The 72,089-nt window shown below is 39.5% G+C and overlaps 1 protein-coding gene and 1 pseudogene across 1 annotated transcript; both read right to left on the reverse strand.

Annotated features, from left to right (window-relative positions):
- Positions 1 to 4,575: 4,575 nt before the first annotated feature.
- On the reverse strand, positions 4,576 to 8,471 carry LOC145104272 (uncharacterized). Its single transcript, XM_079041538.1, has 10 exons — positions 8,153 to 8,471; positions 7,173 to 7,485; positions 6,293 to 6,682; positions 6,074 to 6,172; positions 5,877 to 5,992; positions 5,675 to 5,793; positions 5,415 to 5,485; positions 5,099 to 5,204; positions 4,937 to 5,007; positions 4,576 to 4,771 (listed from the first exon to the last, which is right to left on the reverse strand). Exons 5-9 carry the CDS (start codon positions 5,966 to 5,968, stop codon positions 4,943 to 4,945), a joined length of 453 nt encoding a protein of 150 aa, XP_078897664.1. The 5' UTR covers positions 5,969 to 5,992; positions 6,074 to 6,172; positions 6,293 to 6,682; positions 7,173 to 7,485; positions 8,153 to 8,471; the 3' UTR covers positions 4,576 to 4,771; positions 4,937 to 4,942.
- Positions 8,472 to 41,783: 33,312 nt separating this feature from the next.
- Positions 41,784 to 43,381, reverse strand: LOC145104279 (epidermis-specific secreted glycoprotein EP1 pseudogene; annotated as a pseudogene).
- Positions 43,382 to 72,089: the final 28,708 nt, after the last annotated feature.

The raw sequence follows: 72,089 nt of genomic DNA on the forward strand, positions 1-72,089 counted from the left end.
TTGATGTCACATATAGTAATATATTTTCAAGTTATATCATACATTGAAACATTAATTCTCAATAAACAAGTTGTTTGTGTTTTTCTAATTTTTATTTTTTCGTAACATAAGTATAATAGCACTAAAGAACAAAAAAATATAAAGAAAATAAGTTGGACCGAAATTTCAAATATAAATATAACTTTTTTATTTACTTGAATAAAAATAAAAATTTACCAAAACTATAAATTACAAAATTTATAGTATACTCTAATATATTAATACATTTTACACTTTTTAAAAAAGAAAAATAATACAAAAAATGTAAAAAATTAAAAATACGAAAAAATTAAAATAAAATAAGTAAAAAAATATGAAAAAACCAAAAAAAAAAAAAATTTAAAACGTATGAATATATTAGAGTAAATAAAAAACTAAATTAAATAAAGTATATATAAAACGAAAATAAATTTAAAAAACAAAAATAAATTTAGAATATATATAAAAAACGAAAATAAATAAAATGTGTGTGTATATATATATATATATATATATATATATATATATATATATATATATATATATATATATATATATATATATATATATATATATATATATATATAACGAAAATAAATAAAGTAAATAAAAAACAAAAAATAAAGTTAAAAAACCATGTGGTGTAATTTTTTGCAAATTACAGGGACAAAATTTAAACTTTAAACCCAAGTTTATGACTGATTTTGCAAAAAAGATAACATGGTTAACCATGAAACTCGTTAAATGGGCTAGAGTGATAATTCTACGAGAAAGTTGTGGCCATAGTAGTAATAAAAAAATGTTAAAGCTTTTTCCAATTACACGTTAAAAACTTTGGACTTTTATGATATTAGTCCATGAAAATAAATGATAGTAGGGTTCTATAAAACGTAAAGAAATGGAGGTGAAATGCATTCAGCTTAATCACTTCGGCGGGAGTTGTAAAAACAAGTTAAGTCATAAGGCTAATGGAACAATAAAATCAAGAGGTGATATATTATTTGATTTATGCCATTTTATTAAAAAAAAATGAACTTTGTGAATGATCATGTATCTTACAATTCCAATAAAGTTACAAAAATATTTATTAAAGCGGCCTCCAACAATATTTTAGTAACAAGCCTCACCAATTGACCTATTGCTTTAACATCAGATGTCTGAACCTGATGTAAGATATTTATAAATAACAAGATTGGAATTGTAAGATGGTTGTAGTAGCTTCTCGACAATCTTGAAACACCTGCCGTTGACCCGTTGGTTGTAATAGCTCTCTATCTGTTTCTTATAATGCTCTTGTCGTATAGCCGCTACTTCTCTCCGTTCCATGGAGACATCTAAGTTTGCTCTCAAATCTTCATCATTGGTCTCCGTGTCCGTGTTTGTTGTTTGGTTCGTGAGGACAATTAACTCTAATGGTAGTACCGCTTCTGACCCATAGACTAGGCTATAAGGCGTTTCCTTTGTCGTCGTACATGTTGTCGTCCGGTATGCCCATAACACGCTTTGTAACTCGTCGATTCATCACCCCTTAACTTCATCTAGTCTTGTTGCTAACCCATGCACGATTGTTCTGTTGGTGACCTTGGTATGTCCATTTGTCTCTAGGTGTGCTATGGAAGTGAATATTTGGTTGATTCTGAGTCCTTCGCACCATTCTCAGAAGATATTATTGGCGAATTGTGTGTGGTTATCCTAAATTAGTGTATGTGGTATCCCGAAGCAGCAAATTATTTGTTTCGAAAAGAATTTGACGATGTTCTGACTTGTTATTGTCGCTAACGATTCTGCCTCTACCCATTTGGTGAAGTAGTCTATTGCGACCACCAATAATGTTACTTTCCCGGGTGCTTCCGGGAAAGGCCCTACTGTATACCCCATTGGATGAATGGCCATGGGCTACTTATGCTAATCATCGGTGTTGCTGATTTTCTTGGGATTGGTGCGTGTTTCTGACATTTCTCGCATTTGTAGATTATACTTTCCGTGTCTTTATACATATTTGGACAATAGTACCTGATCCTTGCTATTTTTCGTACTATAGTTCGCACACCTTTATGTGCTCCAGCGACTCCTTCATGCATTTCCCTTATGAGGTATTCCACTTCCTTCCCATCCACGCAACGTAAATGAGTTTTTAAGTACCCTTTTTTATATATCACTCATTTTTCTACTACAAAGGATGGGGCTTTACTCCGTAACTTCCTGGACAACTTTTCATCCTGGGGTAATTTTCCTTCTGTTAGGTATTTAATTATTGGTTTTCTCCAATTGTTCATGTCTCCTACCACTATCATTACTAACGTTTCATTTATTGCTTTTGTTTGCACGATTTCTCTTGGCTATGTGGGGGAAAGTTGAAGATGTTAGTTTGATCAATGCATCCACACATTTGTTTTTTGATCTTGGTATATGTTCCAACTTGAATCTTGCGAATTGCTTTGTTAGTGTCTTTACTTTCTCAGCATATTGTAGTATATTTTTACCTCAAATCTCATATAACCCATTTGTTTGATTGGCCACTACCATTGATTCTATAAAAGCATGTATGTGTTTGCACCCCATCTTGATTGCTAGTAGTAATCCTGCAATCAGCGCCTCGTACTTTGACTCTTTATTCGACGCTGAAAAATTGAATATTAATGCGTAAATTACTTCTTCTCCTCTTGGGATTGTTAATATTAACCCGAATACTGCTCATTCCGTGCAGGAAGATCCATCTGAGAACAAACTCCATTGGTTTTCTTGCGTAACTTTGGTACTTGTTTGGTTATCATTTGATTCGTCTACTGGCGATACCTCTCTATGACATGTTATATCAGTAATGAAATTTGCTAATGCTTGTGCTTTTATGCTAGTTCGTGGCTTGAAGACAATTTCATGTTCTCCTAATTCCATAGCCTATTTGGCTAACCTTCCTGACTTCTCTAGTTTTAATATGACTTGTCGTAGTAGTACATTTGTGAGAACTAACGTCTTGCTGCATTAACTAGGCTTAATGCTAATTTCTCGATGTCTGAATATCCTATCTCTGCTCATTGTAGTATTCGACTTACAAAGTATATAGGTACTTGCCTTTTTTCCCTGTTTGCTACTAGTACCGTGCTAACCGGTGTTTTTGACGTTTCCAGGTGTATTGTCAATACCTTACCTAGAATTGGCGGTGTCAAGGTGGGTAGTTTGGCTAATGCTATTTTTAGCTTTCTCAATGCGTTTTTAGCTTCTTCAGTCCATCAGAAGGTCTTTTTGTCCAATACCATTCTTAGTGTTTTGTAGAAGGGGAATGTTTTTTCTGCTGATTTAGCCAAGAACCGTCCTAGTTTTGCTCATTTTCCGTTTAATTCTTGCACCTCTTTCATTGTCTTTGGCGAGCACATTTCTATTAATGAATCTACCTTCTTAGATTTGATTTTATTTCGTCCTTTGTGATTACATGTCCCCAAAACCTACCTTCTTCCGTCCCAAAGATGTACTTTTTTGGGTTTAACTTACTATTTACCGCTCTTAAGTTAGTGATGGTTTCTGTTATATCATATAGGAAATGGTTATCATCTTTGCTTTTGATGACCATGTCGTCCACGTAAACTTCGATATTCCTGCCGATTTGTGGTTTGAAAACTTTGTCTGCTAACCTTTGGTACGTTGCCCCTGCATTTCTTAGTCCAAATGGTATTTTTACGTAATAGAATGTGTCCCTGTCTATGTGGAAAGAAAATTTTTCTTCATCCTCTTTGTGCATATGTATCTGGTGGTATCCCTTGTAAGCGTCTAAGAAACTCTTCCACTTATGCCCATGTAGCGATTCTATCTTTTCATCGATCGATGATAGTGGGTAACAATCCTTTGGGTTCACTTTGTTTAAGTCTGTAAAGTCTATACACATTATCCATTTCCCGTCTCCTTTTTCATGAATATTGGGTTTGACACCCAAGATGGGAAGAGTGATTCTCGTACTATGCTTTCCTTGACTAATTTGTCTACTTCGTCATTTATTTATTTGTTTTTGTCTTTGGATTGTCCCTGCTTTTTCTACCCGATTGGTTTGGTTCCCGACTTTTCATTTAATTTGTGCTCAAATAAGTGTCTGGGTAACACTAGTCATGTCTGCTGCTTCCCAGGCGAATACATCAACACTTTCTTTCAAAAATTTTGTTATTTCCTCTTTCAACACTACTAGAAAAACAGCCTTTTACGACGCACAAATGCGCATCAAGAAAGGCCCTGTCATAACGGAAGACGACACGCATTTGCGCGTCGTCTGTTTACGACGCGCAGTTATAACGCGCAATGCGTATCAAGAAAGGCCCTGTCATAAAGGAAGACGACACGCATTTGCGTGTCGTAACCTTACGACGCGCGTGTTTATGAAACGCAAAGCGTATCAAGGAAGCTTGTGTCATAAAGGAAGACGACACGCATTTTTGCGTGTCATAATTTTAATTTTTTTTAAAATTATATATTTTTGATAGATTTACTAATTTTCAAATTAAATAACACATTAAAAGTCTCATAATACAAAACAAAATACCATAAACAATAAAGATAATTTATTGCACTAAGGACCATGTTAACAAAAGAATATAACATTATATACCATAAGTACCCTCAAGTAATCAATCTCTTACAATGTTACTAAAATACCCTCAAGTAATCAATGTCTTACAAAGTTACTAAGAGACTTAGATACTCAGTTGGTATGTAATATGGCACTAAGAAGCCCAAGAATTGTTTGTGTTTTTCCTGTTCCTGGTGGATCCTACATGGACAAAAGGTAAGAATTAACATTTTCAAAGTACAATGCCTCAATAAGGAAATCAATGGTAAAAGGCAAATCTGAATAAGAACAAACTTTATACATATATACAAGTAAGTATTGTAATACACAATAACATCAACAAATACCAAATTACCCTTTGCTTACCTTTTCTTATGGCCACCTCCAAAAGTTAGAATTTGATAAAAGATTTAGGTCACGCATTCTCTCATCAAGCTCTGTATCCAAAAGTGAGAATTTGATAAAAGATTTAAAAAGTGGGAAAATATCAAGAATATAGAGGATAATACATTAAGAAAAAAAATTTACCTTCACAAAGAGCAAGTTTCACCCTTCTTCCCCAACAATGTTTGAAAGCAAAATGCTCATATATATCGATCTCTGCTAAAAGGATATCTATTGCTTGATGATCTTTCTGCAAATTGAAGTACAGAATATATTAGGCATATGATAATAAGGAGAGAATTAACTTTTTGTTTTCGTTTTTTATTTTTAATGCTCCTTTCACTGCTGTAATCCAGCACATAACAGGATAAATAAATAAATAAAAACTAACAGAGATTAATGTTCTCTAAAATGAAGAATATGATATTTGATAAAATTGTATAGTAGTTAGAATACATACATCCCCAAATGCAGCAAACTTTTCCTGAATTGCATCTTGCAAGTGATCTTCAGCCTCTTCTTCAGTAATTTCTGATATCAACAAAGAGCAAAATTAGTAAATAAACATAATAACAAAGACAAATGCTAGCTCATAGACTTCAGGAATGTGTTCATTAGTTTTTGAACAACATGATTTATGGAAATGATATCTAAACTGTATGAATGTGAGTAAATGACCATTTTACCCTTCTATTCAAAAGTGATTAAACCTAACAATACCTGCAACTGCACCAATGATCTTTTCCACATTTGGTAAGCTCAGCTCTGTACGCACACCTTCTCCACCAACAGTAGGTCCCCATGAAAAAGGACCTGCACTCAAATCAATAAAAGCCCACCTGACATACAACAGATAATCAGTAATATATACATATACATATACATATACATATACATATACATATCTAGAGAGAGGGGGAACCTGTCTTTTCCAATCCATGTATCTGTAAAACATTCAACATGGAGACCACTAAAATCACTAGATTTCAGATCCTTTGCCCATTGAAGCTTCATGTCTTCATTTTTCCCATTCAACAACTTCAAACATTATATATTCTTTAGGTAATGTGACCTTTTTAAAAAGTTATATATTTACCGATATTATAGAACATGACAAACCTGGATAACTTTTGATTGAATAATATCAGCCACATCTTTCTCTTGATATTGCCTCTCAACATTGTTCAAAGCATTTAGGCAACTATTATACCATTCTATCTGAAGTTATTATAATAAAGAACAAGATGTTAACAGATAGCATAACTGATGTAATTATGTAAACTGGTTTTTAGAGAAAAATGTGGGTTTGACTTTTTGACTTATTTGAGGTATACTAACCGTGTCTGTTTCTTCTGTTATTATCCAGTATTATCTGTCTGTTTCTTCTGTTATTGTCCAGTATTATCTTGTAAACTCTAGGGGTAAAATGGTAATTTGTGTAATTTTATAACCAAACACAAATTACCAGGCAAATACATAAGAACAGGAGAATCTTTTAGAGGCCTGTTACAGGAAACATGGCAAAACCATGTTGAGATCACGTTTGGAGATGATATCATCAAATGAAGGCCTATTGTGCATGTCAGCATCCCAACAGCTTTGTACCAGAGATAGTAATCTTGGTGGTGCACCTGATTCCGTCCCTACAAGACCAGGTCTTAACCCTTTAGACACAACAGCTGCCGTCAGTTGCTTGTCAGTGTAGTTCATTTCCAGCACAGTGTGAGCCTGGCATCAGGGGATATTATATTATATTATTATTTTATAACTTTTAAATATAATACACCAATATATGAAAATGAAACTACATAGCTATTTCTTGTATTTAGCTCGATTAAAGCAAGAGAGCATGAATGTTCTTGTGGAACCTGAGGTTCACAATGTTTTTGCAAGAATACCAGGATTTGGGTTTGTACAAACTTTCTACAGTCAAGATACAAGTTATATATTGCAAGAAGTAGCATTTCTTTGTGGGAAAGTAGACAAATATGCTTTTTTTTCTTCAATTATGAGATTATGGCATGGAAGAAGAGAAAGAATTATATAGATTTTCTTTTCAAGATTTTCTTTTCAGCCAACTATATAAAAGCACTCAGACATTATACACATAGACACACAGATCCCAAACATGAACAAAGTTGACTAATTGCACCATACCCAAAAGATTGATAACCTAAGATTGATTGATCGAACAAATAGACAAGATCAAGAGAGGCACCTGATCATGAAGCAGGCAATATCGACTGAGTCATTCTGATTAATTCATTTCTGAAAGCACTTTAAGAATACCATGATCATAAAACTTCAAAATATGGCAAAAAAAGGCAAAATTTAGGCCAGTTCTTGAGTACGTCAATAAACAGAAGAACCTGAAGCTCCTGTGGTGAAATAAGTTCTGTAATTTTAATTTATAACCACCCAAATAGACTTTAACACACAGATGCCCAAATCAAGGAAAAGAATCTCGTAAATAAAGAGACAGAAGAACCTGAAGCCTTTTGGTTGTGATTTCCAATTAGCTAACATGATAACTGTTTCCAAAAAACAAACAAACAAATATTATTTAGAAATATTTGTTTTATCCTCCCTTGAACCTTAAATTCAAGGTTTTCTCTTGTCTTATCCTCTCTTAAGACAAACCCTAATCTCCAATTAGCTAACATGATAACTGCTTCCAAAACACAAACAAATATTATTTAGAAATAGGGCTATAGTTTAATAAGATAAGTAGCTACATAAAATGAGAAAGTTTTACCAAAATCACATAACAAAGACACAAACTAAAGTCATATTTGGAAGAGAAGGGACGAACTAACAGGTGCAACATCTGATTAAAAAAACTTTCAAAATACAGAGTTAGAAATGAAATTAGGGTTCTAGCCCTTTACCTGGATCAATTCCAGACATGATGAAGAAAAGAGAATAAACATATGGCTTCAACATATATTTAAATGAAGAGAATGCTAGAAGATGGATTAAAGTGAAAAGGGTTGAAAAATTGAAAGTTTAATACGAAATACGACCAATATCTAAGCAGACCTCATGAACTGGATTCCAAATTGAAACTCTAATTTTTGTTGAAAAGAGGCAAGAATCAAATGAAGTGGAATATACAATCTTCGTTCTTTCAAATCATGTAAAAAGAAAAGATAATAAAGATGAATCATACGGTGTTCAAGAGAAAGAGAGAAACAAAACCTAGAACGGAAGCGAAGTCCAGAAGATGGTCGGACCAAGTAGTTGGTGACAAGGCTAGAAGCAAAACCCACTTTCAAGTCTCCTGTGGCGGCGGCTGGAGCTCTTGACAGAGGGTGACTCGCCAAAAGGAAGTAGAGGCTACAAGGCACATTTCATGGCTCTTCAAACCAAGCAGGATGTATCAAGTAGTGTTGGGGAACCTCTTGGAAGTCTTGTTCTTATCGATTGAGACGACTACGAGAGAAGGTGTGGTCGTATAAGTTAAAAATGGCCGCCACCAGTCTTTCTATTGGACGAGTGGACCCAAATAGTTTTCTTGAACATATAGGTAACGAGAGAGAGAGAAAAGAACGATGGAAATAAGGTAAAGGATAACAATGGCGGCCTTTCAAACTTTTGGGATTTTCGTTTCCCCTCAGTTGCAAAAGAAGAGAACGCGCCTTTCATTAAAAAAAAAATATAAAGCGACATTTCTAGACGACACCCATTTTTAAATAAGTGCCCTCCGTGTTTTTAATTTTTTTGTTGGACATTAATTTTAGGACGCGCACAAAAGCATATCCTCTATCCTTCAAATTTTAGAAGAGATGACATTATTTTTAGGGCACTTGCTTTTGCGTATCGTAAATCACCGCGTGTCATTGTTTGCGCGTCATTAAAGGGCTGTTTTCTAGTAGTGCAACGTGGTCGGTAACCCAGCCTCGATCCGTACTCCTTGGTCTGCGTATCTATTGTTTTTTATGACTTCCTCTGTTTCGATATTTACTTGCTTCCCTCATGGCGTTGTCATTTTTGCTCTTTCTTTTACTGCCATTGTCGTGGGTACTGCTAATGCCCTGCTATGGATCATTCCATATCCATTCGATGTTCTATGTAGTCAAAGAAATGGATTCCAATTTCTTCATGGTACTTTTTCCGAATATAATGTTATACGGCGATGTTGATTCTACAATTGTGAAGTCCAATACTTGTGTGTTCTTGGCTTGTGTCAACCAATCGGTTAAGGTTAGCGGACCAGAAAGTATCCATTTTGGCCACTTAGAGTGTCCCGCGAAGCTTGTTAAGTGCCCTGTCGTCCATTTCATCATTTTCCACGTTTGCTCTGTTAACTATGATTAGCAGTGGTCATACATGGTTTCTGTTGAGCTGCCACTGTTACAGTATATCCGATGGATGTCTATATCGTATATGTGCCCATGTATAAGTATTGGTTCGTCTCCTTGGTGGCAGGTGATATGCTCTTTTTCTTCTTTAAACATGTTGTGCAAACATTATCTGTCAGTTTCTTCTACACACGGGAGAAAGTGTTTTGCTCTCAGTTGGTCATTTTCCATGTTGCCCTGTCTGTGCTTCTTTAGTCTTAAAATTGTTTATTTGGTATCTTTGTGATTTTCTACTTTAACACCCTGATAATACGGATGACTCCAATGTTATTATCGCAAACTCCAAGTGCATTTTTAGCTCCACCATTGGCGGATCTTGGTCTAATAAGAATTCGAGAATCCGCTCTGCACAAGGTGGACAAATGCTAGGTCAGACAGCCATACTGAGGGTTGGACCACGGTATTGCTCTACAATGCTAAATTAGATTGCGAATAAAATGATACGATGTTGTGCGTGAAGGTTCTTGCTCTCCCTTTTGCCCATACCTATTTATCATGTTTCCGATGTATTTATAGGCTATTCGTGGTTCCACAGGTTTATAGTTTTGTCCGGTTCTTTGTCCATTGCCCATTTTGTTAAAAATCTCGCCTTCTGTCCTTTATTATTTTATTGTTATGTATCTTCCCTTTTGCAGGTTTCCTGGGATATGGTTCTGAGATTCGTGCATGGTTACTTGAGCTTAGATTCGTTCGTGATAGGATGTAGTTTCTTCATTCCCAACCTTGTAAGTACCGGACCGGTTTTGGATTCTCTGAAATTACCGGCCCGGGTGTAACGCCCGCAGATTCAGGCTAGTCAATTTAGAGACAATAAGCGTCAAAAATTACTTTTTTATGGAGGATTATTTATAATAAATAATCTTAACCAAGTTATAGTATATGTCACAAGGGTTCCGTACATATAAAGAACGCCGAAATCTGAGTTATAACGAAGAAGTTATGACCTGTCAAAGTTTCGCGACAAAACCGGCACGACACCGGGAATCGTAAAATATGAGTTTACGATAAAGTATTTTTTAGCCTTATTGATCTAAAGATAAGTTGTAGAGTATGTCTCCACCTACGCGTGGATATAAAGAACGTAAAAAACGGAGCTCGTATGCAAAAGTTATGATCTTCCGAAGATGTAGCTGTCTGAGGGCATGACACGTGGCAGAAACCCTAGCCGCCTTAAGACCACGACGTGAAAAATAAGTCCACGATGTGAAATTATTAAAGGACACTAATTGAGGGTAGAAAAAGCGTGGACCTTTGGGCCTTTGTGTTTGGGCTGAGGAAGCACGTACGCGTGGCGTACATTGCCATGTACGCTCAGCGTACTCAAGGAATTGGAACACGGAAGCCATGCATGTACGCCCATCGTACCAAAGGGTACGCGCAACGTACGTGCGCAGAGTCTAAAACCCTAACTTTAGGGTTTGATCCCTATATAAAGGACATTATGCCCTTGGAACAGCCTCCCTATCACCCTTAAGCAGCCACCTCGAAAACCCTAACCCACTCTTGTATATTTTTGCCATTTGAGAGCTTCTTTGTGTGATTTTGGTGTTCTTAGAAGAAAAGGAGGTTGAGGAAGAGGCAAGGATTCAAGAGGAGCTTGTAGATCCAGAAGATTGACATCATTTCTGACTCTTTTAAGGTATCAAGTTCCAAACTTGACCATTACATGCTTAGATTTGTTTATAGGAGTGTTTAATGTCACTTTTGGACTCCATTGTTGAGGTTGCTTGTATCTTGTTAGTTTCAGACCAAAAGAGCTGTCCTTTTGAGCTCTTAGAGGCATTTAGAGTCATAAAAATCGGACCTTGATGGTTAAGCCACAACCATGCAAGTGTTTGATGGTCTTAAAGCTTGTTAAAGGACCAATATCATGTTTTGAACCTCAACCATGCATTCAAGCACATAAAGTTTGTGACTTTATGGATTAGGAGGTCTTAAAGGACCTGGATCTACATTCTGGACGTGAAGACTTAATGGATTAAATCACAAATGAAGTCCCAAGAAAGCTGGCCAATACGCTAAACGTACACCCTCATACGTTGCACGTACTAGGTCAACTTCCCGTTTGCGGTCAAGGACAGCGTACGCTGGGCGTACGTGCCAGGTACGCCGCACGTACGCATGCAGAGTGGATACATTGGGCTTTTGGGCCTTGGAGGGCTGGGCCTGGATTATTGGGCATCGTGGCCCACTGTGGAGTATAGCTCTGGGGCTAGGAATTTGGAATTAGAAGTATTGGGCCTTTTGGGCCATATTGTGCCACTTGAGATTATTCATTTTGGGCTAAGGATTTATTGGACTTGTGAAAAGGACCATTTTAAGAGTTGGGCCCAATTTAGAAAATTAGGCCATTAGTGGGCCTTAGGGAGCCTTTGATGGACCATGGGTGCACTGGGTTTAATAAGTTAGAATTGGGCCTTAGGAATGGTTCAAGTTAGGCCAAGGGGGGTAAAATGGTCATTTTACCCTAAGTAGTGTTATGGATTCTGATTAAGTGTTATTATGATTATGATAGCCGTGAGTCATCAGAGCAGCTGTTAGAGATTACTTTCCGTGAGATTTGACACTCAGCTTTACGAGGCGAGTTACCTTCCAGTAGAAGTGGGTCTATGGCCACAATGCCGACCCATTAGTAGGAGTTGTTTGTTAAATGATTGTCTTCGTGATAATTATTTGGTATGTTATGTTTATGTATTGGTATGTTATGATGATATGTGATAATGATAGGAAGGGTAGGATAGACCCTAGTACCGGTCGATAGGGCCGAAGGGGTATGTCAGCACCCGAATAAGATAGGCGGTACATGATTTATATGTTATACACTAGGATGCTATGTGGTAGAAGTAAAAGGTGAAATAGTCCCCGGTACCGGTCGACAGGACCGAAGGGGTAGACCAGCACCCTGATATGCTAGGCTAGGTACCGGTCGATAGGATCGAAGCGGTAGGCCAGCACCCTGATAAGCTAGGCTAGGTACCGGTTGACAGGACCGAAGGGGTAGGCCAGCACCCTGATATGCTAGGCAAGTAACCGGTTGAAAGAGACCGAAAGGGGGTAGTACCCAGATATGTTAGATTGTATGTGTTATGTATGGTATGTGGTATGATGAGGGAATTCACTAAGCTTCATGCTTACAGTTTACAGTTTTGTTTTCAAGTACCTCTTCATCGAAGGGGAAGGAGCCGGCACGGTAGCAGCGCATCGCACACACACATTATTTCCGCACTATGATGTTCTTGGGATTGTACTATGACATTATTATTATTCCATGACATGTTTTTATGACATTTGACTTATGGGTTTATGAGTTTGATATGATATCGATGATGTTTTTCCGTAAACGGTTTTATAAGTTACTTAATAAAAAACAAAATTTTTGGTCATGATTTTTAGGATGTTACAAGTTGGTATCAGACCCTTGGTTTGAGGGATTCGGACACACCTTCGGGGGTGTCTGGACTCAAATCGAGGGTATGAAAGATTTTTTCAAGAAAATAGTTTTTCTAAAAATTTAAAATAAGGAGTTTTGAGAAAGAACAAGGTGTGTGATGCGTACGACCGGCCGAGCTCATGTATGTTTTCCCCAAGATACCCATAAATGTTATGTTACGATATGATATGATTATGATAACATCATGCTAGATTAGGGTTAATGATCTAGGAAGGATGCCTTATGTGCCTATTATATGTGTATGAGAACTGCATGCTAGATTAGGGCTAAGGATCTAGGAAGATGCCTTATGTGCCTATTATATGTGCTTATTAAGTTACATGCTAGAACTGATTAGTCAGTAATATGATGGCCTGAATAGGATATGCTTGGTATGGTTACTCAATGCTCGAATGCTGCTTGCTTTGTGCTTTTAGGGATTCTAGTTATCTTTAACTAACTAGTAAACGAATACGTTAAGTTACATATTGCGAGGACTAAATAATTTTAGAAGGTTAGGTCTAGGCCTATTCCGCAGCTCTTGTTTGAGTCCAACCGTTGTATGGTAGGACCTCTCATTCGAAGAATTATCTAGTCTTAGTGATATGTAATGGTATTTGCAAGCTAGTTAGGTAAAGGTCGAAGGAATTCCTTATACAGCTGATGACGGAGAGTAGGTCGGAGAGTTACCCTAGGGTAAGCCTAGGATGAGATTAGTGCAGAGAACAGTAACAGTAGAAGGGACTTGGTAAAGTCAAGGCAAACCTTGAGGAAAGTAAGGATAGATGTGGAAGGTAGTATGGGCCTGTACTACTGAAGGCAGAGGATCCTACTCGAGTCAAGGAGGGCCGAGATAGAACCAGGGAACTTGTAGTATGTGAGACCTTTAGAGGTTATGTATGACCCAGACGATTATGTGTTTTGTTTCAAAATGATGATGATTACGCGACACGGAGGATGAGGTTCAGGGTCAGGATCAGGTTCAGAATCACGTTCGGGATCAGGTGCCGAGCCAGTTGATGAGGGACTACGTGGGTTCATTGCTTCTGAGATCACTAGAGGCATCCTTGAGTCGACCCTGGTGATTTTCGGGTCGATCAAGGAATGAACTATTGAGCTGATGGAGGATCGCCTCAGGGCATTTCAGAGTGACATGGCTGCCACTCAGACAGGGACACGCACACTCTCCTTCAAGGACTTTAGGGGATGTGGTGCGCCAGACTTCCATGGGGTGAAGGACCCCATTGTTGCCAGGAGGTGGATTGCAGACATCGAGTCTGCACAGTTGACGAGTTTTTGCCCTGAGGGGTCGAAGGTACGATATGGTGCAGGATGTTTGAGAGACCGAGATCGAGATTGGTGGGAGGCGGTCAGTGATTCGTTAGGATCCCCAACCGTTGAGGCTATGACTTGGTCGGATTTTGTGACCAGGTTCATGGCGGAGTTTGCGCCATCTGTGGAGATTCAGCAGCTGGCCAGAGAGTTTCTTGATATGAGGTAGACGACAAAGTCAGTGGCGGATATTACCGCCAAGTTCAGGGAGAAGGCCTTACTGGTGCCTCAGTACGCGGGGGATGAGGAGATGAGGAAGACCCGCTACTATGATATGCTGAGAGCTGACATCCGGAAGCATGTCAGCTACTCAGCATGTCCGACTTTGGAGGACATGATAGCCAAGGCGAGAGAGAGGGAGATTGACATTGAGCACATCCAGAAGAGGAAGGCGGAGACTGGGCAGGTTACTGGGGTTTCGGGGAAGAAACCCAAGGGATCTGACACTAGGTCGAAGGGCCAGCAGGGCCAGAGCCGCTGTGGGAAATGCGACAAGACTCATGAGGGGGTTTGTAGATTGGGATCATCGGGCTGCTATAAGTGCGGCAAGTGTGACCTCCCCAATTTCACGGCCAGAAAAGACCGGTTTAATTTATGCTTTCAAAATAATTTCAGAGTAATCATTTGATTAAAAGTGTTGCGGAATTTGTTCCCAAAACAAAACATGATAAAAGTTTATCAAAACCTTTCTTTAAGAAATGTATATTTTCATTTCATATCAAACCTCGGGATGTCATGTTCCGATACAGATCAAAAGCATAAACAAGACATTATAAGCCTTACAATAGTTATTTACAACTACTGGCCTATAATCCAAATATCACTCATCGTCATCCGACTATGCTCGGGGTCCACTACCTGTAATATAAAAAGCTAAGTGGGTCAGGCTTGGGAGCCTGGTGAGCGTATAGGGTTTTCAACCCACAATAAATAATAAACTTATTAAGTTCTCAATCAACAATAAATTTATTAATTTCATCAACCAAAAATAACCTTAATCACCCATTCCCATTATCCTCACTTTACGTCCCTAAAATAACTATCACAAGGGACCTAGCCTAAGGATTATCACTAGGGGTGACAACATTGCTTTCCTCAGTAATTTATGTCAAACAAGACATCCTAACATAAAACAACCAATAAGGTGACAACATTGCTTCCCTATGCAATTTATGTCAAATAAGACAAACATCGGGGTGACAACATTGCTTTCTCTCAGCAATTTATGTCAAACAAGACATCCTAACATAAAACAACCAATAAGGTGACAACATTGCTTCCCTCTGCAATTTATGTCAAATAAGACAAACATCGGGGTGACAACATTGCTTTCTCTCAGCAATTTATGTCAAACAAGACATCCTAACATAAAACAACCAATAAGGTGACAACATTGCTTCCCTCTGCAATTTATGTCAAATAAGACAAACATCCGGGTGACAACATTGCTTTCCCTCAGCAATTTATGTCAAATAGGCACGAAGTCACATCGTCGCCATGTGCTAAGTCCAAAGCTCTTATTTATCGACAGTATTTCCCACGGGAGTTCCCCCCCCCCCCCCCCGCAATACATGTCAATGGGTTTTCCATGTGCTAAGTCCATAGCTCTTATTTATCGACAGTATTTCGCACGGGAGTCCCCCCCCCCCAGCAATACATGTCAATGGGTTTTCCATGTGCTAAGTCAATAGCTCTTATTCATCGACGGTATTTCCCACGGGAGTTCCCCCCCGCAATACATGTCAATGGTTTTTAGAGTACAACTGATGAACATATAGTTCACACACTTACAGGTTGCAAGCCTGCTAGTGTTCCACAGACCGTCTATAATAGTCCATGGTTGTCATCCATACTCTGCTGAATGACGGGAGTCAACGTTTGGGTAAGGGCTTTTCTCATATTGCACCACTCACGCCAACGTTTGGGTAAAGGCTTTTCTCATATTTCACCACTCACTCTCAACTCATGGTCTATATCATTGATCATCTCATCTATCCAACTCACCTTTCATCAAGAACCCACAATTTAACTCATGATCTATATCACTGATCATCTCATCTATCCAACTCATCTTTCATCACACACCCACTATTTCATCTACCCATGTTTTACCCAACATTTTTGTAGATAAAATACATATACAGTTTAAAATTATTTAAAAACATGTATAAATCATTCCGTCAATATCCATCTCAAACAAACAAACAATATATATTCACACATCACGTATTTTATATAAAATACTTCATATCTATGTGTAAGGTGAAAGTAACTACACACTCACTTGATTTAAAGATAACCGGGCAGCACTTCGTTGCCTAAAACGATCGTTTCTCATAAAACTGGGAGTTTTATTGAGAAACCGGGATCTGCGAGGGTTGGGCTTCGAAACCGAAAAATAAATTTCTCAGGCTTCTCGGGCACTCCGGGACGTGTTCCGGGCGTTGGAATTAATCCAGGGGCTTTGGGGAAGTTGAAAATAGCTAAAATATTGAAAAATGGGTGAAAAATGACAAATTTGGAATTCTACCCGGAAGATCTCGCAGCCCTTCTATTTATAGGGCCGAGGTTCGGACTCTGGAGGCTAGGAAGCGAGCACATGGCAGCAGCAGGGAGGCTCGGACGCGGCAGCTGGCACGCTTCGGACGCGAGGAGTCACCGGCTTCGGATGTGTCATCGGCTGGGTTTCGGGCTCGGACATCTGTGCGACACGCGTCGGATGTGCGAGGGCCGAGACTTCGGTCGAATCCGGAAGCGACACGCGACTGCCAGCTGCTCGGATGACTCAACCATTTCGGACACGTGGCATATTTTGGGCGAGGGTGACGTGGCCGAAGCCACATATGCGAAATTTCTCGGTTTTTGTGCAAAAACTTCTAAAATCCATAACTTTCGCATACGAGCTCCGTTTTTGACGTTCTTTATATGCACGCGTAGGTAAAATTATGCTCTACAATTTTCGTTTATACTTCGTCGGCTAAGTTTGACTTTAATTTTTATATTATTATTTTTAACAGACCGGGACAGGAAATCCGTTAAAAATTCATAACTTCTTCATCCGACGTCCGTTTTCGTCTGTCTTTTTACCGTTGTGCTACTATTGACGAGACCTTCGATTCTCGTTTAGGTCGTGTCGGCTAAAAATCATTCGATCTAAATTTCGAGTTTTTAGTTGTCTACTGCTAAGCTGAAACTTAGAAAAATCATAACTTCCTCATACGAAGTCAGATTTGGGCGTTCTTTTTATACATACTCTCGGTTTAACGAACACTATAACTTTTGTTTAGATCACCAAGGTTAAAAAGTAGTTTATCAAAAAAATCACTTTTTACGACATTCGGCACCGTGACGGTTTTGTCGCGAAACTTCGACATGTCATAACTTCTTCGTTATAACTCGGATTTCGGTATTCTTTATATATCCGTAATCCTTGTCACGCCCACTACAAGTTTCTTAATAGATATCGGCTTTATCTAATATTTATTTACGACGCTCATTTTTATTCTTAATTAATTAAACCCTAATAATTAAGCATGAAACACATAATTTTTCACATAATATTCACATAATTCCTTTAATTTCTTCTAAATGAGTTACAAAGGTTAACCTAGACTATTATGTCAATATTAATGCCTAGCCTAGAAACACGGGCGTTACAACTCTTTCCCCCTTAGAATGATTCCGTCCCCGGAATCACACATCAGCAAACAAATACGGGTAGCGACTCATCATGTCACTCTCCGTTTTCTAGGTGAGATTTGGCCCATTCGTATGTTTCCAACGCACAAGCACTAAATCGACCATCTTGCATCACAACTTCTTAGTCTTACAGTCAACGATTGCCTCAGGTTCTTCAATTAACCTCTTGTTTTCATCCAACCTTAATTCAGAAATGGGAATTATGTCGGGCACATCTCCCGTGAACTTTCTCAATTAACACACATGAAAAGTATTATGAATACCCTCCAGTTCTTCCGGTAATTCTAGCTTGTAAGCTTGATTCCCGATCCTCTGAAGAACTTTAAATGGTCCAATAAACCTTGGACTCAACTTTCCCCTTCTACAAAATCTTATAAGTCCCTTCCACGGCGAGACTTTAAGTAAAACCGAATCTCCAACTTCGAATGATATCGGTTGTCTTTTCTTGTCAGCATAGCTCTTTTGACGATCTTGAGCTGCTAACATCCTTTCCCTAATCACTTTCAACTTTTCAGCAGTCTGATGGACTATTTCAGGTCCCACAAACTGCTTTTCCCCAGCTTCCAGCCAACATGACGACGTTCGACACTTTTCTCCATACAAAGCGTGATAAGGTGCCATCTTGATGTTCGAGTGGAAACTATCATTATAGGAAAATTCTACTAAAGGTAAATGTTCATCCCAGTTACCTTGGAATTCCAGGGTACATGCTCTCAGCATATCCTCCAATGTTTGAATTGTTCGTTCGCTTTGACCATCGGTTTGAGGATGGTAAGTTGTACTCAAACACAACTTGGTACCCAATTCCTCTTATAGACTCCTCCAAAACCTTGAAGTAAAACGACTGTCACGATCGGATACAATCCTTAACGGAACACCGTGAAGCCTCACACTTTCCTTCACGTAAGAATTCGCAAGTTTATCCATAGACCATTTCTCGTTGGCTGCTATGAAATGCGCACTCTTAGTGAAGCGATCAACGACCACCCAAATCATGTCGTGACCGTTCCTTGTTCTGGGCAGTTTAGTCACAAAATCCATGTGATATCTTCCCATTTACCCATGGGTACATGCAAAGGTTCTAAACTCCCATAAGGTTTCTGATGTTGTGCCTTAACCCTAGCACATGTTATACACTCGGCCACATACTTTAGCAACATCGAGCTTCATCGTCGGCTACCAGTAATAGGGTTTTAGATCCCTATATATTTTTTTACTGCCAGGATGAATCGAGTACATGGTCTTGTGAGCTTCTTCCATTAGAAGATCTCTTACTCCTCCCATCTTAGGTACCCAAATCATACCATTGAATACCTTCAGTCCTTGACCGTTTGTACCAAACACCAACGTTTTATCCCAAACGTTCTTCCTTTCGGTCATTTTTCTCTAAAGCTTCCTCCTGAGCTTTCTTTATACTTTCCACAATCGTCGAGATAACTTCAATTCTCAACGCTCTTGGCCTTTTCTTCTCAAGATTTACCTTCCGACTGAGAGCATCAGCAACAACATTTGCTTTACCAGGGTGGTAAAGTATCTCACAGTCGTAGTCCTTGAGTAACTCTAGCCAGCGCCGTTGCCTCATGTTCAATTCCTTCTGATTAAAGAGATATTGAAGACTCTTATGATCAGTGAAAAGTTTGCATTTAGTACCATAAAGATAGTGCCTCCCTATCTTTAAGGCGAATACTACCACTGCCAACTCCAGATCATGAGTGGGGTAGTTCTTTTCATGCTCCTTCAATTGCCTCAATGCATACGCTATCACTTTATCCCTTTGGGTCAGAACACAACCTAACCTAACTTCTTTAACAACGAACACGATACTTCTATTGATCGCTTTGATCAGCCTTTACTTCAATTCGGCTTAAGTCAACTACTACATCGAACTTGGTTCTCTGAACCACGTAACAAACTTATCGTAGTCGGACTCAATTTGATATGACCACTAGGGTTGGAATAACAATCATCTTCTTAGTCATTACCAAAACGATGGTAACGATAGGCTAGAATAAGACGGAATCAATTACTAGTTCCTTGGTAACCTTGTGACTTTCCCTGATCCAAGTGTGAGTCATGTGCTTCCAGTAGTATAGATCTATACTACTATTCACACCTACTCATACTCGTCCCGAGTACTGTCTCGCAGTCCCCAAGTCCTAAAATCACAAAACAATTTAACACATACGAATGTGTCCAATTAATCATAAAATTTTCCTAGACTCTACTAGGACTTCTTCCATGCGTATCTTCAATCATCAATTCTACTTCAACTTGGTTGGTGATGGAAATTCCAGACGATGGGACAACTTCAAAAATTACACCAATCATTCTATCATCTTGCCAATCGAAGGTATACTTCAGACGTACCGTACCCCTCTAAACGTTCCATTATTTTATTAGACATATTCTAAAGGCAAGACACCACTCTTATGATATCTTCTGATAGGTATCATTCACTATCATAAGCTTTTCATTTCCTTCATCTACTCAATTCTCTATGAGTCTTCACCATAATGTTTTGTACACCCAAACAGACGTTCGGTGTACCGGGCGAGAATTTAAGATAGGAAAGCTTTATTTATGATAGTCGTATAAATCTCCTTATCACTTCGAAACGTTTACATGTTAGTTCTAATCTCGTAATCATACGCTTAGAATCCTACACACATAAGGTTTCCAGATCCGGTCGGCAACAGACCATAGATCCGAACAAATAATAGCATATAAGGCATCCTTATAGCTATAACATAAAATATTTAACACATAAAACATTTTAGGCATCTTTCCTAAAATAAACTTGTGCTCGTGTCTAAAATATAGCAGACACTCATCTCACAATCATGGCTTAGCATTCTAAGTTTAAGTCTAGAAATCCTACAAATTTCTAGTTCGCTTAAACTAATGCTCTGATACCAACTGTGACATCCCCAATTTCACGGCCAGAAAAGACCGGTTTAATTTATGCTTTTAAAATAATTTCAGAGTAATCATTTGATTAAAAGTGTTGCGGAATTTGTTCCCAAAACAAAACATGATAAAAGTTTATCAAAACCTTTCTTTAAGAAATGTATATTTTCATTTCATATCAAACCTCGGGATGTCATGTTGCGATACAGATCAAAAGCATAAATAAGACATTATAAGCCTTACAATAGTTATTTACAACTACTAGCCTATAATCCAAATATCACTCATCGTCATCCGGCTATGCTCGGGGTCCACTACCTGTAATATAAAAAGCTGAGTGGGTCAGGTTTGGGAGCCTGGTGAGCATATAGGGCTTTCAACCCACAATAAATAATAAACTTATTAAGTTCTCAATCAACAATAAATTTATTAATTTCATCAACCAAAAATAACCCTAATCACCCATTCCCATTATCCTCACTTTACGTCCCTAAAACAACTATCACAAGGGACCTAGCCTAAGGATTATCACTAGGGTGACAGCATTGCTTTCCTCAGCAATTTATGTCTAACAAGACATCTTAACATAAAACAACCAATAAGGTGACAACATTGCTTCCCTCTGCAATTTATGTCAAATAAGACAAACATCGGGGTGACAACATTGCTTTCTCTCAGCAATTTATGTCAAACAAGACATCCTAACATAAAACAACCAATAAGGTGACAACATTGCTTCCCTCTGCAATTTATGTCAAATAAGACAAACATCAGGGTGACAACATTGCTTTCTCTCAACAATTTATGTCAAACAAGACATCCTAACATAAAACAACCAATAAGGTGACAACATTGCTTCCCTCTGCAATTTATGTCAAATAAGACAAACATCGGGGTGACAACATTGCTTTCCCTCAGCAATTTATGTCAAATAGGCACGAAGTCACATCGTCGCCATGTGCTAAGTCCATAGCTCTTATTTATCGATAGTATTTCCCACGGGAGTTCCCCTCCACAATAGATGTCAATGGGTTTTCCATGTGCTAAGTCCATAGCTCTTATTTATCGACAGTATTTCCCACGGGAGTTCCCCCCCCTCCCCCCCTCCCCCCCACGCAATACATGTCAATGGGTTTTCCATGTGCTAAGTCCATAGCTCTTATTAATCAACGGTATTTCCCACGGGAGTTCCCCCCGCAATACATGTCAATGGGTTTTCCATGTGCTAAGTCCATAGCTCTTATTCATCGATGGTATTTCCCATGGGAGTTCCCCCCCGCAATACATGTCAATGGGTTTTTAGAGTACAGCTGATGAACATATAGTTCACACACTTACAGGTTGCAAGCCTGCTAGTGTTCCATAGACCGTCTAGAATAGTCCATGGTTGTCATCCATACTCTGCTGAATGACGGGGGTCAATGTTTGGGTAAGGGCTTTTCTCATATTGCACCACTCACGCCAACGTTTGGGTAAAGGCTTTTCTCATATTTCACCACTCACTCTCAACTCATGGTCTATATCACTGATCATCTCATCTATCCAACTCACCTTTCATCAAGAACCCACAATTTAACTCATGATCTATATCACTGATCATCTCATCTATCCAACTCACCTTTCATCACACACCCACTATTTCATCTACCCATGTTTTACCCAACATTTTTGTAGATAAAATACATATACAGTTTAAAATTATTTAAAAACATGTATAAATCATTCCTTCAATATCCATCTCAAACAAACAAACAATATATATTCACACAACACGTATTTTATATAAAATACTTCATATCTATGTGTAAGGTGAAAGTAACTACACACTCACTTGATTTAAAGATAACCGGGCAGCACTTCGTTGCCTAAAACGATCGTTTCTCATAAAACCGGGAGTTTTATTGAGAAACCGGGATCTGCGAGGGTTGGGCTTCGAAACCGAAAAAATAAATTTCCCAGGCTTCTCAGGCACTCCGGGACGTGTTCCGGGCGTTGGAATTAATCCAGGGGCTTTGGGGAAGTTGAAAATAGCTAAAATATTGAAAAATGGGTGAAAAATGACAAATTTGGAATTCTACCCGGAAGATCTCGCAGCCCTTCTATTTATAGGGTCGAGGTTCAGACTCTAGAGGCTAGGAAGCGAGCACGTGGCAGCAGCAGGGAGGCTCGGACGCAGGAGCTGGCACGCTTCGGAAGCGAGGAGTCACCGGCTTCGGATGTGTCATCGGCTGGGTCTCCGGCTTGGACATCTGTGCGACACGCGTCGGATGTGCGAGGGCCGAGACTTCGGTCGAATCCGGAAGCGACACGCGACTGCCAGCTGCTCTGATGACTCAACCATTTCAGACACGTGGCATATTTTGGGCGAGGGTGACGTGGCCGAAGCCACCTATGCGAAATTTCTCGGTTTTTGTGCAAAAACTTCTAAAATCCATAACTTTCGCATACGAGCTCCGTTTTTGACGTTCTTTATATGCACACGTAGGTAAATTGTGCTCTACAACTTTCGTTTAGACTTCGTCGGCTAATTTTGACTTTAATTTTTATATTATTATTTTTAACAGACCGGGACAGGAAATCCGTTAAAAATTCATAACTTCTTCATCCGACGTCCGTTTTCGTCTGTCTTTTTACTGTTTTTCTACTATTGACGAGGCCTTCGATTCTCGTTTAGGTCGTGTCGGCTAAAAATCACTCGATCTAAAATTCGAGTTTTTAGCTGCCTACTGCTAAGCTGAAACTTCGAAAAATCATAACTTCCTCATATGAATTCAGATTTGGGCGTTCTTTTTATACATACTCTCGGTTTAACGAACACTACGACTTTCGTTTAGATCACCAAGGTTAAAAAGTAGTTTATCAAAAACTCACTTTTTACGACATTCGGCACCGTGACGGTTTTGTCGCGAAACTTCGACAGGTCATAACTTCTTCGTTATAACTCGGATTTCGGTATTCTTTATATATCCGTAATCCTTGTCACGCCCAGTACAATTTTCTTAATAAATATCGGCTTTATCTAATATTTATTTTCGACGCTCATTTTTATTCTTAATTAATTAAACCCTAATAATTAAGCATAAAACACATAATTTTTCACATAATATTCACATAATTCCTTTTCATTTCTTCTAAATGAGTTACAAAGGTTAACCTAGACTATTATGTCAATATTAATGTCTAGCCTAGAAACACGGGCGTTACAGCAAGCTTGGGCACTTTGGTAGGGATTTTACTGCCCCGACCCCCACCTTTTAGACATCAGACCTGATTTGTTTTCATTGCAATCAAAAGGGCCATAAAAAGGCCAATTGCCCGAGATTGACAGTAGCAGCGCCAGTGGCGGCGCCAGCTCCATCGACCCTGCAGATTACGGATGGCCGACAGGGCAAGTCAGAGGCTCCAGTGGTGAGGAGCCGAGCCTTCCAGTTGACTACCGAGGAGGCACGCGCCGCACCCGATGTGGTGACGGGTATGATTTCTTCTCCCTAGCTTTTATTATATGTTGTTTATGATATTTATGTGCCATGTTATGTGTTTTGTTTAGGATTGTTCCATGTGAACATTATTCCAGTTCATGTGTTGTTCGATTCGGGTGCTACCTGATCATTTGTCTCCCTTGCACTTAACAAGAGGTTCCCTGAGTCTTCGGGCATATTGGATTGCCCTCTAGAGGTCAAGATTGCTGAAGACCGATCAGTTAGGGCATCAGAGGTTTTCAGAGATTGTATTTTGAGGCTGTACAAGGAGAGCTACCTGGTAGACTTGGTCCCCATACCATTGCGTGGGAACAAGGTTATCATCAGTATGGATTCGTTGAGCCCTAATGGGGTTGTGATTGACTGCGACCAGCAGTTGGTACGCATCAGGACCCCAAGTGGGGGAGAGCTGGTGATTCAGGGCGTGATGCCACAACGTGGACCGACTTTATGCTCAGCAGCAAGGGCTAGGCGCTACCTTCAGCAGGGTTGCGCCAGATATGTCACCTACGTCATGGATACACGAGATGCAGGCAAGGCGACTGTGAGAGATGTGCCAGTGGTGTGAGAGTACCCGGATGTGTTTCCAGGGGAGTTGCCTGGGATACCTCCGGAGAGGCAGGTGGAGTTTAGGATCGACCCGATCCCCTGTGCGGCTTGATAGCCAAGGCACCGTATTGGTTGGCTCCTCCCGAGAAGCAAGAGTTTTCTACACAGCTGTAGGAGCTCTTAGACAAGGGATTCATCAGACCGAGGAGCTCACCCTGGGGAGCCCTGATTCTGTTCGTGAAGAAGAAGGACGGGTCGCATCGGATGTGTATAGATTATCGGGAGATGAACAAGGTAACGGTGAAGAACCGTTACCCACTCTCGAGGATTGATGATCTCTTCGACCAGCTACAGGGGGCATCTTGGTTTTCCAAGATAGATTTACGTTCAGGCTACCATCAGATGAGGGTCAGAGACGAGGATATGCAGAAGACTGCGTTCCAGACTCGCTATGGCCACTACGAGTTCGTGGTGATTCCCTTCGGGCTCACCAATGCTCTTGCCGCGTTCATGGATCTCATGAACTGCATATGCAGACCGATGCTGGATCGGTCTGTGATAGTTTTCATTGATGACATCTTAGTTTACTCCAAGATGCAGGAGTAGCATGAGGAGCACTTGCAGGAGGTGTTGGATACCCTGAGGAGCGAGAGCTTGTATGCCAAGTTCTCCAAGTGCCAGTTCTGGTTGCGCGAGGTGCAGTTTCTGGGGCACCTAGTCAACCAGAACGGGATTTTGGTCGATCCGACCAAAGTAGAGGCCGTGATGAGATGGGAGATTCCGAAGTCTCCATCTGAGATTCAGAGTTTCCTGGGATTGGCGAGATATTACCGGAGATTCATTCAGGATTTCTCTAAGATAGTCGTACCCTTGACCCGACTGACGAAGAAAGCCGTTGTATTTCGCTGGGGTCTGAGCAGCAGGCAGCGTTTGAGACATTGAGACAGAGACTATGCGAGGCGCCGATCCTCGCCCTTCCAGAGGGCGTGGAGGATTTTGTAGTATACTGAGATGCGTCCATTTCGGGTTTGGGTGCAGTATTGATGCAGAGAGGGCATGTCATCGCCTACGCCTCGAGGCAGCTGAAGCCTCACGAGACGAACTACCCGACGCATGATTTGGAGTTGGGGGCGGTCGTCTTCGCCCTCAAGATTTGGTGACATTACCTCTATGGGATCCGTTTTACCATTTACACGGATCACAAGAGTCTGAGGTACCTCATGGATAAGCCGAATCTGAACAAGAGGCAACGTCGGTGGCTAGATGTGGTGAAGTATTACAACTGTGAGATCCTCTACCACCCAGGGAAGGCCAATGTTGTGGCCGATGATCTTAGCCGCAAGGCAGCCCCGATCAGAGACATTTGCTTGCGGATGACAGTAGTAACTCCACTGTTGGAGCAGATTCGAGAGGTCCAACAGGAGGCTATGAAGGAGGAACATCGGAAGAGCGATCATATTGTAGGTCAGGTTCCCTCCTTCGACTACGATAGCTGAGGGTTGTTGACACTACACCGCATGGTGTGAGTTCCATATCATTGGGGTTTGTGCCAGGTTCTGATGGAGGAGGCACACAAATCCCGATTTTCCATTCATCCTGGGGCGACGAATATGTAAAGAGATCTTCGTCCTGATTACTGGTGGCCCTATATGAAGCGGGATGTAGCATGGTACGTCAAGAGATGCCTAACCTGCAGGAAGGTCAAGGCCGAGCACCAGAGGCCTCATGGAAAGACGCAACCATTGGATATCCCTATGTGGAAATAGGAAGATATTACCATGGATTTCATCACAAAGCTTCCTAGGACCGCACATGGAGTGGATTTGATTTGGGTCATCGTGGATTGGTTGACCAAGAGTGCCCACTTCATACCGATCCAGGAGAGCATCTCGGCCGAGAAGTTGGCTAATATCTACATCTGAGAGGTAGTAGCTCGACACGGAGTGCCAGTTTCCGTGATCTCTGACTGTGACGTACGATTCACTTCCAGATTCTGGAAGAAGTTTCACGACGAGTTGGGTACTCGTCTGCACTTCATCACCACTTTTCACCCTCAGACGGATGGTCAGAGCGAGCGGACCATCCAGACCTTGGAGGATATGCTATGGATGTGTGTCTTGGATTTCGGTGGTAGCTGGGATACCTATCTTCCATTGGCTGAGTTCTCCCACAACAACAGCTATCACGTGAGTATCGATCGTCCTCCCTTTGAGATGTTGTACGGGAGGAAGTGCAGGACCCCGATATGCTGGGGTGAGGTTGGGCAGAGGGTCATGGGGAGTACCGAAGTGGTACTCAAGACGATGGAGAGGATCCAACAGGTCCGGAGCAGGCTTCAGACTGCTTAGAGTCGGCAGAAAAGTTATGCCGACAAGCGCCGTTCGGACCTGGAATTCCTGGTTGGGGATATGGTTCTCCTGAAGGTGTCTCCTTAGAAAAGTGTCATCCGGTTCAGGAAGCGGATGTAACGCCCGCAGATTCGGGCTAGTCAATTTAAGGACAATGAGCGTCAAAAATGACATTTTGATGTAATATTATTTAGAAGGAGTAATCTTAACTAAGTTGTAGTATATGTTACAAGGATTCCGTACATATAAAGAACGCTAAAATCTGAGTTATAACGAAGAAGTTATGACCCGTCGAAGTTTCGTGACAGAACCGGCATGACACAACGCGACGTAAATAGTGAATTTACGATAGAGTGATATTTGGCCTTAGCGATCTAAACGAAAGTCTTAGAATACGTTAAACCAAGAGCGTGCATAAAAAGAACGTCCAAATCTAACTTCGTATGAGGAAGTTATGATTTTTCTAAGTTTCAGCTTAGCAGTAGACAGCTAAAAACTCGAATTTTAGATCGAGAGATTTTTAGCCGACACAACCTAAACGAGAATCGAAGGTCTTGTCAATAGTAGTACAACGGTAAAAAGACAGACGAAAGCAGATGTCTGATGAAGAAATTATGATTTTTTAACGGATTTCTTGTCCCAGTCTGTTAAAAATAATAATATTAAAATTAAATTCAAAATTAGCCGACAAAGTCTAAACGAAAGTTGTAGAGCGTAATTTTACCTATGCGTGCATATAAAGAACGTCAAAAACGGAGCCCGTATGCGAAAGTTATGGATTTTAGAAGTTTTGGCTCAAAAATCGAGAAAAACACGAAATCCGAGAAATTTCGCATGGTCCGGAATAGGCCACGTCACCCTCGCTCGTAGCATGCCACGTGTCCGATTTGCTGAGTCATTCGAGGCCACCTGGCGAGGCGTGTCGCACCATCCTCGCACCGAAGGGTCGGCCAATCAGAAGCCGCCTCGTGCCTTCCCCGTGTCCGATCTCGGTGAGTCAGCAGACGCGTGTCCGATCCGGAGAGCCGTCCGAAGCATGGTCCAATAGGCGTCCGACGCGTGCCCCTTTGCGTGTCCGAGTCTCGCACGAGCCACATGGCCCTCGCATCTGACGCTGCGTGGAGCCTTCTCAGCCGCAGATCTTCAGTCTCGCACCCTATAAAAGGGGGGCTGCGAGACTTGTCGGGTAATGTTTGATTTTTGCCCATTTTTCACCCCTTATTCCATATTTTGGCTAATTCCACTTCCCCCGAAGCCCCGATATTATTCTTAACACCCGAAACACGCCCCGAAGTTCCCGCAGAGCCCGAGAAATTTATCTTTTTGGTTTTAAAGCTCAACCCTCGTAGAGCCCGGTTTCTCAATAAAACTCCCGGTTTTATTAGAAACGATTGTTTTAGGAAACGAAGTGCTGCCCGATTATCGTCTTATCAAGTGAGTGTATAGTCACTTTCACCTTACACATAGATATGAAGTATTTTATATAGAATACGTGCTATGTGTATATATGTTGTTTGTTTATTTGAGATAGATGTTGAATGATTGTTTTATACAGGTTTTAAACTATATATGTATTTTATATCTTCAAATATGTTGGGTAAAACATGGGTAGATGAAAGAATGTTTTATACATGTTTAAAATGATTTAAATTGTATATATATATATTTTATCTACAAATATGTTGGGTATAACATGGGTAGGTGAAATAAGTTGATGTGTGATAAAATGATGAGATAAATGATGAGCGATGAAAGATGAGCGATGATATATGAGTGGTAAAATATGGTGAGAAGCGATGAGCCAAGCGATGACCCATGCGATGAGCCAAGCGATGACCCAAGCGATGGCCCCGTCATTCAGCAGAGTATGGATGACAACCATGGACTATTCTAGACGATCCATGGAACACTAGCAGGCTCGCAACCTATAGGTGTGTGAACTATATGTTCATCAGATGTACTCTAAAAACCCTGGCAGCTATGGACTTAGTGTCTGTTGTATAAACCCTGGCGACGATGTAACTTCGTGCCTATTCCTTAGGAGGAATCCTTAGGAATGAGTGATAGATGATTCTTAGGGTAAATCGTTAAGAAATAAAGAAGATAATGGGGTTGGGTAATTGGGTTGATTGTTTGATGTTTAAACATAATAAATTTATTTATTGTGGGTTGAAAATCCTATATGCTCACCAGGCTCCCAAGCCTGACCCACTCAGTTTATTTGTATCACATGTATCGATACGAAGTTGCTTTACACCGAGAGATTAAAAGAGAAGTAGATCACTAGTGTAAATGAATGTAAGTTTTGTTTATGCTTATGTTTTTGTATTCACAATGACATCCCAATGGTTTAAATGAGTAAAATACATTTCTTCGGAAATGATTTGATAACATATTTATCATGTTTTTCTGGGAACAAATTCCGCAACACTTTTAATCAAATGATTACTCTGATTTTATTTTAAAAAGCATAAACGAAATCGGTCTTTTCTGACCGTGAAATTGGGAATGTCACAGTTGGTATCAGAGCATTAGTTTAAGCGAACTAGGAATTTGTAGGAAATTTCTAGACTTAAACTTAGAATGCTAAGCGATGATTGTGAGATGAGTGTCTGCTATATTTTAGACACGAGCACTAGTTAATTTTAGGAAAGATGCCTAATATGTTTTATGTGCTAAATGTTTTATGTTATAGCTATAAAGATGCCTTATATGCTATTATTTGTTCGGATCTATGGTCTGTTGCCGACCGGATATGGAGATTTTATGTTTTCAGATTCCTAAACGTTTGATTACGGTATTAGAACTGGCATATAACTTTTCGGTGTGACAAGGAGATTTATACGTCTATCGTAAATAAAGCTTTCCTACCTTAAATTCTCGCCCGGTACACCGAACGTCTGCTTGGGTGTACAAAACGTTATGGTGAAGACTCGTAGAGAATTGAGTAGATGGAGGAAATGAAAGGATTATGATAGTGAATGACACCTATCGGAAGATATCGTAAGAGTGGTATGTTGCCTTTAGAATGTGTCTGATAAAATAACGGAACGTTTAGAGGAGTACGGTACGTCTGAAGTACACCTTCGATTGGCAGGATGATGGAACGATTGGTGTAATTCTTGAAGTTGTCCCATCGTCTGGAATTCCCATCACCAACCGAGTTGAAGTAGAATTGATGATTGAAGATACGCATAGAAGAAGTCCTAGTAGAGTCTAGGAAAAATTTTATGATTAATTGGACGCATTCGTATGTGTTAAATTGTTTTGTGATTTTAGGACTTGGGGACTGCGAGACAATACTTGGGACGAGTATGAGTAGGTGTGAATAGTAGTAGAGATCTATACTACTGGAAGCACATGACTTACACTTGGATCAGGGAAAGTCACAAGGTTACCAAGAAGCTAATAATTGATTTCGTTTTTGTTCATGTATGTCGTTACCATCATTTCGGTAATGACTAATGAGATGATTGTTATTCCGACCCTAGTGGTCATATCAAATTGAGTCCGACTACGATGAGTTTGTTACGTGGTTCAGAGAACGAAGTTCGATGTAAGATCTGACTTAAGTCAGAAGATTGAAATCAATGCGATCAATAACATCGCGCTCGTTGTTAAAGAAGCTTGTAGCTATAAATGCTACATGCTAAAATGTGATTATATCACATTAGAATATGAAGGAAGGTATATTCCATTCTGGAATTTGACTCAAAGAGACTTGAGTCTAAGCGTTGCATCATACGATGAGAGATCATTAGAGCATGACCCATCGGTCTGTTACAATAGATAAAGGAAAGTACTTATCCGAAGAAGAAGAAGGGGTCCTCAATAAGGATTTATTTTGTAACTCGAAGGTTACGATTGAGCGTCCAACATAGTACGAAGAGCAGATGCAGGATTGAGCACTACCTGCGATCGAGAAGTCCAAAAGCTAGATACTCGTTCGAAGAAACATATAGAATACAGTTATTACTTAGGATGGAAAGATGACGTATGGAATCATTATACTAGACCTATTTCGTTGATGATTCCGGGACGTAATCATCCTAAGGGGGAGATAATTATAACGCCCGCAGATTCGGACTAGTCAATTTAAGGACAATGAGCGTCAAAAATGACTTTTTGATGGAAGATTATTTAGAAGGAGTAATCTTAACGAAGTTGTAGTATATGTTACAAGGATTATGTACATATAAAGAACACTGAAATCCTAGTTATAACGAAGAAGTTATGACCCGTCGAAGTTTCGCGACAGAACCGGCACGACACAACGCGACGTAAATAGTGAATTTACGACAGAGCGATATTTGGCCTTAGCGATCTAAACGAAAGTCTTAGAATACGTTAAACCGAGAGCGTGCATAAAAAGAACGTCCAAATCTGACTTCGTATGAGGAAGTTATGTATTTTCTAAGTTTCAGCTTAGCAGTATACAGCTAAAAACTCGAATTTTAGATCGAGTGATTTTTAGCCGACACAACCTAAGCGACAATCGAAGGTCTTGTCAATAGTAGTACAAAAGTAAAAATACAGACGTAAACGGACGTCGGATGAAGAAGTTATGAAATTTTAACGGATTTCCTGTCCCGGTCTGTTAAAAATAATAATATTAAACTTAAAGTCAAAATTAGATGATGAAGTCTAAACGAAAGTTGTAGAGCGTAATTTTACCTACGCGTGCATATAAAGAACGTCAAAAACGGAGCCCGTATGCGAAAATTATGGATTTTAGAAGTTTTGGCTCAAAAATCAAGAAAAACACGAAATCCGAGAAATTTCGCATGGTCCGGAATAGGCCACGTCACCCTCGCTCGTAGCATTCCACGTGTCCGATTTGCTGAGTCATCCGAGGCCACCTGGCGAGGCGTGTCGCACCATCCTCGTACCGAAGGCTCGGCCAATCAGAAGCCGCCTCGTGCCTTCCCCGTGTCCGATCTCGGTGAGTCAGCAAACGCGTGTCCGATCCGGAGAGCCGTCCGAAGCGTGGTCCAATAGGCGTCCGACGCGTGCCCCTTCGCGTGTCTGAGTCTCGCACGAGCCACCTGGCCCTCGCATCTGACGCTGCGTGGAGCCTTCTCAGCCGCAGATCTTCGATCTCGCACCCTATAAAAGGGGGGCTGCGAGACTTGTCGGGTAATGTTTGATTTTTGCCCATTTTCACCCCTTATTCCATATTTTGGCTAATTCCACTTCCCCCGAAGCCCCGTTATTATTCTTAACACCCGAAACACGCCCCGAAGTTCCCGAAGAGCCCGAGAAATTTATCTTTTTGGTTTTAAAGGTCAACCCTCGTAAAGCCCGGTTTCTCAATAACACTCCCAGTTTTATTAGAAACGATTGTTTTAGTAAACGAAGTGCTGCCCAATTATCGTCTTATCAAGTGAGTGTATAGTCACTTTCACCTTACACATAGATATGAAATATTTTATATAGAATACGTGCTATGTGTATATATGTTGTTTGTTTATTTGAGATAGATGTTGAATGATTGTTTTATACAGGTTTTAAACTGTATATGTATTTTATATCTACAAATATGTTGGGTAAAACATGGGTAGATGAAGGAATGTTTTATACATGTTTAAAATGATTTAAATTGTATATATATATTTTATCTACAAATATGTTGGGTATAACATGGGTAGGTGAAATAAGTTGATGTGTGATAAAATGATGAGATAAATGATGAGTGATGAAAGATGAGCGATGATATATGAGTGGTAAAATATGGTGAGAAGCAATGAGCCAAGCGATGACCCAAGCGATGGCCCCGTCATTCAGCAGAGTATGGATGACAACCATAGACTATTCTAGACGGTCCATAGAACACTAGCAGGATCGCAACATGTAGGTGTGTGAACTATATGTTCATCAGATGTACTCTAAAAACCCTGGCAGCTATGGACTTAGTGCCTGTTGTATAAACCCTGACGACGATGTGACTTCGTGCCTATTCCTTAGGAGGAATCCTTAGGAATGAGTGATAGATGATTCTTAGGGTAAATCATTAAGAAATAAAGAAGATAATGGGGTTGGGTAATTGGGTTGATTGTTTGATGTTTAAACATAATAAATTTATTTATTGTGGGTTGAAAACCCTATATGCTCACCAGGCTCCCAAGCCTGACCCACTCAGTTTATTTGTATCACAGGTATCGATAAGAAGTTGCTTTACACTGAGAGATTAAAAGAGAAGTAGATCACTAGTGTAAATGAATGTAAGTTTTGTTTATGCTTATGTTTTTGTATTGACAATGACATGCCAATGGTTTAAATGAATAAAATACATTTCTTCGGAAATGATTTGATAACATATTTATCATGTTTTTCTGGGAACAAATTCCGCAACACTTTTAATCAAATGATTACTCTGATTTTATTTTAAAAAGCATAAACGAAATCGGTCTTTTCTGGCCGTGAAATTGGGGATGTCACAGCGGGGCAAGTTAGGTCCCAGGTACATCGGTCCTTTCAGGGTTGCATCTCGAGTGGGCAAGGTGGCATATAGGCTGGATCTGCCAGCCGATCTTAGCCAGATTTACAGTACTTTCCATGTCTCCCAGCTGCGGAAGTGCCTGGTAGACGACTCTGCAGTGGTTCCTCTCAAGGATATTCAGGTGGATGACAGCCTGAACTACATCGAGCGACCGATAGCCATTCTAGATAGGAAGACGAAGGCGCTGAGGAATAAGGAAGTAGAAATGGTGAAGGTGCAGTGGCAGCACCGCAAGGGTTCAGAATGGACGTGGGAGCCGGAAGACGAGATGAGGGAGCACTACCCCGACTTATTTCCAACAGCAGCAACAGACTCCGAGGACGAAGTCTAATTCAAGTGGGGGAGATTTGTAACATCCGAGATTTATAAGGTACTAATCTTGTATTTATTTAAGGTTATTAGCTTTCTAAGGTTTGGGCGTGGACCTTGGGGCCTTTGTGTTTGGGCTGAGGAAGCACGTACGCGGGGCGTACCTTGCCATGTACGCTCAGCGTACTCAAGGAATTAGAACGTGGAAGCCATGCACATATGCCCATCGTACCAAAGGGTACGCGTAGCGTACGCGCACAGAGTCTAAAACCCTAACTTTAGGGTTTGATCCCTATATAAAGGACATTATGCCCTTGGACCAGCCTCCCTATCACCCTTAAGCAGCCACCTCGAAAACCCTAACCCACTCTTGTGTATTTTTGCCATTTGAGAGCTTCTTTGTGTGATTTTGGTGTTCTTAGAAGAAAAGGAGGTTGAGAAAGAGGCAAGGACTCATGAGGAGCTTGTAGATCCAGAAGATTGACATCATTACTCACTCTTTTGCGGTATCAAGTTCCAAACTTGACCATTTCATGCTTAGATTTGTTTATAGGAGTGTTTAATGTCACTTTTGGACTCCATTGTTGAGGTTGCTTGTATCTTGTTAGTTTTAGACCAAAAAAGGTGTCCTTTTGAGCTCTTAGAGGCATACCTTGATGGTTAAGCCACAACCATGCAAGTGTTTGATGGTCTTAAAGCTTGCTAAAGGACCAAAATCATGTTTTGAACCTCAACCATGCATTCAAGCACATAAAGTTTGTGACTTTATGGATTAGGAGGTCTTAAAGGACCTCGATCTACATTCTGGACGTGAAGAATTAATGGATTAAATCACAAATGAAGTCCTAAGAAAGTTGGCCAATACGCTAAGCGTACACCCTGGTACGCTGCACGTACTGGGTCATCTTCCCGTTTGCGGTCAAGGCCAGTGTACGTTGGGCGTACGTGCCAGGTACGACGCGCGTACGCGTGCAGAGTGGATACATTGGGCTTTTGGGCCTTGGAGGGCTGGGCCTGGACTATTGGGCCCCGTGGCCCACCGTGGAGTATAGTTCTGGGCCTAGGAATTTGGAATTAGAAGTATTGGGCCTTTTAGGCCATATTGGGTCACTTGAGATTATTCATTTTGGGCTAAGGATTTATTGGACTTGTGAAAAGGCCCATTTGAAGAGTTGGGCCCAATTTAGAAAATTGGGCCATTAGTGGGCCTTAGGGAGCCTTTGATGGACCATGGGTTCACTGGGTTTAATAAGTTATAATTGGGCCTTAGGAATGGTTCAAGTTAGGCCAAGGGGGGTAAAATGGTCATTTTACCCTAAGTCGTGTTACGGATTCTGATTAAGTGTTATTATGATTATGATAGCCGGGAGTCATCGGAGCAGCTGTTAGAGATTACTTCCCGTGAGATTCGACACTCAACTTTACGAGGTGAGTTACCTTCCAGTAGAAGTAGTCTACGGCCACAATGTTGGCCCATTAGTAGGAGTTGTTTGTTAGATGATTGTCTTCGTGATAATTATCTGGTATGTTATGTTTATGTATTGGTATGCTATGATGATATTTGATAATGATAGGAAGGGTAGGATAGACCCTGGTACCAGTCGATAGGGCCGAAGGGGTATGCCAACACCCGAATAAGCTAGGCGGTACATGATTTATATGTTATGCACTAGGATGCTATGTGGTAGAAGTAAGGGGTGAAATAGTCCCTCATACCGGTCGACAGGACCGAAGGGGTAGGACAACACCCTGATATGCTAGGCTAGGTACCGGTCGACAGGACCGAAGGGGTAGGCCAACACCCTGATATGCTAGGCTAGGTACCGGTTGACAGGACCGAAGGGGTAGGCCAGCACCCTGATATGCTAGGCAAGTTACCGGTTGAAAGAGACTGACGGGGGTAGTACCCAGATATGTTATATTGTATGTGTTATGTATGGTATGTGGTATGATGGGGGAACTCACTAAGCTTCATGCTTACAGTTTACAGTTTTGTTTTCAGGTACCTCTTCATCGAAGGGGAAGGAGTCGGCACGGTAGCAGCGCATCGCACACACATGATTTCCGCACTATGATGTTCTTGGGATTGTACTCTGACATTATTATTATTCCATGACATGTTTTTATGACATTTGACTTATGGGTTTATGAGTTTGATATGATATCGATGATGTTTTTCAGTAAACGGTTTATAAGTTACTTAATAAAAAACAAAATTTTTGGTCATAATTTTTGGGATGTTACATAAGGCTACGGGATGACTCATGGAACTCCATGACGTGAACCTAACACCTTCACGATGTGGAAATGTCATCCGGACACCTTTCGAAGCTAGAACACAGATGACAAGCCTACAAAGTGAATCAGCCATGTGTCACGATGTGAAAATGTCATGTCCACGACGTGGACATGTTTTAGGCAGCCTATAAATAGCAAGTTCGACCCTTGCTCTTCTTACACCTAAACCTTCTTTCTCTCTCTCGTTTGCTGAAGGCGTTCCTTATCCCGAGCCCGACGATCACGAACCGCTGACCGTTTCTAGTTAGATTCTTTCAAATCACGCTACTAAAGTGAGTGCATAGTTACTTTCATCTTACACATAAATATGAAATATTTAATATAAATTACGTGCAATGTGTGCATATTATCTGTGTTCTTGATATCTATGCTGGATGAACAATTTTATACATGTTTTAAATGATTTAAACTGTATATGTATTTTATATCTGCAAATATGTTGGGTAAAACATGGGTAGATGAATTAGACGATGTGTGATGAAATAAAAATTGATGAGAGGTCTCGATGTTTACAATGATCTAGTCATCTAGCGGAGTATAGATGACGACCACAGACTATTCTAGACAGTCTAGTGGAACGTTTGCAGGCTCGTAACCTGTTGGTGTTTTTGAAATAGGTGTTCATTAAGTATTTTTGAACTAAGTGTTCACTAGGTATTTTTGAACTAAGTGTTCACCAGATGTTTTGAACTACGTGTTGACCGGTTGTAATCTATAAACCCTGACAGTGATGGACTTCGTGCCTATTCCTTAGGACAATCCTTAGGAATGAATGAATGAATGATAGATGATTCTTAGGGTAGATCCTTAAGATAAGGGGGACTGGTATTTGGGTTAATTGTTTGATGATGAAACATAATAACTTTATTATTATGGGTTGAAAACCCTATGTACTCACCAGGTTTCCCAACCTGACCCACTCAGTTTATTTGTATCACATGTATCAATACGATGACACGTTACACTGAGAGGTTTAAAGGGAGATGTAAATCACGAGTATAAATGAATATAAGGTCTGTTTATGCTTATGTTTTGTATTGACGATGACATCTCAAAGTATTAACATAAAAAAAATACATTTCTTCTGAAATGCTTTGATAATATATTTATCATGTTTTCTGGGAACAAATTTCGCAATATTATTCCTTAAAATGGATACTCTGATTTCAAATAAGCATAAATAAATTTTTTAAAATGACCTTGAATTTGGGGATGTCACACCGGAGACACCATTACATATAAGTTGAAGTTTATTCGTTCCTTTTGCCCTAATGGGAAAAGCGATATCTTTGGGCCCCTCGGTGACTTGGTGTTGACATTATAATGCTGAGTCCAGGTAGGACTGGATTGATGTGTTCAATTAGTAGTCTGATGAGCTCATCACAAATAAGGAAATCGGGAAACAAAATTTTGGACAAGAGAGTGATTGTAATCCATGTCTCATGTCCATACGATATCTTGAAGAACGGAGGATTATTTGATCACTTATCTTAGGGCCGATGTCTGATCAAATCAAAGTCTAGCAGTTGCTTTGAAAAGCACGCTTTGCTGTTTAATTTAGAAGTTATACTTGCAATTATAGTTACAGACTTATCCAAGTGGGAGATTGTTCGATTAGGTGTCTAAGCTAATAAATATATTGGTATATACTTTAATTAAAATCAAAGTCCTTTTTGGGTTACCTCAAAACTAGCAATTGATTGGAATGACTTTTAGAGAGAGGGTTGACTCATTGGTTTATTATATGATTAATAAATAGCAGTAAATAATTTGTTAATATATTACGAGATTAATATATTAATTAGAAATAGTAATATTTAATTAATAACTAATCATAAATTAATTGGAATTAATTTTGGGATTAATTGGATTAATTAAAAGTGCAATGACTTACGCTGCAACTGTTCAAAAGTTGAAGAAGAGAAGAATTCTGGAATGTTCCTATGGTGGCCGAAAATTGGTGTGCTCCTAGGTTTTCTAGAATGTTCCATGTCGATAATATGAATAATAAGGAAACTAAATAAATTCAGATTTGAAATAATATTATTTTATTTCAAATTAGGGTTATCTAAGGTTTTCCTATCAGCTATAAATAGGGCCCCTTGGACTCCCTATTTTCGTCCCATGCATACCTAGAGCTAGAAGAGTCGAAATTCCGCTTCCACATCCTTTCTCCTATCAAGTTTTCTATTGCTAGGGTTTGGGTACAAACCATTAGAGACTTCATAATTTTGGTGTTATCTTTCCAAGGGAATTAAAGAAAAAAATTGTTGATTATTTACTAAAATAATCAAAAGGTATGTAAACCATAATCCTTGTTATTTTCGATAATAGTAGGATGCGTTAGGGTTCTTGATGTTCAATTGTTTTTTGCTTTCTATAGAGAAAACTTAGATCCAAAGTAGGTTGCATGTGAACTCAAGGGTTAAGTTTTTCCAAAGTAGGTTGCATGTGAACTCAAGGGTTAAGTTTTTCCGCCTCATGCTTTATTTTATAACCTACAAAATCTATCAGAAGCAACCATCAGTCAAAGGTTTAAGGTACATGGTAACTTTTATTGATGACTATTCAAGATTTTTTTGGGTGTATTTGATGAAGGAAAAGGCAGAAGTATTCCAAAAGTTCATAGACTTTAAAGAAGAAGCAAAAAGAGACTTGAAACATATTATAATGTGTTTACGTTCAGACAACACGGATGACTATTTCTCAGCTGAGTTCACTAACTACTTGAAAGAACACAAGATCAGCAGACAACTGACCTGCCCAAATACATCCTAACAAAATGAGGTCTCTGAAAGAAAGAACATGCATCTGAGTGAAATATGTAGAAGCATGTTACATGATAAAAATGTACCCTGGAGGTTTTGGGTTGAAGCCATGCAAACAACTCCATATATAGTTTATCGAATTCCACAGCAAGGACTCCGATTTGTGTCTCCTTTCGAATTACTTTGGAATGTAAAACCTAATGTAAGTCACTTTCGGGTATTTGAGTGTGTATGCTATGTTTTCATACCTAACCACCTTCACATCAAGTTAGAAAAGAAAGCAACATGATGCATATTTATAGGGGATGACAAAGAAATGAAAGGGTGGAGGTGTTGTGAAATGGAGTCTAGAAAATGTTATGTATCATGTAATGTAGTGTTTGATGAATTATCATCATGGTGGTCCCCAAACCAAGAAAAACGCCCAGATTCCAACAAGTTGAAGGAAGAGATTGAGTCATCAAGTGTTGATCTTATTCTTGGTAATGGTCAGGTCACAGTTGAAGAAGAAGAAACAACTACACATAGAAAACAACCTTGGCAAACTGGAATGTTTCACCCCATTGCTGAAAATGAAACATCGGATGAACCGACTAGTCTTAGAAGGTCATCTTGTGTAAGGAGACCTAACCCCAAATATGCAAATGATGCCATTGTGGTCGATGCTGTAACTGAGCTGACAACCTATGATAAAGCTTGTGTTAAAGACGAATGGGTTTCAACCATGAGAGAAGAATTTGAAGCTCTAAAAAGAAACCAAACTTGGGAGTTGACTCCAAAGCCAAGAATCACAAAATTGATTTCATGCAAGTGGTTATACAAAGTAAAACGGAAGGCAGACGGCTCAATAGAATGATACAAGGTGAGACTGGTTACACGAGGTTTTTCTCAAGAATGCGACCTTGAGTACGAAGAAACTTTCAGTCCCGTTGCAAAGTTAACAACAATGAAGGTCATCTTAGCACTTGCATCAGTCAAGAAATGGAAGTAGTGGAAAATGGATGTTAGCAATGCATTTCTGTATGGGGATCTAGAACTTACTATATACAAGTATCAACCGTTAGAATTTGTGACTAGTGCATATCCTAACCATGTATGTAAGCTCAAGAAAGCTCTTTATGGGCTAAAACAATAGCCAAGGGCATGATTTGGAAAGATAAGAGAATTTCTCGAACACAATGGGTTCATTATCACTTCAGCTGATGCTAGTTTATTTGTGAAGAAAAAGGAAGACAAGGTGGCTTTCATGTTGGTGTATGTTGATGACCTTATCATAACAGGTGATCATGATGAGATGATACTTCAATTAAAAGAAAATTTGTGTGTTCGTTTTCATATGAAGGATCTTGGAAAGCTCAAATATTTTATGGGGTTGGAATTGAGCCATGAGAGTAAAGGTATAATACTACACCAAAGGAAATATTCGTTTGATCTTCTAAAGAAGTTTGGAATGGAAGAGTGCAAGCCATCTGTGATTATAGTAGATAGAAGCATAAAATTGAGCTTGGATTTTGGGAGAGAACTTGAAGATCCAACTATGTATCGAAAGATAGTAGGTAGTCTGATCTACCTTACACTAACAAGGCCATATATATCCTTTATTGTGGGAGTGCTAAGTCGTTTCATGCAAAATCCTAGAAAGCCTCACCTTGAAGCTGTTCATCGAGTACTAAAATACATCAAGTCCACACTAAACAATGGTATCTTATTTAAAACAGATAAGGATTTCATGCTATGTAGCTACTCTGATGCAGATTATGCAGGAGATTTCGACACTCGAAGGTCTACCACATGATACATATTTATGTTGGGACAAAGTCCCATATCGTGGATCAGCAAGAGACAGCCAACAGTGTCTCTGTCAACCAAAGAGGCTGAATATAGAGCTGCAACCATGGCAGCCCACGAGTGTGTGTGGCTCAAACAGCTTTTGGAGAATCTGAATCAAGCAGTCAACTACAACATACCACTGTATTGTAACAATCTCTCTACAATTCACCTTGCTTAGAATCCAACCTTGCATGCCAGAACTAAACACATCGAAGTTCAATATCATTTTATAAGGGAAAGGTACTTCAAGGAGAAATTGATCTAAGATATGTTGAAACTTCAAATCAACCTGCAGACTATCTCACAAAGGGCTTGTCTGGATTGAAGCTGGCTGAATTGTGTAACAAGATTGGAATGATGGAAGTCGGTGTTGAGGGGGAATATTGAAAATACAACACCTTTATGCATCTGGTTTGTATACATTGAAGTCTCCACGTCTATGTATTATTATTTTCCTTTTGTACTTTGTTGATTTAGTCTCTTTAAAGTTTTAGAAGTAGTGACGTGCTCCACGTTCCTTGTAATGTTTATAAGGCGTGTGATGCTTTGTTTTCAGTTAATCATCCAAAAATAACAAACACCCTTAGTGTGTGTTTTCCAAAATGTGTGAAGTCTTTTGTTTCCTGTGTGTGTGTTTTATCTTCATCGTACATTCAAAGAACTTTGTGTGTGTGTGTTATTCAAGGTCTCTAGCAGGTTAACAGTTTATATGTCTAAGTGTCATCTCTCTTCCTTTAAGTTGGCTTTTGGGAGTAAGTTCTATAAGTTCTATACTTAAGTTCATATCAAGTTTGACTTTAAATAGGCAGAGGGAAAATATGGGCTGATGAATCGTGAAGCAATTATAACATTGTTTCTCGTTACTTCTTTTTGGATTTCTAATATACGAAAAAAATACAAGACGAAGTGTGTTGGTTGGCTCCACAACTTCTCTTGCTATTGTTTCTTTGTACTGAGCTGTGTAATTATCTTTTAGCTATTTTGTTAGATTTTTAATTTTATTGCGGTTCATAATAATAATAATAATAATAATAAGTAACTTTCATCAAACCATCTCACTTTAGCATCTGAGCATCCGCATTCATTATTTATTACTCCATGTGTAGCTTCTCGACAATAAGAATGTCGTTGGATTTGCTTTTAGACTTTTAGTCTATTCCTGATTTTTGGATAAAGAAACTAATATTATTTCATTACTTACGAATCTTAGCCCTTACTTCTTAGGTGTTTTGATGTACGCCAAATGAGCCGAGTTTTCAACTCGTGTTAATGCTTTCAAATCATAAGCAATCCAGCACCTTGAATCATCCGTGTGGTAGAAATATCCCATGCATTTACAGTCCTTGGTGCATTTGCTTTCGCACTCGCTTTGCTTCCTTCCACCATCTCCCGTTGTGTACGTAATCATAAAATGGTCAACACCTTCAAGCTTGTAGTACCCAAAGTCACTTGCTTTACAAGACACCTTCTTTGCCTCACAATCTTTGCTCCACCCACTTAGTCCGTTTGGTGTTGGGCATGCGACACATTGGCTATTCTCACATAACCCAAACTTCCCACATCGTTCTGGCAACTGGCACTCGCCTTCCAAGGAACCCCTGTCGAGAAACGTGTATACCAGTTCCCAGGCGACGTCCTGCACATTTGGAGTATACGTGTAGAATCGAAGATTCCCATCTATCCCAAGTCTAAGATAAGATAACGTGTTGTTGTATCTTGAGTAGGCCATGAAGCGATTCGAACTGGATGAGGGGTTTGTGGTGAAGTAATCGAAACTCATATAATAAAGAAACCCCTCATCAGGATCTGTGACTGAATTAAGAGTTAGGTTAGTCAAACTACCCTTCATAATGGTGAACCATTCGATAGAGGACCAATAAAGCATTGGAATAGGCGAGTTGGCGCTCTTGTAATACATGGCTAGGTGTCTAGGCTCCATGACCAAGCTATATTGTCCATTGATGTTGTTCTCGTCAGAAGCTCGGCTCACCAGCATACTGGCACCACCAGCTCGGAGAGATTGACCCACCAAGAGAGTGTCCGTAGGGTAGTCAAAGCTTTGCCATATGAAATTTCCCTTGCCATCATGAAGAACCATGTTACCAGTTGGCAGCGTCTGAAAACTGACGACACCTTTGTTGGCGGTGTTAGTTTGCCAGGCAATCCGGCCACCAGAATCCGCCAGGACAAGGTTTCCATCTGCACCGAAGGTGAGGGTGGCGTTCTCACGAACTGGGTTTCCCCGGTTTGCTTCCCAAACCCAACGCATGAGGGACTTAGATCGGACTGTTCCCATACGAAGGGCTAGAGTGAATGCGTTAGGGGTGGTGTTGTAGAAATAAAGCTGGAATGGGTTACTAAAAGGCGGAAGGGCGCGATAATTTGCATCGTACTCCACGAAATAATCTCCAAAATCACCTTCGTTTACGTACGTGAAGGTGTCTGAAGCAGGCACTACAGCTTCAGAAATGGTCCAAAGTAATTGAAAACTAAGCAAAAGTAGAAGAGAAGTTTCATAGATGGAATGGGGAGAAGCCATTTTGGGTGGTTATTTTAGAGGATGAAAGAACCCGTTTATATCGACTGTATTATGTTGAAACTGACGCTATTATCCAACATGTAGTGTACAGCCGAGCAATGCAGGGAAAGATAAATTCAATCATGTCTGTTTTCTTTTTATGTATTTGGAGGTGGGGTAGCTGTGCCCAGTCAATAATGGAAAACTAAAGTGTATAGCAACATGTTTTTGTAGTAGTTAGTGGAATGAATATTCTAATTCCACTAATATACAAACCTTAAAAATACTTTTCATTGGAAAATGACACATTAGTTATTCTAATTATTATTTATTTATTTATTTATTTTTTTGGTTTTATAGGGGCATCAGGTGAGTTGTGACCTTTTTTTTTTTTTTGTTTTTTTTTGTTTTATAGGGTATCTGGTGAGTTGTGACCTGCATTTTAGTCCCGTTAATCGAAATCATTCGGCAGAAGGCGCCACATGTACATTTTTTACCGAATCGACACTTACGTGGAGACAATATCATGGAACGTTTTTAAGAGCACATTCTCCTCAAATTGAAAAATCAGTGCATAACCCTTTTAATCGCTATCCTCCACCACCATGGCAAAACCTTTTTCGATTCGATCGTATTCTTCCTCCTAATCATTTGCCTTCTTTTGTCAACGCCGGAATCTCGATGGCCACATTCGTTTCTTGGCAAACCCTCACGGCTTCTCAAAACCCAAAACAATTTTGTTCAGCAATACATTTCCGAGACATGATATTTTCATTAGACAATTAATCATTTTAGCTTCGATGATCTTCCTATGTTCCAATAATGCTATCTTATCAACTCCGATCACTGGGTCGGCCCTAATCAACTTTGATCACATGGGGCACAACGGCAAGATGAAGAGGCAAGAGCGAAGTCTAATTTTGTGGCATAGTGTAACGTCCCAAAAATACCGAATAAAAATTTCATTTTAAAAATAAGTTAAAGTCATTCATTCATTGTTCCAAAAGACAATCAGAGTCAAAGTATTCTCAAAACATAAGAGTAATTTGTAAACATTCAGTGCAGAATAACACTCCAAGGGTTGCAGTGCGATCAAGTCGGACCCTTCCTTTTGAAAACGTTAGTACTTGAAAGCATAAACATAAACTATAAGCATAATGTTTAGTGAGTTCCCCAAAGTACCACATACCAAACATACAACAGCGCCTAGCCCTGTGGTATATTCCAACCCAATATACAATCAGGAGCCTAGCCTTGGGGCCCAGGCCTGGGGTCTCCTTCAACCCATTCATACAATAATGGGCCCAACCCTAGGGTGGTTCTCAACCCAATCATACAACAATGCAAGAGTCACAAAGACAGCTAGCATCCTACATATACAATTTAGTGGGCCGACATTGGTGCATTTGACCCACAAGCAGAATGAGAAGACTTGCCCCACTGTCTAAAAGAATAGTTGTACAGATCACTGCTCCAAAAGCTATCTCTACCAGTCACCTATACAAATTAACAGGGACCCAAATCTCAGACTACGATTCAAATGACTCGAAATGCCCTTAGGTCAATCTTGCTTAAAAGCATAGTCAAAGTCAATCTGACTAAGTATGCGCGCCCTGGGTACTCAGTCAGTATGTTGGGTGTAGTCGTGACTCACCCAAACCATGGGGTTCTAACCCAATATGCGCAACGTACCTCTTGGTACGCCCATCGTACTCCGTCTGGGTCAAAATCTTCTCATTAAGTGCTTATTCCTTAAAGACTCTTCATCCAAATTTAGATATAGACCCAAAACATCGTTCTAAGTCATAAAGTTTCCACCTTTATGACTTTCCATGGCTAGAAAAGGTCCAAAAGCTAAAAACCTAACTTAATAATCCATTATGACATCATAACTCTTGTAGGGAGAGGATACAAGGACCAAGATCACATTTTTATGGTTCCTAATACCTCCTTAATGGATAAAGTTTCCAAATTTATTCATTAGGATGTTCTAAATAACCATGATCTAATCTTTAAGTTTCAAAGGAACCAAAAATGCATCTTTCTCAACTTAGTGCTTTAAGTCCAAGTCTCCAACCTTCATATCTGAATCAATATGATATTTTAGATGGATAAAGTTTCCAACTTTATCCATAAAAAGGTCACAAACTTTTAAGATCTCAAGAGGGTGGAGGTTGATGTTAGGAAGGACCCCCAAGGGGTTAGAGACCTTAAATAGGGCTCAAACCCACGAAAATAAGGTTTTTACTTTGCGGCGGTACGCCCAGTGTACCTAAAGTTACGCCCAGCATAACACCCTAAAAACGCGACTTCCTCAGCCCAATACACACAACGTACCCCTAGTGTATGCCCAACGTACTGCTAGACTCCCTTTGCCTAACTTCAAACAACCGTAACTTCTTCGTTTCAACTCCGTTTTCAACGTTATTTATATGAACGGAAAGGTATTAAAGAGTCCCTCAATCCTATCTAACTACTTTTAACTTAAAAATATCAAACTAAAGTCCTAATTCCAAGAAAGAAGTCTGAAACATCACTTTTCCCGTTTTACCCCTTGACTCCAATACAAAAACTAAAGGCTTGGATCACATAACTAATATTATCAATATCCAATAGGTCTAAACCTTTTTCCCTTGAAGCCCAAGGCCTTTACTTGATCCATTTATTGTCCAAAATCCCAAAATAAGAAACTTCTCGAAACAGGATGTTACAACTCTCCCCCATTTAAATTAGATTTCGTCCTAGAAATCATTAATTATTACTTCCTCTGCAATGCTAGTCGATCCTGCCCGAACTTCCTGAATTCCATTTAAGATTGAAGATTCATCCCATACCGACGACCGCCTCCCAACCTTGCCATCTAAACCCCATCTTAGCAGAAACTACTCATCCCTTCGAAAAAAATGAACCTTAACACTCTGACCTCAACCAAGGAAAGAAACCTAATTGTCCTGCCTAAGAACTGAAATGTCACACCCCAAAACTGGAACGGCGGAAACGTTCGGGGGTGGAGGACGTCATGTTTAGTATCACAAGATATGTATATAGTAAGCAAGTAATGAACAACCATTTCATTTAGAAAGAAAGTGTTTACAATGTGTGTGTTCACAAAACATAGAATTCATAAGCAAATAACAAAACAAGACTTGAAGCTATAATGCTCCATCTTCTGAATTCCCAGCACGAGTACCTGTCTAATAGGCTCCTGAGAATACAAGTTATTTGAAAGAGTTGATCAGCAATTAAGTTGGTGAGTTCATAAGATTTTAGTGATGTGAGTAAGTTGTAAAATTTTGTTGAAAATGTAGTTGTAAAATGTAGTAAGTTGTAAGTTCTGTTTAGAAAAGTTTGCTGTTCCTATAGAAAATCCTATATTTCCTACTTTAATGAAAGATAAGTAAAAATGACTCTACAATCCTTTCTATGAGTACTAAATGGATACAAGTTATATAAAACTCAGAGTAAACAAACAATCGACTGTGCGCATCTGCCCTAAGCCCAGAACCAAACAAGGAACGGGAAGTAAGGCAGATTGCACACATCACATTGGTTATTAGATCATTGCTGTATATAACCCTGGTGTATTCACTTGTTACTCATGGAGTTAATTGTAATGGTTCCTTTATATTTAATGAAAAGATTCTTTAAGAAAACCCTTATTTCTTATAATAAAATGATGACCACAGTGACTACTTTTATAATAACTTAGTTTATACTGGATATATATGACCTAATATCGGATAGAAAGTTGACTGGGTGAATCTGCCCTAAGCCCACAACCAAACAAGGAACAGGAAGTAAGGCAGAACGCACACATCCAACTACCTATTGGGTATTAATTATATATAACCAAGGTGTATAAACTAGGGTATTATAGATTTAATCACCTAAGGTCCTTTAAGTTTTACTGGTTTAATAAAATGGATTAAACCCTTTACTGGTTAAGTTTCTAGTTTTGTATACCAAAAGTTCTGATTTGGAAAGTATGTTTTGTACTAGAAAGCTGTGCATTGAGTCTGTGTTTTATGACTTGACCCATACCTGGTACCCTTATGATGTCTTAATGTATACTAAGCATATATATATCTAGAATCGAATAGAAAATAGATTGGGTGAATTCGTTCCAAGCCCACAACCAAACAAGGAACAGGAAATGAAGCGGAGAGCACACATCCTATTACCTGTCGGAGCCTATTGGTATATATATATCCTTTGGTGTATACATTAAGGAATCATAAGGTTAGCATTATGGTCGTTTCTATTAAACGTAGCCTTCTACCAAGGCATCTACTGTTATGTGCTAGACTCGACTAGAAGTAATGAATAGCATCCTCCTAAACTATACCTATTATAGTTTACTAAAGTTTTACTTGAACTGTTATTGAAAAGACTCGTTTATCTACTAAGTTATGCTTGTACTTTAAAAACGGAGTTTTGTATAACTATAAAGTAACATAACTTTAAAAGAGTTTTTGAAATGTTTTGACAACTTATGAATGACATAAGTAACATTTTGAAAGATGTTTATAACAAAGAGTTACACAATTATCATTGTGTTCAACTTGTATTCCCCCCCCCCCTTAAAACATTTAAAACAGTTAAAAGATTCATTACAGGGTATGAACTCACCTGATGTGGGTGATTCAAACGGGTATGCGTGTAAGGATGAGAAGTTCCACGAATGAAGTCCCGAGACACAACAAGTCCTAAATGACATATAATGACATATATTGGCATGAATATAGTGCTTATAAACAACTATATGAAAGGAAACACCTTCCGGGACTAGGAAACACTTTGACCAAGTGTTGGAATCACATGTGATTCATCAAAGGGAAGTGGAATGGCACTAACTTGAGTTTACTACCATGGGTTTACAGCGAACGGAGTTTACGGCCGTAAACTCATGGTCAAACATGCCTAAATGTTGGTTTGAAGGCTAGGGAAGCTTTAGGGACTTTTGCTCTACACAAGGATGATAAAGACCATTATAAGGAAGGCTTTTGATGAGTTTACGGCCAAGCAAGGAGCTTACGGCCGTAAACTCATGGACATTATGAAGTGAGTGTGGTTTAAGGTCCTATACTCATCAATGAACGGTTCTAGGCCACAAGCTTTACACTTAGAAGGGTTTATGGCCCATACATGTGATAACATTGAGTGTACGGCCAAGGGAGATCTTGGGCCGTAAACTCAAGATGTTCTTGGGAAAATGTATGTTTCAAGGGTGTGATTCAAGGCTTCCTAGTAGATACGAAGTATAATGAAGGAATACTTACGATATGGAGGCTTGAAATGATTGATTTTGGCCAAGAACACTAGTGTGTGTTCTTGGTGTTCTTGGTGAAACTTGAAGATATAAGAAAAGAATGATTTCCATGGATGAAATCATGGAAGGATACTAGATTAAGAGATGTAACAACAAATCAAGGAAGAATACTTACATCTTTTGAAGATCTAGGATGAAAAGTCTGATGATACTTGAGAGAGAACTCGAGTTCTTGGGGTTGGAATGCAAGAAATGGCTAGAAATGACCAAGGACCATATATATACACTTGAGTTTACGGCCACATGAGTTTACGACCGTAAACTCATTGGCATTGTGGCCGTGAACTCTCTTTGATGAGGTTAAGGTTTGATTTCTTGGACAGTGTCTCTAGCAGGTACATTCTAACACTCATTCCTTAAGTGTACTTAGGCTTAAACTCCTTAGAATGAACTTTAACTAGGCTAGAACTCATTACCAGTGAGTTTGACACTCATTTGAGTTGATTGACTGGGCTTTTAAAAGTAAAATTTTTTTCGGGTTGTCACATCATCCCCCCGTTAGATGGAATTTCGTCCCGAAATTAGCTTTCTTAGCCGTACTACTAGGGTTGTGCTCCTCTGATTGGAAGAATACCTACTCGTGGACCTGGAAACTTTGCCCTTCTGTTCATGATAGGATTCATACTTGATCCATCTATCATTACCTCGTGTATACAAGTCGTATATAATTAGGATTAGTAAGACGGTCGGATGTGCGACTCTGCCCCAGGTCCACAACCAAACAAGGAACAGGAGATAGGGCGGAAACACACATACTAAATCTGCGTAATCATAATCATATACCACCCTCGCGTATACACTGAATAGTGATAGGTGGCTGTATTCGTCCATAGCCTCTGTGCTCGAACTTGGTCTGCTGGACGAGTGGTATTTCGTGACGGTCTGCGGACATCTGTTGATAAGGCTTCGGAGGACAAAGTACTCTTCACACGAGTACTTCGGGGTTTAGAATACGAAAGATAAAACTGAGGTTTAGGTCGGACTGTCGATACGAATGATGAAAGTTTCGAGAGCTTGCCGATCGAGGCGATAGAAAAATATGAACTCAGTATGGTGAGGACCACGCCAACTCATGACGAATGATAGTAACAGACTCTTTACTGAACAAAGTTTTGGTCAATTTGAAAGAAACGTCTGTTATACGATGATGTATCCCTAGTGTGTTCGACAATGTACTCCTAGTATGTTCGACAATGTACTCTTTGTAAATGTTCCAGTGTTTCCTGTTTTCTCTTTGATGTTAACACTTCTACGTATCGTACCGCGATGTGCGCATACATACTAATGAAAGTGCTTTGATAACTGGTGATGATACTTTACATCATGATCCTCCTTGGTACCACTACAATCGCCTGTCATATACAAGTTATGAATATTAAAGATGAATTAAACAGTCGACTGAGTAACTCTGCCTCAAATCCTCAACCAACTAAGGAACAGGGATTTAAGCGGAATCACTCACTCTAAGTCTGCAACATCTTAGTTATGCACAACCATGATGTATATGCTAAGCCATCATAGCTTCTCTAAACGGATCTTTTAGTTCTCAATATGTGAGTTATTATAATTACTTTTTAAGTGTTTTCCCCAAGTTTTAATCTTATATGAATATAAATTAATTTTCAAAGTAATTACTATTTCGAAAACGTACCGCTGCTCGTCGACGACTCTGGGGTAGATTCTCCTGCGGTGATCATCAGAATGCGTCCATCCGCTCCTGAGTTCTTTATTATCGGGCAGTCCCTCTGATAGTGTCCAGTCTCACCACAGCCATAACAAGCTTGGTCTTCTTCAGCTCCGGGGACTTGGGATATCGGTTGAGCCGGTGCCCTGCAGAAACGGACTGTGTGTCCCTTTCTGTGGCAGTTCAGACACTGCATTTCCCGGCATACTCCGGTGTGGTGATAGTTGCACTTTCCACACTTTGGGAGGGTTCCAGCATATCGACTGGCAGGTGCTGGAGCAGCAGGTGTTGTAGCGGCGTACATAGTACTCGCTTGTTGCTCTTGCGGGGTGTCCTGTGTTGTTCGCTTCTTCTTCCTCTTGTTCCCCGACTTCTGTTTATAGTCCTCTTCCCTCGATGGATCGGGAATAGGGACTTTTACACCATGAAGGACTCTGTGGTCGATGAGTTGCTGAGCCAGGCGTTTAGCACTATCGAATGTGGCTGGGTTAGAAGACAACACATTTCCTTGGGTCGGAGCAGTCAGACCCCAAATGTATCTTTCTATCTTCTTGCTCTCCGGGGTAACCATCCCGGGGCATAGAGCTGCTAGGTCACTGAACCGGTCAGTGTAGGTCACTATGTCTGAGCCGAACATAGTGAGCTCCCACAGCTCTTGTTCCAGCTTTTGAATTTCTCCTAACGGGCCGTATTCCTCCCGCATTAACTCTTTTAGGTTTTCCCAACCTACTGAGTTAGCCACTGATAGGGTCAATGACTTAACATGGCTGTTCCACCATGTTAGGGCCTTTCCAGAGAAGGTGCAGGCAGCAAACTTCACTTTGCTCTCTTCTGGGCACAAACAGATTTCGAAGATCGACTATGTTTTCTCGAACCATCGCATCAGAGCGATGGCTCCGCCAGTCCCATTAAAGGACAATAGCTGGCATTTGGTGAAGTCCTTGTAGGAGAACTCTCTCGAGCGCACGGGGACCTCACCTTGAGCAGAATTAGTAGGTGTTTCACCTCTGCTGGTACTGGTGGAGTTATATTGAGCCATGGATGTTGCCACAGCCGCAGCCACTGCATCGTTTATAGCTGCCATATCGATTTGTGAAGGAGGTGGCGTTGGAGTTATCGGAGTAGTGCGTCTGTTTGATCTGCGAGGAGGCATCTTTGCTAAAAGAATATAAAGATGAGACAGAATAAGTCTAAAGCAATGGACACAAGCCGAAAGCTGAAAAGACAAGGTTATCCTAGTTCTGCGTGTATCGGGTCCTGACTTCCACAGGGTTCTAGAAACAATTCATAAAAGATTCTATACCTAATAAACTCTATGAATTTGAAATGGCCATCCTCGAATGAGTATCTGTTACCTGAATAACTGTTACCAGCTGCATGTAAGAAAATAATCCTAACACATAATGTGAGCAATGTCTCCACTCGCTCTTTAAGTTAACAAGATTATTATTTATTAGTGTGACGTGTAAGACGTTTTGGTTACTTCGGTTGATCCCTCTTTGAAAGCTTCTCATGAACTTGCTCCTGTTTCCTCCTGACTTTCCTGTTGTCTACTATGAGGAATTGGTTTCATCTATCTGGGCTTGTCGTGCGAGAATGGAAGTGATTAAAGAATCTATGAGATTTAAGGTAACTTTATGGGGTGATCCTTACAGAGTCCTTCTATAATTGTACAAGGTATACAAGTTGTATATAACTTAAGACTAAATAGACCTTCGAATAAGTGATCCTACTTCAAAACCACAACCAAACAAGGAACAGGTAGTGAAGCGTGAATCACAAATTCTGAGTCTATAAATTCTCAATTATATATAACCTTGGAAGTATACATTGCAAAATTATAGACCTATCCGTAAGGGTCTTTTAAGTTATCACATAAGTTATTTATATGGCCTAAAATACTCCTATAGTATTTTAACGTAATGTACTTGGTATGTTTTAAACTTGTTATCGCGTTATCGTATCATAGAATACTCCTATAGTATTCTAACTCTAATGTACTTGTTCTACTATTCTCTTGACTGGTGTTCAGGTAAGTTTTAAGACTGTTGCAACACCACATCATTCCCAAACACATGTCGGTCACATCTCGAATGAATATAGTTGATCAAGCTATATTGATCCTAGCTATGATTACATAACTGTTCAGGTTGACGACAGTGTTCAACCTTTAAATACTTTAGTTTTGTTCTCCTCGTGATACTTGTTCTAATATGTACATGTATAAGCAAGTAGGTATATTTTTATAACTTATCGTTATACTCTTTTAAAATATATCATTATCTAGAGCACTTAAGCCCCATTGTATTTATAGTTGTATATCTTTTATCGGTTGATATACTTAGTTCACTATAAACAATGCTTTGATACCAATCTGTCACACCCCAAAACCGGAACGGCGGAAACGTTCGGGGGTGGAGGACGTCATGTATCACAAGATATGTATATAGTAAGCAAGTAATGAACAACCATTTCATTTAGAAAGAAAGTGTTTACAATGTGTGTGTTCACAAAACATAGAATTCATAAGCAAATAACAAAACAAGACTTGAAGCTATAATGCTCCATCTTCTGAATTCCCAACACGAGTACCTGTCTAATAGGCTCCTGAGAATACAAGTTATTTGAAAGAGTTGATCAACAATTAAGCTGGTGAGTTCATAAGATTTTAGTGATGTGAGTAAGTTGTAAAATGTTGTTGAAAATGTAGTTGTAAAATGTAGTAAGTTGTAAGTTTTGTTTAGAAACGTTTGCCTGTTCCTCTAGAAAATCCTATATTTCCTACTTTAATGAAATATAAGTAAAAATGACTCTATAATCCTTTCTATGAGTACTAAATGGATACAAGTTATATGAAACTCATAGTAAAAAAACTATCGACTGTGCGCATCTGCCCTAAGCCCACAACCAAACAAGGAACATGAAGTAAGGCGGATTGCACACATCCCATTGGTTGTTAGATCATTGTTGTATATAACCCTGGTGTATTCACTTGTTACTCATGGAGTTAATTGTTATGGTTCCTTTATATTTAATGAAAAGATTCTTTAAGAAAACCCTTATTTCTTATAATAAAATGATGACCACAGTGACTACTTTTATAATAACTTAGTTTATACTGGATATATATGACCTAATATCGGATAGAAAGTTGACTGGGTGAATCTGTCCTAAGCCCACAATCAAACAAGGAACAGGAAGTAAGGCGGAAAGCACACATCCAACTACCTATTGGGTATTAATTATATATAACCAAGGTGTATAAACTAGGGTATTATAGAGTTAACCACCTAAGGTCCTTTAAGTTTTACTGGTTTAATAAAATGGATTAAACCCTTTACTGGTTAAGTTTCTAGTTTTGTATACCAAAAGTTCTGATTTGGAAAGTATGTTTTGTACTAGAAAACTGTGCATTGACTCTGTGTTTTATGACTTGACCCATACCTGGTACCCTTATGATGTCTTAATGTATACTAAGCATATATATCTTGAATCGAATAGAAAATAGATTGGGTGAATTCGTTCCAAGCCCACAACCAAACAAGGAACAGGAAATGAAGCGGAGAGCACACATCCTATTACCTGTCGGAGCCTATTGGTATATATATATCCTTTGGTGTATACATTAAGGAATCATAAGGTTAGCATTATGGTCGTTTCTATTAAACGTAGCCTTCTACCAAGGCATCTACTGTTATGTGCTAGACTCGACTATTCTGTTTGTCGTTTGTAAAAATGTAAGTTTTCCCTAGTTTATAACTATCTTAACTGGAAAATAGTTTGCATTTGACTTTCAAGTGGTACTGTCACTTTATGAAAGTAATGGGAAATGTAAGTACACAATTGTCGTTTATAATGACATGCGGATGTACTGATGACCTAAAACATGTTTGTTTTATTATGGTCATAATGTGAAGGATAGTACCCCTACTAAACGCTCTCCCTGTCTAGAGATTAAGGGAACCAAACGCGACCTCTGCAAATTCTTGCAAGCCGTGTAATTCACATTCAAGTTATATGATCATGTATACCCAATATAACTATCACCTTTTGTTTAAAACAATGAGTTAGTGATTCATTGGTATAATTAGATCATGTATGTTCTCATGCTATAACAACCTAGTTTGTTTGTTCTGTATGGTATTGTTTGTTTCTCATCAAAGCATTCTCTCTGTATGTTATTGTTTGTTTCTCATAATAGTATTCTCTCTGTATGTTATTGTTTGTTTCTCATAATAGTATCTCTCTCTGTATGTTATTGTCTCTTTGTATGCTTCATTGTACTAGAAGTAATGAATAGCATCCTCCTAAACTATACCTATTATAGTTTACTAAAGTTTTACTTGAACTGTTATTGAAAAGACTCGTTTATCTACTAAGTTATGCTTGTACTTTAAAAACGGAGTTTTGTATAACTATAAAGTAACATAACTTTAAAAGAGTTTTTGAAATGTTTTGACAACTTATAAATGACATAAGTAACATTTTGAAACATGTTTATAACAAACAGTTACACAATTATCATTGTGTTCAACTTGTATTCCCCCCCCCCTTAAAACATTTAAAACAGTTAAAAGATTCATTACGGGGTATGAACTCACCTGATGTGGGTGATTCAAACGGGTATGCGTGTAAGGATGAGAAGTTCCACGAATGAAGTCCCGAGACACAATAGGTCCTGAATGACATATAATGACATATATTGGCATGAATATAGTGTTTATAAACAACTATATGAAAGGAAACACCTTCCGGGACTAGGTTACACTTTGACCAAGTGTTGGAATCACATGTGATTCATTAAAGGGAAGTGGAATGGAACTAACTTGAGTTTACTACCATGGGTTTACGGCCGTAAACTCATGGTCAAACATGCCTAAATGTTGGTTTGAAGGCTAGGGAAGCTTTAGGGACTTTTGCTCTACACAAGGATGATAAAGACCATCATAAGGAAGGCTTTTGATGAGTTTACGGCCAAGCAAGGAGCTTACGGCCGTAAACTCATGGACATTATGAAGTGAGTGTGGTTTAAGGTCCTATACTCATCAATGAACGGTTCTAGGCCACAAGCTTTACACTTAGAAGGGTTTATGGCCCATACCTGTCATAACATTGACTTTACGGCCAAGGGAGATCTTGGGCCGTAAACTCAAGATGTTCTTGGGAAAATGTATGTTTCAAGGGTGTGATTCAAGGCTTCCTAGTAGATACGAAGTATAATGAAGGAATACTTACGATATAGAGGCTTGAAATTGTTGATTTTGGCCAAGAACACTAGTGTGTGTTCTTGGTGAAACTTGAAGATCTAAGAAAAGAATGATTTCCATGGATGAAATCATGGAAGGATACTAGATTAAGAGATGTAACAACAAATCAAGGAAGAATACTTACATCTTTTGAAGATCTAGGATGAAAAGTCCGATGATACTTGACAGAGAACTCGAGTTCTTGGGGTTGGAATGCAAGAAATGGCTAGAAATGACCAAGGACCATATATATACACTTGAGTTTACGGCCACATGAGTTTACGGCCGTAAACTCATTGGCATTGTGGCCGTGAACTCTCTTTGATGAGATTAAGGTTTGATTTCTTGGACAGTGTCTCTAGCAGGTACATTCTAACACTCATTTCTTAAGTGTAATTAGGCTTAAACTCCTTAGAATGACCTTTAACTAGGCTAGAACTCATTACCAGTGAGTTTGACACTCATTTGAGTTGATTGACTGGGCTTTTAAAAGTAAAACTTTTTTCGGGTTGTCACATCATCCCCCCGTTAGATGGAATTTCGTCCCGAAATTAGCTTTCTTAGCCGTACTACTGGGGTACATGAAACAAATCCACAAACTGTAAAACGCCTGAGGGAGAGAGAGTGCACGCCGCACCATCAAGCCTTGCCCTTGCCCTTGGGCTCAGATGTACCTGAAACAAAACCACAAACTGTAAGCTAATGCTTAGTGAGTCACCCAGAGCATACCCCACACATAATCTGAAGGGTTTTGAGCATTCTAACACTCTTATGGTGTACATGCAACCTTAGAAACCTTGGATCTATGTTTTACTATGATACATGAAAATTTGATTTTCCAAGGTTCTTAACCTATCTAGCATACATGGAGAACTTTTAAACATAAATGCTAGACGAACAACATACCTTTTGTGGTTTGGATTCCTTGAGAACCTTGTGAGCCTAGCACATCAAGTGTGATGCCTCAAATGTCTCACACAACACCACAACACTTTGAATAACATTGAGAGAAGTTTCACTAAACCTCAAAATCGGATTGCCCTCTCTTGTACAAGTAGTAGTCCCGATTTTGCTAGACTAGGGGTCCTTATATAGTTGTGGCACAAGTAGAGTTACACCATGTAAACCCTAATTGTCATGGCTTTCCATATTCCATGATCGATGGGTTTGTAACCTCCATGGACTATCCATGGAGCACCTTATGGGTTTTAACCCAATCCATACAAACCATGGATCATTAGCCCACTATACAAGAATAGATGATTTACACAATCAACCCCATATATTTAATTTGTCTCTTTTTGATCACTTAATTAATTCCAAATTAATTCTTTGATCAATACTAATTAAATAATATTATTAATATATTAGAACTTATAATATATTAATAAACCTTAAGTGTCCTTTCTCTCAATTTGATCTATCCAAGTATTGCAATGCCATGCAACCCAAATGGACCATGCTAATCGGGTCAAGTACATTCCAAAAATAGTTTTGAACTTAGACACGTAATCCAACAGTCTCCCACTTGAATAAGTCTAATAACTATAACTGCAAGAATGACTTCAAGAACCGATCAACAATCGTAGCTCTTTCAAGGTCTCGCGGAACTGAGATGATGATGATACGCCATTTAAGATAAGTGATCATATAATCCTCTTTTCTAGATATCAGCCAGATAAATACATGGAACAATGTCTTACTTATTGTCCAGCAGTTTGTTTCCCGATTTCCGATTTGTTTGACATAGAACTTAATTGAACACATCAACTTAGTTCTGACCGGGCCCGGTACATGGGTCAACACAAAGTCATCGAGGGGCCTAGATATCGCTTCTAATCCAAGAAGGAACAGATAAACTTCGACTCATATGCTTGTTCTACTACTTGTTGAATCATACAAAAAGGCACGTTTTATAACATCGAGTTACAAATGCCTTTTCGTACAATCAATGTATAACCAACTCATAGGCGACATGTCATATCTCTAGGTTTGAAGACTTATATGATATTACCGTCTCAGGATCACTCAAGATAAATTCCATGAAGTGATACCAGCGAGCGTGGGTTGAATCCAATACTCAGAACTTATGAGCACTCATGAGTGCTGTAGCAACACTTTGCTATGTCCAGTACCTTGGGCATCTACAAGCCAACTCATGACAGTCTTGATTCATATCTACTTCCAACATATGACCGACTGTGGAGAATTTGAATAATATGATATACCATAACATAATTATTCTGGAAGTCAAAACATGCAAAATGAAACGATAGTAAACGATTGAAAAAAGATAGCAACACTTTACTCATAAATAAACACAACCTTTATTCATCATCAAATGTCAATTACACTTTACACATTTCAAAGCTATCTAACTACTAAAACTAATATCATCCTTCAGCCCTATGCGCCTCGCATGCTGGAGATGCTTAACCCTGCTCAGTCCCTTCGTGAGGGGATCTGTCGGGTTCTCATCCGATGATACCCTCTTTGACACGAGGAGTCCTTCTTCTATTCGATGTCTGATGAAATGGATTTTCTGTCGATGTGTCTGGATCTCCCGTGATCCCTTGGTTCCTTGGCTAAGGCAACTACACTTTCACTATCACAGAAAATCTCTATAGGCTCCTTTATTGCTGGTACAACTCCAAGGTCTCCAATGAATTTCTTTAGCCATATAGCCTCTTTTGCTTCCTCGCTTGCCCCTATATACTCTGATTCGCAAGTTCAATCAGCCAATGTCTCCTGCTTGGAACTTTTCCAAGAAATTGCTCCTCCATTTAAGGAAAAGACCCAGCCTGACTGAGAGCGGAAATTATCCATATCAGTCTGGAAGATAGCATCACTATACCCTAGTACTCTCAAGTCATCACTCCCACCGAGGGTAAGGACCCAGTCCTTAGTCCTCCGCAGGTACTTGAGAATGTTCCTTACCGCAGTCCAGTGAGCCTTGCCAGGGTTCCCCTGATATCTGCTGACCATGCTCAATGTAAAGGCCACATCAGGACGAGTATAAGTCATATCATACATGATCGAACCTACAGCGGAAGCATAAGGTACTCGACTCATCTCAGCTATCTCAGCCTCTGTACTCGGGCTCTGAGTCTTACTCAATCTGGCGTTACTCTGGATTGGTAACTCTCCTTTCTTCGAATTATGCATGCTGAACCTATTCAACACCTTATCCAAGTAGGTACTCTGACTAAGTCCAATTAGTCTTTTACTCCTGTCTCTCAAAATCCTTATCCCTAGGATATAGGCAGCTTCACCAAGGTCCTTCATATCAAAACACTTCCCAAGCCAGGACTTCACTTCCTGCAGAGTTGGGATGTCATTTCCTATGAGTAGTATGTCATCCACATACAATACCAAAAAGCTAACTATACTCCCACTAGCCTTGACATATACACATGACTCGTCTTCACTCCTAGAAAAGCCAAACTCTTTGACTTTCTCATCGAAACAAAGATTCCATCTGCAAGGTGCTTGTTTCAATCCATAGATGGATTTCTCAAGCTTACATACTCTATTAGGGTACTCTGCACTGATAAAACCCTCTGGCTGACTCATGTAAACATCCTCAGCCAACTTTCCATTAAGGAAAGCAGTTTTGACATCCATTTGCCATATCTCATAGTCATGAAATGCAGCAATGGCTAGCATAACCCTAATAGACTTAATCTTTGCTACTGGTGAAAAGGTCTCATCATCATCAACTCCCGGAGTTTGAGAAAAGCCCTTTGCAACCAGTCGCGCCTTATAAGTGTGTACATTACCATCCATGTCAGTCTTATTCTTGAAGATCCATTTGCACCCGACTGTCCTACGACTTGGTACATTGTCAACCAAGTTCCAAACTTGATTATCATACATGGATTGTATCTCGCTGTCCATAGCCTCTTTCCATTTAGCAGCCTCAGGGCCTGCCATGGCTTCCGTGTAGCTGTTAGGTTCATCCAGACTTACCAGTGTGCTATCACTAATAAGTGTATCACCTTCCGCAGTAATATGGAAACCATAGTAATGCTCAGGTGCATTCCTAACTCTCGTGGAACGCCTCAGAGGTACAGACTCTTCTGTCGGATCAACAGGAGTTTCCTCCTCAGGTTGATTGCTAGGGTTCGAGGTTCCTTCACCATTTGACTCTTGAATTTCTTCAAGGTCAATTTGCCTCCCACTATTTCCTTGGCTTATTAACTCTCTCTCTCTCTCTCTCTCTCTCTCTCTCTCTCTCTCTCGAAAGACTCCTCTCCTTGCTACAAAGACCACATTATCACTGGATCTGTAGAAGAGGTAACCAAAGGATCTTTGTGGGTAGCCGATGAAAAAACACCTCTCACTTCGAGGTTCGAGCTTTTCGTGAGACTCATGCCTCACAAAAGCCTCGCAACCCCAAATCTTGATGTGGTCCAGATTGGGAACTTTTCCAGTCCACATCTCGTGAGGTGTTTTGGCAACCTTTTTGGTAGGGACTAGATTAAGGATATGGGCGGCAGTCTCTAAGGCATACCCCCAAAATGAGATTGGTAGCGAAGCTCGACTCATCATGGAACGAACCATATTCAACAATGTTCGATTGCGCCTCTCAGCTACACCATTCAACTGTGGTGTCCTGGGAGGTGTCAATTGTGAGACAATCCCACATTCCTTAAGATAGTCAAGGAACTCTGTACTAAGATACTCACCACCTCGATCGGATCGAAGCATCTTAATGTTCCTGCCCAACTGATTCTCCACTTCCTGTTTAAACTCTTTGAACTTTTCAAAGGTTTCCGAATTATGCTTGATTAAGTAGACATATCCATATCTACTAAAATCATCAGTAAAAGTCACATAGAAGCGGTTAGCATCCCTTGTGGCAGTTATGGAGGGTCCACACTCATCAGTGTGTACAAGATCCAACAAACCTTCACCCTAGCACAAGTACCAGTGAAGGGTGACTTTGTCATTTTCCCAAGCAAACAAGATTCACAACTATCATCTGACTTTAGGTCAAATGACTCCAAGACTCCATCCTTTTGGAGTTGGCCTATGGTTTCTTGCTTACAAGTCCAAGACGACAATGCCATAATGATGCTTTATCCAAGGTAGTGGAAGAATCGATACACAACACATTATTTCCTAGGTTATCTACAACCGAAACAGTTTCATACACACCATCACAAGGTAATGCTTTAAAATAAAGAACATTATTAAAGAAAGCATTAATACCACCACTATCATTATCAAATGAAAAGGTAAAACCTTGTGTGTACAAACCATGAAAGGAAATAATATTTCTTGCCATTTCAGGCGAATAACAACATTTATTCAAATCTGATTTTATCCCACTACTTAGCAATAAAAAATAAACTCCAATCTTGGTGACAGGTGTAACTTTCCTATTTCCCATGATCAGGTTTATCTTCCCATGCTCCACATTCTCACTTCTTTTTAGTCCATGCAAATCACAACATGTGTGAATACCACAATCTGTATCAAGGACCTAAGAATTAGAATAGGTTGAGTTATTAGACAATATAGTGTAAGTACCTGCATGGTTGGGTTTTACTTTCCCATCCTTAACATCTTGCTGGTACTTTGGGCAGTTTCGCTTCCAGTGCGACTTTTCATGGCAATAGAAGCATTCAGCCTCTTTAGGGTTAGCAGAAGGAGTGACGAAACCTTTCTTGGTTCCACTTGAAGAGGAGCCATCAAGAGACTTTCCCTTGGTGCCCTTCGAAGGGCTCTTCCTCTTCTTTCCTTTGCCTTGCCCGATTGCCAAGACAGGGGCCGCAGTAGGAGTTGGAGTAGTAACAATCGACTTACCTTTAAGACCACTTTCTGCGGTCTTCAAAAGTCCTTGAAGTTTGCTGAGTGTAACTTCCTCCTTGTTCATGTGATATGTCATGCAGAATTGATCATAACACGAAGGTAAGGAGTGCAAAATGATATAAATTGCCAACTTCTCTGGGAAGTTCACATTCAATTTCAGCAAACGGTCGACATACCTTTGCATTTTCTGCATGTGGCTCGTGATGGGTTCACCATCCTTCATCCTGGTTGTTAACATGGAGGAGATGAATTCATACCGCTCTTGACGAGCACTCTGATGGTAGCGGTCCATCAAGTCCTGGTGCATCTCAAAAGGGTATTAATCCTCATAGGACTTTTGGAGCTCGGCTGTCATTGTGGCCAACATGATACAAGCCACTTTGGTGGCATCTCTCTCATGTGCCTGATATTCAGCGATCTCCTCAGGAGTATCAAATGACTCATCGAGTTCCTTAAGCTCCTTGTCTAGGACATATTCCTTGTCCTCATACCGAGTGACCATCCTGATGTTCCTGATCCAATCCATAAAGTTGGATCCATCAAAGATGACTCTCCCACAAAGGTTCATGAGAGAGAAGGAGCCAGTAGGGTTTGAGCCAGAAGCAGCATTGTTGGAAGACATCTGAAAAGAAGAAAGACAAGTTTAGTTTAGATATAAAGATAGTCCTTAATAAGACACTCAAATGTAATATTAAGGCTAGGACCCAACACAATATTTTATAACTTAGAAGAGGGATGCCGTAATCTAAGCCATAAAATATTTGAAGGTAGGTGAATGACGATTCACCAATTTCCACCATGAAAAATGAAATAAATTATTAGGTTTTAATTGGTTTTGAAACTCCTAGATTCTTTGAGATTCATTGAACTTTTCAATGACATGTTTCAATCTCGAGTGTGCCCTTCAGGTTTTGTGACTGAGATGCCGAGGATCACAAAACAAGGTGTGAAGTAACCATGCAAATTACTTGGTACCCTTAATATTTACCCCTCAATCGATGTGCCGGTTAACCACACGCGCTCCATCGATACTATGATAAACATTAAGTTACCCTTTGCCTACCTTGTTAAGTCCAGGTTAGTGTGCCGGTTAACCACACACGCTCCACTAACGACTTAATCAAAGTGCAAAGTGTAATTTCATGGGTTAGCACCTTATTCACATTTTCCTAAAGTAACTAAGATTGGGAATTTTATAAAACATTTAGTTACTTTATATTCCATCATACTTTTAATGAGGATTTAAAGTCCTTGTCCTACCCATTCGGCTAACGACCCTCCACCAGTCAAGGAAGCGGTGGGTGAGAGTGGACACCCATTAAGCTGCCATTTTATAGGCAACAACCTTATACCCCCCCTAATAGACCGGCTTCGTAAATGAGGCCTACTAACGGTAAAACGACTTGTTCTTATATATATATATATATATATATATATATATATATATATGTATATATATATATATATATATATATATATATATATATATATATATATATATTATTAACTTATAATATTATAAAGTATAAGGGTTGAATTTTAACTTTTAAAATTCTAGGGGTTGGAACTAAAGTTTTTAAAGAGACTTTACATGTTCCAAAACTTGAGGGCAAGTTTTGTAACTTTCAAAACTTTTCATCTTTCATAACTTATGAGTTAATGGATTAATAAAATGAGAGACTTTTCATTTTATGTAACCTATGAGTTTAATAATGGACTTTAAAAGAATGACTTTTGGTAATCCATAACTTGAGGACAAATTATGGATTCCATTAAAACACATAATGATCAAGAATTAAACTAACAAGCAAGTTACCATAACCATTACACCATCTAAAACAATTTCAAGAATCATAAATAAACCATATAAAACTTGAAAATTTGATAGTAGCCATTGAAAATGGATTAGCATAACCATTACACCATCTAAAACAAGTTTTATAACACCAAAATAGTTTAGGGTAATGTTTCTAGTCCATTTCAGCAGCAAAACTCGAAAATCTGCATTCAGGGGCACCTACTCGTCGAGTGCACGAACCTACTCGACGAGTATGATGAATTTACTCATGGACTCGTCGAGTCCCCCCCATGGACTCGGCGAGTTCATGCTGCAGAATGTAGAAAACTGAGTTTTTTCAACAAGTTTGCATCAAGTATCAAACAAACAAGCCTAGGCTCTGATACCACTGAAGGGTTTTGAGCATTCTAACACTCCTATGGTGTACATGAAACCATAGAAACCTTGGATCTATGTTTTACTATGATACATGCAAATTTGATTTTCCAAGGTTCTTAACCTATCTAGCATACATGGGGAACTTTTAAACATAAATGCTAGAAGAAGAACATACCTTTTGTGGTTTGGATTCCTTGAGAACCTTGTGAGCCTAGCACCTCAAGTGTGATGCCTCAAATGTCTCACACAACACCACAACACTCGGAATAACCTTGAGAGAAGTTTCACTAAACCTCAAAATCGGATTTCCCTCTCTTGTACAAGTAGTAGTCCCGATTTTGCTAGACTAGGGGTCCTTATATAGTTGTGGCACAAGTAGGGTTACACCATGTAAACCCTAATTGTCATGGCTTTCCATATTCCATGATCCATGGGTTTGTAACCTCCATGGACTATCCATGGAACACCTTATGGGTTTTTGTGACATCCCCTAATTTCTCGGCCAGAAAAGACCGATTTAATTTATGCTTTTTAAAATAAAATCAGAGAAATATTTTCAAAAGATATTGCGGAATAGGTCCCCAATATAAAACATGATAATGTTTATCAAAACCCTTCTTTAAGAAGGTATATATTTCCCATATATATATCAAAACCTCGGGATGTCATGTTCCGATACAGATCAAAAGCATAAACAAGACATTATAAGCCTTTCAACAATTATTTACAACTACTAGCCTATAATCCAAAAATCTCTCATCGTCCTCCGACTATGCTCGGGGTCCACTACCTGTAATCATAAAAAGTTGAGTGGGTCAGGCTTGGGAGCCTGGTGAGCATATAGGGTTTTCAACCCACAATAATAATAACATATTAAGTTCACCAATCAACAATAACCCTGATTACCCATTCCCGTTGTCCTCACTTTACGTCCCTAAACACCTAACACAAGGGACTTAACCTAAGGAATATCATCGGGTTGGACACTACTGCTAAGGGGACTCCTCAGCCATACATGTCCTAAAGGCAACCATGAGGGGGGTTGGAGTACACCAATGAACATTTAGTTCATCAACACCTACAAGTTGCGAACATGCTAGTGTACCACTGGACTGTCTAGAAAGGTCCGTGATCGTCATCTATACTCCGCTAGACGACTACAACGATAACACCAACAACAACACCGACACCGAGGCCTCTCATCATTTTTAACACCCACCGACTATTTTGTCTACCCATGTTCTACCCAACATATTTGTAGATAAAATACATATACAGTTTAAAACTTGTATAAAACATCAATTCAACAGTCACCTCAAATAAACAATTAACATATTTACCCATAACACGTATTTTAAGGTAAATACTTCATATCTATGTGTAAATTGAAAGTAACTACACACTCACATGTTTTGATGATAATCGGGCAGCAATTTGTTTCCTAAAACGATCATTTCTAATAAAACCGGCAGTTTTATTGAGAAACCGGGCTCTGCAAAAGTCGGGCTTCGAAACCGAAAAGATAAATTTTTCGGGCTTCACGGGCACTTCGTGGCGGGGCTTATAATTGATACCGGGGCTTCGGGGGATGTTAATATGAAAGAAATATGGGTTTAGGGGCTAAAAGTGACAAGTTTTCAAAATACCCCCGGATGGTCTCGCACCCCTCTATTTATAGGGGCCGAAGCTCCTGATCCGACGGCTGAGAAGCCTCCAAGTGTGCTGATCCAAGGACTCGCAGGGGATGGCTCGCACGAGGCTGCACGTGCGAAGTGGCTGCTGGCTTCTTGTGATTGGACCGAAGCCTAGGTCCGAAGTCGGTTCTGGTGGTGGGGTCCGCAGGCGAGGGTGCGCAGGTGGCTGCACGTGCGAAGGCCTCGCTGTCCTCTCCTGATTGGACCGAGGTCTAGTCCGAAGTAAGGGGGATCCGTGGCATTCTTGCGAGGTTTCGGACACGAGGGAAGAGAGTACGTGTCGCACTGCTATTGGACCACTTCGGATAGATCAGGTGCTCGGATGACTCAGCAGCTCGGACACGTTGCTCGCCCGACTCACCATTTCGGACACGTGGCACCTTCTAAGCGAGGGTGACGTGGCAAATAGTGACTATGCGAATTTTCTCGGTTTTTTGGCAAAAACTTCTAAAATCCATAACTTTCGCATACGAGCTCCGTTTTTGACGTTCTTTATAAGCACGCGTAGGTAAAATTACGCTCTACAACTTCTGTGTAGACTTTGTCGGCTAATTTTGACTTTAATTTTTATATTATTATTTTTAACAGACCGGGAAAGGAAATCCGTTAAAAATTCATAACTTCTTCATCCGACGTCCGTTTTCGTCAGACTTTTTACCGTTGTGCTACTAATGACGAGACCTTCGATTCTCGTTTAGGTTGCGTCGGCTAAAAATCACTCGATCTAAAATTCGAGTTTTTTAGCTGTCTACTGCTAAGCTGAAACTTCGAAAAATCATAACTTCCTCATACGAAGTCAGATTTGGGCGTTCTTTTTATCGAACTTCTCGGTTTAACGAACACTACGAGTTTCGTTTAGATCACTAAGACTAAAAAGTAGTTTATCGAAAACTCACTTTTTACGACATTCAGCACCGTGCCGGTTTTGTCGTGAAACTTCGACAGGTCATAATTTCTTCGTTATAACTCGGATTTCGACATTCTTTATATATCCGTAATCCTTGTCACGACCACTACAACTTTCTTAATAGATATCGGCTTTATCTAAAATTTAATTTTTGACGCTCATTTTTATTCTTAATTAATTAACTCCTAGTAATTAAGCATAAAACATATAATACACATAGAATTCACATAATTCCTTTTTCATTTCTTCAAAATGAGTTACAAAGGTTAACCTAGACTATCACCTTAATATTAATGCCTAGGCTAGAAACTCGAGTATTACAATTCTCTCCCCCTTAGGATGATTCCGTCCCCGGAATCACACATCACCAAACAACTGCGGGTAGCGACTCATCATGTCACTCTCCGTTTCCCAGGTGAGATTTGGTCCATTCGTATGTTTCCAACGCACAAGCACTAAATCAACCATCTTGCGTCGCAACTTCATAGTCTTACGGTCAACGATTGCCTCAGGTTCTTCAATCAACCTCTTGTTTTCATCCAACCTTAACTCAGAAATCGGAATTATGTCAGGCACATCTCCCGTGAACTTCCTCAAATAACACACATGAAATGTGTTATGAATACCCTCCAGTTCTTCCGGTAATTCTAGCTTGTAAGCTTGATTCCCGATCTTCTGAAGAACTTTAAATGGTCCAATAAACCTTGGACTCAACTTTCCTCTTTTACCAAATCTTATAAGTCCCTTCCACGGCGAGACTTTAAGTAAAACCGAATCTCCAACATCGAAGGATATCGGTTGTCTTTTCTTGTCAGCATAGCTCTTTTGTCGATCTTGAGCAACTAACATTCTTTCTCTTATCACCTTCAACTTTTCAGCAGTCTGATGGACTATTTCAGGTCCCATAAACTGCTTTTCCCCAGCTTCCAGCCAACATGATAGCGTTCGACACTTTTCCCCATACAAAGCGTGATAAGGTGCCATCTTAATGCTTGAGTGGAAACTATTATTATAGGAAAATTCTACTAGAGGTAAGTGTTCATCCCAGTTACCTTGGAATTCTAGGGTACATGCTCTCAGCATATCCTCCAATGTTTGAATCGTTCGTTCGCTCTGACCATCGGTTTGTGGATGGTAAGCTGTACTCAAACACAACTTGGTACCCAATTCCTCTTGTAGACTCCTCCAAAACCTTGAGGTAAAACGGCTGTCACGATCGGATACAATCGTTAACGGAACACCGTGTAGCCTCACAATTTCCTTCACGTAAGAATTCACAAGTTTATCCATAGTCCATTTCTCGTTAGCGGCTATGAAATGCGCACTCTTAGTGAAGCGATCAACAACCACCTAAATCATGTCGTGACCGTTCCTTGTTCTGGGCAGTTTAGTCACAAAATCCATGGTAATGTCCTCCCATTTACCCATGGGTACTGGTAAAGGTTCTAAACTCCCATACGGTTTCTGATGTTGTGCCTTAACCCTTGCACAAGTTACACACTCAGCCACATACTTAGCAACATCGAGCTTCATCGTCGGCCACCAGTAATAGGGTTTTAGGTCCATATACATTTTCGTACTGCCGGGATGAATCGAGTACATGGTTTTGTGAGCTTCTTCCATCAGAAGACCTCTTACTCCTCCCGTCTTAGGTACCCATATCCTATCTTTGAATACCTTCAATCCTTGACCGTTTGTATCAAACACCAACGTTTTACCCAAACGTTCCTCCTTCCGGTCATTTTTTTCCAAAGCTTCCTCCTGAGCTTTCTTTATACTTTCCACAATTATAGAGACAACTTCAATCTTCAGCGCTCTTGGCCTTCTCTTTTCAAGATTTACCTTCCGACTGAGAGCATCAGCAACAACATTTGCTTTACTAGGGTGGTAAAGTATCTCACAATCGTAGTCCTTGAGTAGTTCCAGCCAGCGCCGCTGCCTCATGTTCAATTCCTTCTGATTAAAGAGATATTGAAGACTCTTATGATCAGTGAAAAGTTTACACTTAGTACCATAAAGATAATGCCTCCATATCTTTAAGGCGAATACTACCGCTGCCAACTCCAGATCATGAGTGGGGTAGTTCTTTTCATGTTCTTTCAACTGCCTCGATGCATACGCTATCACTTTATCCCTTTGGGTCAGAACACATCCTAACCCAACTCCAGAGGCATCACTATAGACTGCGAAGTCATCAACTCCTTCAGGTAACGAAAGAATCGGTGTTTCACACAATCTCTTCTTTAACTTCTCAAAGGCTTCCTTATGCTTCTCATTCCAAGCATAAGTAGCTCCTTTGTGGGTCAAAGCTGTTAATGGAGTAGCGATCGAAGAAAAGCCTTGGATAAATCGACGATAATATCCGGCTAATCCTAAAAAGCTTCGAATCTCCGTGGGACTTTTTGGTTGTTCCCACTTCATTACAACTTCAATCTTTGTTGGGTCAACCATTATTCCATCTTGGTTAACCACATGACCTAAAAATTGGACTTCTTGAATCCAAAATTCACATTTGGAGAACTTTGCATACAACTTCTCCTCTTTCAGAACTTCTAGCACTTCACGCAGATGCGTTTCATGCTCCTGCTTGCTTTTCGAATAGATTAAGATATCGTCTATGAATACTATCACGGATTTATCAAGGTATGGTTTACAAACCCTGTTCATCAAATCCATGAAAGCTGCTGGGGCATTGGTTAATCCGAACGACATAACCAAAAATTCATAGTGTCCATATCTTGTTCTGAACGCGGTCTTCTCGATATCCTGCTCCCTCACCTTTAGTTGATGGTACCCCGACCTAAGATCGATCTTCGAAAAATAGCTCGATCCTTGCAACTGATCGAACAAGTCATCGATCCTCGACAACGGGTACTTGTTCTTTATCGTCGCTTTATTCAGCTCTCTGTAATCGATGCACATTCTCATGCTCCCGTCTTTCTTCTTTACAAATAACACAAGGGCTCCCCAAGGTGATGAACTAGGTCGAATGAAACCTTTGTCTAATAACTCCTGAAGTTGTCTCATAAGTTCTTTCATTTCGGTTGGTGCTAATCGATATGGTGCTTTTGCTATTGGCGTCGTTCCTGGTAACAAGTCGATACGAAACTCTACTTGTCGATCAGGGGGCAATCCGGGAAGATCTTCGGGAAAGACTTCCGGATAATCACACACCACCGGAATATCCTGCACCTCCTTCTTTTCCTTCTTAGCATCGATCACGAACGCTAAATATGATGTACACCCCTTGGCCAAACACTTTCTGGCTTTCATTAGGGAAATGATTCCAGAATTTACTCTGCGTTTGTCTCCATACACCATAAACGACTCTTTCCCTAGCGGGTTTACTTTAACTATCTTCTTCCTACACATTATTTCGGCATCATTGGCGCTAAGCCAATCCATTCCTAAAACTATGTCGAAACCATTTAACTCGATAGGCAATAATTCCTCGTGGAACTTATTCCCATCCAAGTCAATGATGATGTTTTTCATATGATGTCTAACAGGTACAAACTTGCCACTAGCAATTTCGACTAATAAAGCATTAACTAGTCTATCAATAGGCAATGCTAGTTTCTACCAAATTCATGCGATATAAAGGAGTAATTTGCTCCAGAATCAAACAAAACTTGGGCAGGCAATTCGTTTACGAGAAAGGTACCTGAAGCGACATCGGCTTCTTCTTTCGCAGCTTCGAGTGTCATCTGAAAGGCTCTCGCCTTCGGCTTTGGTGGAAGATTGGGTTTTGCTGCGTCTTTCTTCTTCGGGCAATCCCTCAAAATATGCCCTTCTTCATGGCACCCATGACAGACGTTATTAGTGAAGGTGCATTCATCGGCATAATGCCCTAGCTTTCCACACTTGTAACAAGTGACTCCCACGCTGCATTTCCCATCATGTTTCTTCTTACACTTGTCACACCACTTGGCTTCGGCTCCTCCTCCAAATTTTCTCGAACCAGACTTCGAGAATTTGTTCTTTTTATTGGAACCTGACGTTCCTTCAAACTTTCTCTTTTCGCCAACTTCAACCTTGCTGGCGGCTCTCCCCTTGATCATATCTGTTGGATTAATGTCTAAGTCCATAACTATAATTGGTAAGACTTGACCCGACCCGGCATGGTCCATTTGGGTTGCATGGCATCATGCATTTGGATAGACTATAATGAGAGAAATAACACTTAAGGTTGGTTAATATATTATAAGTTCTAATATATTAATAAGGTTATTTAATTAGTATTGATCAAGAATTAATTTGGAATTAATTAAGTGATCAAAAGGAGACTAATTAAATATATGGGTTGATTGTGTAAATCATTCATTCTTATATATGTGGGCTTGTGATCCAAGATTCCTTATGTTGGACTAAGTCCATGGGGTGACCCATGGATACTCCATGGAGGTTAAAATCCATGGAGCATAAGGAATGGGTAAAGTTATGAGTTACATGGTGTAACCCTAATAGCCACCATATAAAAGAATCCCATGGCTCAAGAAATCGTGCACTAATGTGTGAGTGTGAGGGCTAGACGATTTCAAGGAGTGTTCAAGTTTCTCTCAAGTTATTCCAAGTGTATTTGGTGTTGTGTGAACCATTTGAGGTGTCACACTTGGGGCACTAGGCACTCAAGCTTCATGAAGACATTCTACATCAAAGAGGTATGTATTCTATCTTGTTATATTTATTATTTTGTATTCTAGATTAGGATAATACCTTGGATGTTCATAATTGTATGTATAATAGAGAAAACATAGATCCAAGGTATTTAGGGTTGCATGTACACTTAGGAGTGTTAGAATGCTCATAACCCAACAGTGGTATCAGAGCCTAGGCTTGTTTTCTTGTTATACTTGCAAAAGTAGCTGAAAAATCGAGTTGGATGCATATATTCGATTGTTTTGGCTGGAATTGGACTAGGAACATTACCCTAAGATGTTTTTGGACTTATAAACTTGTTTTTGATGTGGTAATGTTCATGCTAATCCAATTTCTAAGATAATTGTCATAATTTCAAGATTTCTATTAGTTTGTATGTTCATGCTAATTTCTTGAAGATTGATGATTTGAATTATCTTGTTCTTATGAGGTTCTTAGATTAATAGAAAAGTTGTGTGAAATAGTTGTTTTCAATCCATTTTAATCTAAGAGTTGATTCCAAAGTGTGTTTTTGTAACTTGTCCTCAAGTTATATGAAAAGTCACATTTAAGAATCATAAAACTCATAAAAGTTGGCAAAGGTTACAAAATGAAGAGTTTAGTTCTAATTAAATGGTTTTATGACTCCATAACTTGTCCTCAGGTTATGGAGGTTCAAGAGTCTCTTCATTAAATTAAAAAAAAAAGTGTAACCTTAATTAGTTCCATAAGTTACAATAAAAAAAGTTATTTTTTTATTAATTAGTTTAAAGTCTTCCATAACTTGTCCTCAAGTTATGGAACTTGAAGAGTTTTTTTTTTTTTTTTTTTTTTTTTTTTTTTTAATTAAAACTACTTTAAACTCATAAGTTATGGAATTAATTAGTTTTGAATAGTTTCAAAACTTGCCCTCACGTTTTGGAATTTGAAAAGTTTTCACTTATGAATACTTTAATTCCAAGTTAGCCCTTAGAATTTTAAAAGTTAAAATTCAACCCTTATACTTTATAATATTATAAGTTAATAATATTTATATATATGTATAAGAGTAAAGTCAGTCTTACCGTTAGTAGGCCTCATTCACGAAGCCGGTCTATAAGGGGGGTATAAGGTTACTGCCTATAAAATGGCAGTTTAATGGGTGTCCACTCTCACCCACCGCTTCCTTGACTGGTGGAGGGTCGTTAGCCGAACGGGTAGGACAAGGACTATAATTCTCCTTTCATTAAAAGTATTAATGATAAATACTAAGTAACTAAACTCTTATTAATACCCAATCTTAGTTACTTAGGAAAATGTGAATTTGGTGCTAACCCA

The sequence above is a fragment of the Lactuca virosa genome, chromosome 1 (genome assembly GCF_052849685.1).
Source record: "Lactuca virosa cultivar CGN04683 chromosome 1, Lactuca_virosa_CGN04683_v6, whole genome shotgun sequence".
Classification (NCBI taxonomy): domain Eukaryota; kingdom Viridiplantae; phylum Streptophyta; class Magnoliopsida; order Asterales; family Asteraceae; genus Lactuca; species Lactuca virosa.

Excerpts from the sequence above, each read along its gene's own strand:
- LOC145104272 (XM_079041538.1), bottom strand. The coding sequence starts at position 5,968 with ATGAAGCTTCAATGGGCAAAGGATCTGAAATCTAGTGATTTTAGTGGT. Across the intron at positions 5,205-5,414 it reads AGTTTGCTGCATTTGGGGAT|AAAGATCATCAAGCAATAGA; the intron begins GTATGTATTCTA and ends TTCAATTTGCAG. Across the intron at positions 5,008-5,098 it reads GAAACTTGCTCTTTGTGAAG|AGCTTGATGAGAGAATGCGT; the intron begins GTAAATTTTTTT and ends TTTTGGATACAG.